Raw genomic sequence first — 72,089 nt, 5'->3', positions numbered from 1 at the left:
TTTAATATAGCAACCTCTGATTTCAGACAAAATATGTTCTATAGATCTCTCTCCAAAATGAATCAACATTCAAATTCAAACCACCTTCACTGCTCACCTCCTATGCCCAGGCAATTTATAGACCATTTTAAAAATGAACTGATGCTTAGGGAACTTAAGCAACTTGCCCAGAATAACAAAGTTGGTATGTGGCAGAACAAGAATGTGAACATCTGTCTCAATCTCTGCAGACAAACGTTTCTGGTAGTATTCATTCTAAAGTGACATATTCTGTATTTTCTCAATGCTAAGATACATTTTCTCCTTCCAATTTAATAGCTTTGAAACTGAGATGCAACTGAAAACCAATGTTTGTTTCCGAATAACTATTTTTTTTATTCTCTCCAAAGCTACAATTTAATTAAAAGTGTGTCTCACAACTAACAGCCTCTTAGAATTGAGAATTGAGGGCAGGAGCTGTGAATGTGGGAGATGCTGATGGAGTCAGATGGGAAGGAAAGAGACAGCAGTAGTGCTCCCTGCAATGGGATGTTGCCTGGTTCTCTGCCCCAGCTGTCCATCAAACCCCTGCATCCTTCCCTGCTGACCCCCATCCAGCCTTTGTGACCTAGCTCATACCACACTCCTCCAGGAAGTCTTTCCAGGTCCTCTGGCATGAAGTTCATCCTTTCTAATTTCATCTAGAGGCGTTTTTTCTTCCACAGCATTTCAGGGACATGATAGAACATAGAGCTGACTTTCTCCTCAATCATGGGTGATATTTGCAAACTTGCCTTAACAGATGAGAAGACTGAGACCCAGAGAAGGGCAGCAACTTGCTTAGCCTCTCTCTCAAGAGCACGGAAGAGAAGGGAGTGTCCAGGTTCTTCTCATCAGTGCTCAGGCTTGCTCTGGGATCGATAACCATAACCAGCTGGTTAGCCGTCACGTTAGCAGTCACTTGGCCTTGGAGAAAGTGGCATTCCATGCTGTGGTGAGGTCTGACCATGACTGTACAATAAACACCATGACATCTGAGCTCAGAGTGGTGAAATGGTTTGCTCAAGGCCCCATAACTCCCAAGTAGCAGCCCTTGGACTGGGTCTCCTCACACCAGACCTCTGCCCTTTCCCCTGTTCCTTATGGCGGGGTGGTCCAACCTTCTTTCACTCTGATGTTTCCAGGTCTTGACCAGGCCTGCCTCCACTCTCACCAGCAGGAAAAGGACAGCAGCTCTTCCAGGCTTCCCTCAGAGAATTAGAACCCACCCCTCTGCTGTCACTGGGGCTGTGGTCTGCACACTCACCCCCGCCACGCACTGCCCTCAATGATCTAACTCTTCTAGAGCTGGTTCGAATCCCGCATCCAGCACAGTGACAAGCACGGGTCCCTGCCCAAGCCCCAGACTCCAAAGCAGAGGGCAATAGGGCTGGAGGAAGTCCCCAGGCTGGTGCATTGTGACAAGTCAGCTGGGGATGACTCTGCCAGTCCTACAGGTTGTCATGAAGACTGAACTGACAATGTCTGTGAAGACCTTGGTGCACTCTCAAGTGCTACGGCAGGGTTGGGGCTGGCTGTGCAGTGTGTACAAGGACACAGCCTCTGGCTCTGGACAGACACTGACCATGTGACTGCAGGCAAATAATGTCTTTGAAATTCAGTTCTCTCATGGGGACAAAATACCAACCTCATCAAAATATGAGTCTAAATGAGATTATATACATAAAGCATCTTACACGGTGCCTGGCATATAGGAGGCACTAAATAAATATTCAATTCTTCCCTAAGTATAAGCATCACTACATGAAGCACAGCAGAAATCAATACCTTAATTCTATTAATTACACTGACAAATCTTATGCTATGGGTAGGGACTCTAACATCAGTGAGAACTGAGACCACTAATGACTAAAGCACCAGCAGCCATCTTTGTGTTTAGTGATATTTCAGGAGGACTGCGAAGCTGGAAAATGAATTGCAGCCCAGAAGAAAATGTCACAATGTAATGGAGGTGAATTAACAATGCACATCTCCCTCCACACTGTTTCAGGTCTGCTCCCCTTTCCTATAAAAAGGTTCTAAAGAGGGCAATGAAAATTATATGGGCTGTGGTTTGAGAAGGGAAGGAAGAGAAGAAAAAAACAAGGCAAAAATTACTTGACTTGGAAAGGAAAGGGTAAGACGGGTGATAAATAGAAGGGTATTACATGGAAGGGAAGGGTGGTGAGTCACATGCCAAGGCTGTTATTGTGGCAGGGTCTGGGGGGACCAAAGGGATCATGTCTCAAGACTTGGGACACTTTGGAAGAAAGATTATACAAATCACAGACGCTATTAATTATGATTAACAGTGACCAATGTGGGATTTGCTTTTTAGTTCAACCATATTCTCTTTTTCTAAACATGCCCAGAAACTGCAGGTCAGACTTTACCACACACCTCACCTTTGAAAGGCTCCATTCCTATGGCCAGTTCACACAGACAAGGGACTGAGGCTCAGCATCTCTTGAAGGATTCCTCTGACCAGAGGGTAATGGCCAGCTCCTAAGCATAAATTACAAGTGTTTTCATGGATTGGTCCCTAATTGCCTTTACATCTTTATCTCCAGTTTCTTTCCCCTCCCCTGAATCTTCCAGCCACTCTGAATTTTCCAGTGACCCTAGAATACATCATTTGTGCATTCATTCAACAAATATGGAGCACCAGCTACACGTCAGGCACTACTAAAGGCAGTGGGATACAACCACAGCAAACACTACAATCTCCCAGCCCTTGTAGAACTTATATTACTAATGTAGGAAGTCAATTCATTTCTAGAAAAAGGTAGGCTAGTTTCAAAATGGTCATCAGAGAAAGTTGCACTGTGGAGATAATATTTAAGCAAAAATCAGAATAGTGCAAAAAAAGAGCTAGGAGTTAATTGGGCTAACAGCTTTCAAGACTCAGCACGTGTAAAGGTCGTGAACAGGCTTCTCCGAATGAGCCTGATGAATGATCACCATAGCTGGGCAGAATGAACAAGAATCAGACTAGAAAATGTGACCAGAGGTAGGCATGGACCAGGTTACATAGGGCCTTAGGGTCATGCTCAGAGTCTGGATTCTGGCCTAAGACCATTGGAAGGATCTGAGAAGAGGAGGTTCATGATAACTCTGCCTGTTACATGGAAAACAGACTTGGAGAAAAAGGTAAGTGAGAGGTGATAGGAGTTTGAACTGAGGTGGTAATAGCAGAGCTCATGAAAAGTAACTGGGAACAACTGATTCGCTTGCACTTGAGCTGGGACTTGAAGAATCAGCGGCCTAACAAATGGCCACCAGGGTCAATGACTTATCTTTGTAGACAAAACACCTGGCATAATGCTTGCCATGAAGTGTATTAAATGGAACTGGAAACAGCAACAAATCTTTTGGAAGAAAAATTTTCATGTAACTCATCTTGAGTTTTCCATTTCAGAATGCTACACAATCCTTCCAAAGATGAGAAAAATAAATATGTTGTGGAAAATAAGGAAAAGATTTAATTCCCCATACTCTTACCACCTAGAAACAAACATTAGTAATTTGATGTACTGCCTTCCACTCCAGTCTTTTCACACCCACTTTTTTTTTTAAAGGTGAGGATTTCCATTCTGAGAAGCAGCCTGCTCTATCAGCATTGGTTGGTCTGGATTTGACTCTCACTCCACAGCTGAATGGCCTTTTACAAGTCACTTTCAAATCTACAAAACAAGGACAGTAACACCTACTGCCTCAGGTTCCTGTGAGCCTAAATAAAATGATTCATACAAAGTGCCTAATACGACACTTGGAACATAGTAAGTGCTCAATATATAGTAGTTGCTATTAATAAAAGGAAGTCCAAATCCCACAAGACACAATTATAAGGAAAGTTTTCAACATCTCATTTTTTAGGAAAAAGGCTTTGCAAACCCACAATCTAACCGCATGTACCATTCCAAAGAAAAATAATCATACCAAGAATAAGAATTTGCCAAATAAAGATGTAAGCAATACCAAATATTTTTAAAACCAAAATTTTACGGTAACAGAAAATAGCAATGTGCCAAGAACCAACCCCAGGCTCTGGCCTGTATAATAAATCTCTCTCCTATAAAGCTGACATACTTATGGGATTACCGTTTACATTAATAAGTTTTAAAGGTGGACACTGCTCACTTGCCAAGAAATGGTTCTTTCAGGCTTTCCATCTTCAGCTTTGGCTGTGTGGCAGGACAGACCACAGCACTGTCAGGCACTTCTGCTCTCCCTGGCCTCTGCCACCACCGAGTGGAGTGATCCTACACACGCTGTCCTGTTTAGTCATCTGTAAAATGAAGTGCTGTCTATACAATTCTGCTGCTCTAAAGCTTCTACAACCATGCAGATTTTAATATGTATAATACTGGTTTAAGTAAGAACTATCATTTCTTAATTAGCAATCTTAAAAACCTTATATAGCATACTGAATATCAGAATGATCATCTGGGGCTTTTTTTTTTTTTTTGGTGGGGGGGTGGTGAGAGATGATTCACATTATATGGATTTATTTCTATACTAAAATAAAATTGTCACATTTTCTTTGAGAAGGAAGTAAGAGGTTAACTTAAAAAATATTCGGGGTTATGTGGTCCCATGGTACATACCATGTTCAAAGGTGGATCTTCTCTTGGCAAATGTTACTTTCTCAGTGGCTTCAAACTTATTCCAAATGGACCTCTTATTATGTTAGTGGTCAGTTTGGCTTACTTTTACATACCATTAACACTCATTAATTAGATGAGGTAATATATGAGAAAATAAATGTTGCTGTTTTTGTAGATTCCTGCAAAAGCTGTTGCCTATCCTTTGAATTTCTACACTCAACGTTGGCCATCTACTCTAAGCTATATTCAGGGAGACGTGCTGGACCCACACAGGTTCTTGCTGGACTTACATCTAGTAGAAGATCCATCACTTGACTCAGATTTCAGGGGAGGTGAAGGCCCTAGGGAAAGTGATTCTCAGCTGAAGTCTGAAGGTGAGCAGCAAGGGTGTAAGGGTGATGACTGGAGACAAGAGCACATCTCACTCTCTTCTAGGTCTAGCTAGGGCACCACCTCCTCTAGCTGCTCAGGACCCTCCCTTCACACCGTAGGTTTTCCTGAAGCTGGGTAACTAAGTCCTGGTTTGTTCCAGGCAGTCCTGCTCTGTCGTTCTGGCACTAACTAGTAATAGTGACCCCTTACGCTATCAAAATGGCACCCCACTCCAGTACTATTGCCTGGAAAAGCCCATGGACAGAGGAGCCTGGTAGGCTACAGTCCACGGGGTCGCAAAGAGTTGGACATGACTGAGCGACTTCACTTCACTTTACACTATCAAAAGTGCCCTGGTTGGGATGATCAATGATAGGATGACCCTATCCTAGTCCTGCTCCTGGCTTGCATGTCTGGCTCCCTGACATGACTGAGCTCCCTGAGGATATGGGCTCCATCTTACCTCTAAATCCATGGCGTGGGCTTCATCTCATTCATCTTTGTATCCATGACCCGAGTCTCACGTCCGAGGCTCAATTCAGGTTGAATATCACAGACATTCAATACAATATTTGAAGTAAGAATGAAAAGCAAATATGAGACAAAGAATTAGACTTGCAATCTTTACATCATGTTAAAATCATGGTTACATCTTTCACTAGCTGTGTGGCCTTCTAATCCTTAGATTTTCACCTGAAAAATTAGGGATAATATTACCTTTTTCATAGGTGGAAAAGTTTAAAGGAGATAATTCAGGTAAAGTGCTTGAGCACAGCACTGAAATTCAGTGAGAACCTTGTTAGCAGCAGCTGCTACTGGACAATGATGAGGACAGCTCCTGCTGCTGCAACCCTGCTCTAAGAAAATAAAACTAAAACCTAACAAGTATCCAGTAGGCACTCAAGAATTGTGCACTAAACCCATCTTGGCCTTATGCTAGACCAAGCTGGCAGCAGACCAGATTCTTGGATTACAAAATGCATTAAATTACAGTTTAGTGAGACTTCCCCAGTAGTGATCCAGTCGTTAAGATTCCATGCTTCCACTGCAGGGGACACACGCTTCCACTCCAGGGTTTGATCCCTGGTCAGGGAACTAAAATCCCATGTGCCACACAGCGCGGCCAAAAAGATTTAAAAAATTACAATTTGGAAGTCAAAAGATTGGACTCTTTTAAGTTCAGTTTAAACAATAACAGAAAAAAACCCCACCTCATATCCACAAGCAGCACAGAACACAGAACACAGAAGCACTACCTGGCCACATTTTAGACATGTTAATTAACAGCATTTAAACGTCATCTTTGTTAGAACCATGCCCTCTTTTAAAAGTTATTTTTCTGTAAGCATGCCAACTTGGATATTTGGGCCCATCTCCTCTCTTTTTGAACTGTCAGCCTCTCAAGTTTTATGTGATTAATGTATATAGAGAAAATTAGAAAAGGCTTCAGATTGAGTCAACAGTAGTTTTCTTGATCCCTCAATTATAATATCCTTTTTGCAGTATATCCTTGTTGAACATTTGGAATGAATTAGAACTTTAAACTTCCAGATGTTTAAACTACTACTGTAAATTCAAACTCATTAAAAAGGGCAGATTTACTACCTCTACTTAGTTTTGAAGTCTGTTGTTCACCCTGTCCAAATAATTTATGAAACCAAATACAGTGGTAAGTAGTGTATTCTATTTATATAGTATTCATGGTAAGAAATAAGGGGCATGTAAAGAGGTCTGGAAATTAACTGCCATTTTAGCCAACCTATAGATCACACTTGTTGTTGTTTCTAAGCTAGTAATTGTTTCCTGAAACTGATCTAGAAGACTTTTATGCTAATCTGTACTAAAAATTACTTTGCTTTTTCTGGCCACAAAAAGCTGGCTACAGAAGAACATTTGATTACAGCAGAAGACAGCTGCACCCAGTCTCATGAAGTAAATGGACCTGGATCTACAGTCCTTTGTGGTAGTGCCTTGGCAGCCAAACAAAGGTGGCAGCATTTCTACACCTAGTTTGTAAAGTCTCCGAAGTTTTGAGCTTCACTTTTTTTTTTTTTTTAACAAGGAACCCATATTGACTATAATGAGCACATTTTTAGAGATGCTGAATGCTGGCAATGGATAAAGCAAGAACATGAAAGAAGCCCATTCCTAAAGCAAATATTTCTTTTACAAATCTTAAGAATGAAGTGGCTTTCACAATCAATTTTAAGACTGAAGGACTGGATTGAAGTACCTAGTTCTGGCATTTATTAGCTATATAATCTGGGGCAATTCATTTACCTCTGTGAACTTAATTTCTCAACTGAAAAATGGGGATAATTCTTGCCTGAATTTTTTTTTAGAACTTGAATGATATATAATCAAGGTGCCTTGTGAGTTCTAAAATATATAAATATTAAAAACATTCCAAGTATAATTTTTGTATGTTTAATGAATTACTTTAAATAGCACTTAAAAAGTAGCTATCTCTAATATGAAATGAAAACCAGATCCAACTAAGTTACTGCAGAGGAACTGGTCTCAAGAGGGGTGGGAAGTGGGGTCTCTTTCAACTTAATCAATTATCACTTACTTCATGGGGTAATTGTTAAGAGTTAAGTAAAAATTACAAAAAATTATCAATAAAGTATTTGTTCTCATTAATTTACAGGTAACAAATCCTATGTTAGGCTTTAACTTTTTATCCCCCAAAATAGAGTGGATATGTCAAAAGCAAAAATTCCTCCAATTATATATGCTAAATCTTGAATATATTTCCTAGTATCTTTTAAAAATTGTTTTGATATGATATACAATCTTTTAAAAATTACACAAAGTTTTTATGGATACCCTCTGTCATTTTCTTTTAACTTCAGTAATACGATGCACTTAACTCTGTGAGGTATGTTTGTGCGTGTGTGTGCAGTTGTGAGTACAACTGTAGCCCCATGGGCCAGCTCTAGGCTGTAAGTTCTGTAAGAAGCACATCTGTCATTGCCAGCAGTTAAGCACACAGAAGCCTGGCACACAATAAGTATTCAACTAATATTTGTGGAATAAATACTGACTACATCAACTACACCAACCAAAATCAGATTGATTTTATTCTTTGCAGCCAAAGATGGAGAAGCTCTACACAGTTAGCAAAAACAAGACTGGGAGCTGACTGTGGCTCAGATCATGAGCTCCTTATTGCCAAATTCAGACTTAAACTGAACAAAGTAGGGAAAACTACTAGACCATTCAGGTATGATCGAAATCAAATCCCTTATGATTATACAGTGGAAGTGACAAATAGATTCAAGGGATTAGGTATGATAGACAGAGTACCTGAAGAACTATGGATGGAGGTTCGTGACATTGTAGCGGAGGCAGGGATCAAGACCATCCCCTAGAAAAAGAAATGCAAAAAGGCAAAATGGTTGTCTAAGGAGGCCTTACAAATAGCTGAGAAAAGGAGAGAAGCCCTAAAGGCAAAGGAGAAAAGGAAAGATATACCCATTTGAATGCAGAGTTCCAAAGAATAGCAAGAAGAGATAAGAAAGCCTTCCTTAGTGATCAATGCAAAGAAATAAAGGAAAATAATAGAAGGGGAAAGACTAGAGATTTCTTCAAGAACATTAGATACGAAGGGAACATTTCATGCAAAGATGGACACAATAAAGGACAGAAATGGTATGGACCTAAGAGAAGCAGAAGATATGAAGAACAGGAGGCAAGAATACACAGAAGAACTATACAAAAAAGATCTTCACGACCCAGATGATCACGATGGTGTAATCACTCACCTAGAGCCAGACATCCTGGAATGTGAAGTCAAGTGGGCCTTAGGAAGCATTACTACAAACAAAGCTAGTGGAGGTGATGGAATTCCAGTTGAGCTATTTCAAATCCTAAAAGATGATGCTGTAAAAGTGCTGCATTCAATATACCAGCAAATTTGGAAAATGCAGCAGTGGCCACAGGACTGGCAAAGGTCAGTTTTCATTCCAATCCTGAAGAAAGGTAATGCCAAAGAATGCTCAAACTCCTGCACAATTGCACTCATCTCACACACTAGCAAAGCAATGCTCAAAATTCTCCAAGCCAGGCTTCCACAGTACATGAATCTTCGGTGAACTTCCAGATGTTCAAGCTGGATTTAGAAAAGCCAGAGGAACCAGAGATCAAATTGCCAACATCTGTTGGATCATTGAAAAAGCAAGAGAGTTCCAGAAAAACATCTACTTCTGCTTTATTGACTATGCCAAAGCCTTTGACTGTGTGGATCACAACAAACTGTGGATTTCTTAAAGAGATAGGAATACTAGACCACTTGACCTGCCATCTGAGAAATTTGTATGCAGGTCAAGAAGCAACAGTAAGAACTGGACATGGAACAACAGACTGGTTCCAAATAGGAAAAGGAGTATATCAAGGCTGTATATTGTCACCCTGCTTATTTAACTTATATACAGAGTACCTCATGAGAAATGCTGGGCTGGATGAAGCACAAGCTGGAATCAAGAATGCTGGGACAAATATCAATAACCTCAGATATGCAGATGACACCACCCTTATGGCAGAAAGCAAAGAACTAAAGAGCCTCTTGATAAAAGTGAAAGAGGAGAGTGAAAAAGTTGGCTTAAAGCTCAACATTCAGAAAACTAAGATCATGGTCCTATCTGGTCCCATCAGGTCCCATCACTTCATGGCAAATAGATAGGGGAACAGTGGAAACAGTGACAGACTTTATTTTTTGAGCTCCAAAATCACTGCAGATGGTGACTGTAGCCAAGTTAAAAGACGCTTGCTCCTTGGAAGAAAAGTTATGACCAACCTAGACAGCATATTAAAAAGCAGAGACATTACTTTGCCAACAAAGGTCTGTCTAGTCAAGGCTATGGTTTTTCCAGTAGTCATGTATGGATGTGACAGTTGGACTATAAAGAAAGCTGAGCGCCGAAGAACTGATGCTTTTGAACTGTGGTGTTGGAGCAGACTCTTGGGAGTCCCTTGGACTGGAAGGAGATCCAACCAGTCCATCTGAAAGGAAATCTGTCCTGAATATTCCTCAGAAGGACTGATGCTGAAGCTGAAACTCCAATACTTTGGCCACTTGATGAGAAGAACTGACTCACTGGAAATGACCCTGATGCTGGGAAAGATAGAAGGCGGGAGGAGAAGGGGATGACAGAGGATGAGATGGTTGGATGGCATCATTGACTCAATGGACGTGAGTTTGAGTAAGCTCTGGGAGTTGGTGGTGGACAGGGAGGCCTGGCGTGCTGCAGTCCATGGGGTTGCAAAGAGTTGGACACAACTGAGCGACTGAACTGAACTGATTCATTGGAAGGACTGATGCTGAAGCTGAAACTCCAATACTTTGGTCACCTGATGTGAAGAGCTGACTGATTAGAAAAACCCTGATGCTGACAAAGATTGAAGGCAGGAAGAGAAGGGGACAATAGAGGATGAGATGGTTAGATGGTATCACTGACTCAATAGACATGAGTTTGAGCAAGCTCCAGGAGATGGTAAAAGACAGGGAAGCCTGGTGTGCTGTAGTCTATGGGGTTGCAAAGAGTCAGACACGACTGAGTGACTGAACTGAACACCAACCTCTATCTAATCTTGCAAAAATGATAATCTCTGTTTCATCTATGAAGAGACTACCATAGACTCAATCTACCTTCCAAGACCAGAGTTTATGAAGATGCTTAACAAATCAGGGTTTTCAAGCTTTTAATAAATTCCTCAATTAACTTGGAGAACATACATAAATTATGAAAACAAGTGGTGGGCATCTTAAAAGCTTAACCAATGCTTGCTACATGTTTTGGATGAATTATTATAGCACACTGAAAACCGGGCCCTATTTTACAGTTCTGGTCATAACGATGAGGAGTCTATTATCCTTATCCTTTCTGAGCCAGCCTTGTGACTTGTTTTGACCAAAATATGTGGTGAAAGTGACATTCTGTGAGTTCTGGAGCCCATACTTTGAAGCTATTGCCTTTGCCTTCTTGTACTCTGAGACCAGAAGTGTTAGTAGCTCAGTCGTGTCCCATTCTTTGTGATCCCATGGACTGTAGCCCACCAGGCTCCTCTGTCCATGGAATTCTCCAGGCAAGAATACTGGAGTGGGTTGCCACACCGTTTTCCAGGGAATCTTCCCAACCCAAGGATTGAACCTGGGTCTCTCGCATTGCAGACACTGTTTACTGTCTGAGCCACCAGGTAAGTCCCTATAACCATGCCACAAGCCCAAAATAAAAGACCACATGGACAGGCCCAGTTGTCCCATCTAGGCCCCCAACCAGTCTGCCAACTGAATGAAGAGCCCAGATGAGATTAGCAAAAGAACTATTGAAAACTGGTGGTTTAGCTTTTTTTCTTTTCTTTTTAAGCCACTAAGTTTTGGGATACCGTTAAGTAGTAATAGATGATTGATGATAAATTATCTAATTCTCATAGCGCAGCCTGTGGTTTTACAGTTGAGGAAATATACCCAGATTACACAATCTGCCAAGGTCAAACTGCTACTTAAGTGTCCTAAGAACTAGATGCAACTATTAAAAGGCCTGCTCTGTGTCTCCTCCTCTGTTATCCTGCCATCGTAACCTGAACAGTTCTGTCAAGGACAGAGGTACCTCTTAGAGCTTTGGGTATTAGAAAAACCCTGTTATCATTTTTATAGCTTGCATGGGTAATGTGTCCTGATTTGACACATCTGCCCTGTTTGTCTACAAGAAGGAAATGCACTACTATCAGTTCAGTTCAGTTCAGTCGCTCAGTCGTATCCAACTCTTTGCAACACCATGATTCGCAGCACGTCAGGCCTCTCTGTCCATCACCAACTCCCGGAGTTTATTCAAACTCATGTCCATTGAGTTGGTGATGCCATCCAGCCATCTCATCCTCTGTCATCCCCTTCTCCTCCTGCCCCCAATCCCTCCCAGCATCAGGGTCTTTTCCAATAAGTCAACTCTTCCCATCAGGTGGCCAAAGTATTGGAGTTTCAGCTTTAGCATCAGTCCCTCCAATGAACACCAAGGACTGATTTCCTTTAGAATGGACTGGTTGGATCTCCTTGCAGTCCAAGGGACTCTGAAGAGTCTTCTCCAATACCACAGTTCAAAAGCATCAATTCTTCAGCACTCAGCCTTCTTCACAGTCCAACTCTCACATCCATACATGACCACTGGAAAAACCATAGCCTTGACTAGACGGACCTTTGTTGGCAAGGTAATGTATCTACTTTTTAATATGCTATCTAGGTTGGTCATAACTTTCCTTCCAAGGAATAAGCGTCTTTTAATTTCATGGCTGCAATCACCATCTGCAGTGATTTTGGAGCCCCCCAAAATAAAGTCTGACACTGCTTCTGCTGTTTCCCCATCTATTTCTCATGAAGTGAAGGGACCAGATCCCATGATCTTTGTTTTCTGAATGTTGACTTTTAGGCCAACTTTTTCACTCTCCTCTTTCACTTTCATCAAGAGGCTCTTTAGTTCCTCTTCACTTTCTGCCATAAGGGTGGTGTCATCTACATATCTGAGGTTATTGGTATTTCTTCCGGCAATCTTGATTCCAGCTTGTGCTTCTTCCAGCCCAGTGTTTCTCATGATGTATTCTGCATAGAAGTTTAACCAGGGTGACAATATACAGCCTTGACATACTCCTTTTCCTATTTGGAACCAGTCTGTTGTTCCATGTCCAGTTCTAACTGCTGCTTCCTGACCTGCATATAGGTTTCTCAAGAGGCAGGTCGGGTGGTCTAGTATTCCCATTTCTTTCAGAATTTTCCACAGTTTGTTGTGATCCACACAGTCAAAGGCTTTGGCATAGTCAAAGCAGAAATAGATGTTTTTCTGGAATTCTCTTGCTTTTTCCATGATCCAGCGGATGTTGGCAATTTGATCTCTGGTTCTTCTGCCTTTTCTAAAACCAGCTTGAACATCTGGAAGTTCACATATTGCTGAAGCCTGGCTCGGAGAATTTTGAGCATTACTTTACTAGCGTGTGAGATGAGTGCAATTGTGCGGTAGTTTGAGCCTTCTTTGGCATTGCCTTTCTTTGGGATTGGAATGAAAACTGACCTTTTCCAGTCCTGTGGCCACTACTACTATCAGTAACACCCGGCAATTGGCAAAGACACTCTCATCCTGTTTTCTGAAGCTCAAACAGCACTAACTTATCCCAACATAAACAATTCAATGTCTCTGCAATATTTATTCATTTACATTTTAGCCAGCAACAATTATGCAAAAATTAACTATATCAGGGGTCATATAACATATTTTAAAAGTTAGATAAATCTTACATTTAATAACTTCACAATTCAAATGGTTTTTTTAAAGAACTTATCTTCAATTGTGATGGTGATATTTTTGAAAAGAGAATTTTACCACAAGAATCTGTTTTGTCCCCACCAAAAAAAAAATCTGAACTTTACACAAAATTCACATTTTATTTAGGTTGAAATAAACTATACAAAATTGATTTTCTTCACCAAAAATAACAGCAATATTTTCTGTATTATTCCTAAACTACAAAACACTTATTTTTGTAGGCTTTCTAGGCTTTGCTTGTAAATCAAGATGAGGCAGTAGATACAGTCATGGAAAAAGCCAGAAGAAAACAGACAAATCAGCTGTCAGTATCCATGGTCTCTGATCCTTTCTTGACCATGAAACTGAAATGTTCAACATATACCTGCCAAAAAGCTTACAAAGACGTAGGCTCAATAAAGGAATGTAAACAGCAATACCAGATGTGGAACAACAATGGCAGGCTCTTCCATTCAAATTTTAACTTCATTTGATAAAGAGAAAATCTACACCGAAATCCTTGTTGGACAAGCTTACACATTTCTCTTAGAGTCTGATAATTTTCTTAACTGTCCTTTATAGATTTTTAATAGCATACTTATAACTCCTACTATTCAAAAGTCAGTCATGAGCTTCACTGTAACATTTTACAAAATGCATTCCTTCCTCCCATACCTTCTCTAATTTTATTTTTTCAAAGATCTGATAACTTAATACCTGACAATTTGATCCACAGTGATAAACGTAATGTCTAAAATCACTTAACTAAAACAATTCCAAAGTGCCATTAGCAGAGATCACATAAAACTGTAATATGGTACTTTCAATGCTATCTTCTGGAAGAACAGTTAGGTCTCCAAAGCATGGGCATTTGAACAGGCCATTTAAACAGGCAGATTATCAATGACTAATATACTCAATGGGAGGCCTACAGGTCAAGATATTCAGTGATTAAGTGGCCTACCCTTAAAACTTTTCTGTAAGATATTTTAAAATTTCTTACATTTTTTTTTCAAATATCAAATATAAGAGAAAGTCTAGGTTAAAAGTCTCTTAGGTATTTTCAATGGTTTCTGAATTATCTGTAGGAAGCTCTGACTTACTTGTATACAGTTTGATATATGTATCCACCATTAAATCCAAATCGTGTTTTATATCAAAATTTATGTTAAGCAAAGCCAAGTTACTTGATCTTTGATCTGTCAAAGTGTTCCTCAAGTATGCTTTGAGACGCTTTCGCCCATTTTCATAGCGTTCATTCTCAACTTTCATCACAGGAAGAATACATAGGACCTTCAGCAATGCATAAACATTAGGAAAAAACTTGATGTCTGGTAGATGAAGGGCTTCATAAATAGTGGATGGAAGTTCTATATCTTTCCCTCTGTGTTTCCATTTGATTCTCCAACAATGCAGCTCAGCAGAGAGTGTGTCAGGATTAGGTAAGTCACTTCGGTACATGTCAGCATGGTGCTCCTCTGATGTATTGAATTTGAGCTGTCCCATGACAGAGGGTACCAGGGATAAGCATTTAAGCGCTTTGAGGTGCTGTTCTGAGAATATATCTTTCAGTTCCTGAATAATGTGTTCCACAGTTGGAACACTTAGAGTTTCTTTATAGTAACTCTCAGAGGTTAGCTGAGATTCCAGGTTACTGTGCTGAGCTCTGCGAAATTTCCCTGGGAGTTTCATCTGAATATCAAGTTTGGTTGCCAAATTTGTGGCTTCCTCAAACCAAAATTCATGATAAACTTCAATATTTTCCATCACTTCATTTAGTGAATGTAACACTGCAGTCAAGCTACTGGCTGCAAAAAAGACATCAGAGGTTTGCCCCTGAAGATTTTTCCCAAAAGCTCTTGTAAAAGATAAAACATTTTTAAGAACAACAATGGTAACGATGAAATCAAAATCTGTTACCGCACTACAGAGCACAAATGCTCGGCCAGCTATACAGTTAGTCCATCTAACATTTGTGTCACTATTTATACCATCTAAACATAAAACAAGTGCTTGTAAGAGGTCCACTAAGATTTCAAAAGCATCATGCCTGCCTGTCCACTGAGAATGGCAAATTTCCTTCAGTTCTTTGCCCCTTTCTTCATTGTTCTGAAAGAGGAGAGAAATTACATTTTCAAGCTCTAAAAGCAGTTGTGGTGATCGATGAAAAAAAGAACAAACTTCCTCAATTGTTCCTAATGCAACAGATACTCCCATAACAGGCACTGATTTTGCCAACCACATATTTAAGGCACAGGAAGAGCAGAGTGTGTAGATAGCTTGGGGATATTTCTCTAAAAGTCTAGAAGCAACAACTTTCATTTTGGATGAAAATCCACTAGATACAATGTAAGCCTGGCCACGACAGTACTCCATGTTTAATCCCCATTTCTCAGTTATTGTAGTGTGAAATTTCACAGCCAAAATTTCTGCATCAGCTTCATAAGGCAGGAAGCCTACAAATTCCTCTCTCAGGTTGTGAGCTTCGTCGACAAACCTCACCAACACAGGCAGGTGCTCTTCCCCTGCTATGTCCACCACATCATCAGTGATGATGGAAAAGAAGTGAGAATCTCTCACTTCCCTCAGGGTTTCTTCCCGAATGCAGCTCTCACAGATCTCCAGCATCTGTTTCTGCTGTGTTTTGGAACAGAACAATGTGTTAACTGCTGTTGTCTCAAAGCGCTTTCTCAGAACCTCCTCACCAGAATTGATCCGGCACTCTAGCAGTGCTTGAAAGTTATCAGGAGTAAAAAGACCTTCTGGGATTTCATCAGTTTCATGTCCATCCAGAGGTATGTTTTGTTTTCCCATAAGAATCAAAATTTCAAATAAAGATTTTAAATATTCTTTGTTTTCCTTCTCTTCAAGAGTTAAAGGTAAAATGTCTTCATCCTGCTCTTCACCCGCTTCTTCTGCACTGGGATTCTGAGCATTGCTGTTGTTTATTTCCTTATGTTTTGGTTCCTGTTCAGAAGTTTCATCAACTGGAAAACAAAGAATTAATTTTATAAACAGGTTCATAAGGAATCATACAAACAAAAAATTACATATTTGACTGGTTAAATATTTAAAATTCACAAATTCATTCATTCAACACTCACGAGACACCTACTAGACCACAGACGAGGATTCAGAGATTAAGTTAAGACACTCTAGTGGAGGAGACAAATACTCTGAATGAATATATATTCATCCTACATGTCAATGCTATTATGAGAGGAACAATTTCTTATAAATTTAAGAAGGCACATTACATATACAGAGTAATAACAGACAGTTCACGCCGTCACAAAAAGGACCTGAAGGACTAATATTTACTGAGGCACTGTGTTGTCCTCTTATATGTAGCAGACTGCTCCCTCTACAGGCATGTTATCAACCCCATTTACAAATGAGGACAGTAAATAATTGCCAAGGTCACAGATAGAGGTGAAAATTCAAATCCAAGCTTGTCTGGCTCCAAGGTCCATGCTGACACTTTTAAGCAATACTTTTATATGGGAGATGAGACAATATACTACAAACTATATTCATGCAATTTCTAGGGCTCTATTAGTATATTATTAATAGAAATCTCAGCATAATCTCTTCATATGTGGATGGGAGAACTGAGGCCCTGAGGTTAAGGGTTCTGACTGTACTCATACTCACAACCCTGTAAGTCCTGGCCCCTGTGGCCCCTTTTTTAACCATCATTTTTTAACCATCATGGGTTCGTAGAAGTTCCAACCACAAAATGAATGTGTAGTTCCCCAAATCTGGCACCCTGTTTCAAGGCACAGAATATCCTTCACTCCTTTCTTTGCCTGACTCCATGTCTCTTCATCTATAAAGGAGGAAAGTAATAGTACTTACCTCAAGGCTACTGTGAGAATTACATGAATTAATATATGCAAAGCTCTTAATGACTTGGCACACAGTAAGCACTCAGTAAAAAGTTATGTTAATAATAGTAGTAGTAGGAAGAGATACGAAAGGAAGATTAAAAGTAAAAATTGATAAGAACAAAAACCCCTCTAGTTCTCATTCTTTGGTTACACAGCTCAGGCATCAGCACCTGGAGAACAGCTACTGTGACTCCTACTGTCCGTAAAGCCAAGTATCTCAACAGCACTTATTCTTTAAATATTTACCAATACTTAGTATGTACCACCAGAGAAGGTGATGGCAACCCACTCCAGTGTTCTTGCCTTGAGAATCCCAGGGACGGCGGAGCCTGGTGGGCTGCCGTCTATGGGGTCACACAGAGTCAGACACGACTGAAGCGACTTAGCAGCAGCAGCAGCAGCAGTATGCACCACAGGTTGCATGGACAGAGATTCGGCTCCTTTCCTTCCCTACAATGAGATACTCTGCCTTGTGTCCTACCACACTGGGAGCACCTAGTAGAAAGAGAGAAGTCCAAGTGCGTGGCATAGTGATACTCAATAAAGACTAACTGAGCTAAGATTTTATCTCACAGACAATTCCAGACCACAGGACAATGCCTACCACACTCTTACATCATTCTCACAATAGGTTTTTGGACATAAAACATATTTATTTGTCCTTACCAGGTCAAGGCCTTTTAAAAAGGCATTCAGAAGTTGAGTCATTAACACTATCACTTACTTTTTTTCTGTTTCAGTGTCCTGATTTCATCTTCACTCTAAATGATAAGAAAAAAAGAAAAAAATATCTTTAATAAAACTGAACTCCAGTATATCATCACAGATTCAAGTAAAAAGCATATTATGAGTCAAATTTAATTCTTTTTTTTTTTTGGCCATGCCATGCAGCATGTGGAATCTTAGTTTCCTGACCAGGAATTGAACCTGTGCCCCCTGCAGTAGAAGTGTGAGATCTTAACTACTGGACCACCAGGGAAGTCCCAAATTTAATTCTTTCAAGGGCATAAATTCTTCATAAAGAATATATTCTTCAAATAGACAGATGACAAGAAAAATAGAATAATCTGCTAATGACTCCAAGTTTATAATAAAATACTAGAGGGTAAAGAATACATCATTTAACTTACTTTATACCTAATCATCATAATTTGGGGTTACAAGTATGTGCTGGCTAATAAAAGGCATGAACGTATATGATGGCATTTGAGGTCAAACTCAAGGTCCATAAATCATGTCCCTCTCCCCTAGTTTAACTCCAGGGGATGTCATGTAAAACGGAGTTGCTGGAGTCCAGAACCTAACACAAAAGCTGTGAGAAATCTCTGAGAAGCAGAAAGTGACAATGCCAAAATGGAAAAGAAATGGATATAAACAGCAGAGAGAGCCAAGTGGCATCTTCAGGCTTAGACTGAGGGAGAACTTTCCAAATGTGTCCTTTTCTCGCTCTAACCCACTACACATGACTGAGCGACTGAACTGAACTGAACCCACTATAATTATTAGCTCACAACCTACCCCATTACTATTGTAGGGCATGAAAGCAGCAGTACCAGTGACAGCTAGAGACAGCAGGGTACCTGCTGGGCAGCACAGGACATAGTACTGGTAAAATGTCAGCAGGTTAGCCAGTCTGGAACATTCTCTCCTTATCCTATGGGCTGTGGAGTTACAAGGATGGCAGATCCGGAAGTGAGCCTGCTGTATGATATCTGAGGTTCTTTGAGGGGCAGAGAACAGGAATTGATAGTTACAGGATGGGAAGTGATTGAGCTCCTCACCCTTGCTTCATATTACTAAGAAGAAAGCTGATGTGCAGTGTTAGCACTCATTTATGAGAGGTCCCAGAAAAAAAACAGAGCAGAAGAAAAGCATGAAGAAATAAAAACTGAGAATTCCTCAGAACTGTACAATACAAGTCTGGATAAGAAAAAAACCTCACATTCAGATATAGTTTAGTCAAATTTGAAATATCAAACATAAAGAAAATATTTAAAGGAGAAAAATGCATTCACTAAAAAGGAACATGAGACTGGCACTGACGTCAACAGCAATAATGGATGAAAAAAATCGAATCTAGCAGAAACCAATAAAACAGCTCATAAGTACAGAAATCAGTGATAAAACTCACTACTGTTTCTTTGAAAAGACTATTAAAGTAATTTTAGGAGCAGAGAAAGGCAAGCGGCCTAAAACTCTAGGTGAAGCTCATAAAGTTTTGTAAACATATAAAGCACAAGAAGAAAGAGAAACAAATAAATAAACAGAAATGATAATCAAAATATTCCCTCATCCACCCAAAGCCCTCTGATGGTTTTACCAAGTTCAACCTAACTTTCAAGAGCAGACAATATCTACCTTATATAAGTTTTTCTAGGGAAATTAAAAGAAAAAAAAAGAAAAGTTATCTAACTCATTTTATGAGGCCAACGGATCCCTGATATCATAACTGTGTAAGAAGAATACATGAAAAGAAATTACAGGCCAAGACTTACAAATGCAAAACTGACCAACTAAATCTAACAGTATATGAAAATGAAAAGAAATATACTGCAATCAATTAGGCAAAGATGGTTCAACATCAGCAAATCCATCAATGTTATCACTAAGCATTAAAGAAGGGGGGAAGAAAGAACAGATACAATGAAAATATTGATAAGTTCCATAAGTTAAGACAAAAAAAAACCTCTGAATATGAGAACTAAAAGAAAATAAAGGGTATTTCTTTAACTTGATAAAAAAAATTACCTAACAATACCAATGATAACATCACACTTAATGAAACAAGACAAGTGTACCAGCCATGACATTCCTGGGACTACTCAATATAGTACTAGAGATGATCCTGACCAAATAATAATACAGGCAACAGAAAACATTAAAATTGGAAGACTGAAAGAAGAGGCAAATCTGTCCTTATTTACAGATGATACAATCAACTACATAGAAAACCCAGTAGACTATTAGAATTAATCTAAAAAAAAAGGATCTTCAAAATTGCTGGAGGAACTTTGCTGGTGGCCCAGTGGTAAGAATCCGCCTTGCCATGCAGGTAGCACACGTTTGACCTCTACTTGGGGAACGAGGACCCCACATGCCACAGAGCAACTAAGCCCTTGTGCCACAACAACTGAGGCTGCACACCACAATTACAGAGAGTCCGTGGACCACACTAAAAGACCCTGCACAATGCAATGAAGATCCCATGAGCCTCAACTAAGACCCAACACAGTCAAACAAATAAATAAGTTTTTAACTGGTGGAAACACTCTCTTAACCAGAAATACATAATCTTACCGTAACTTAGCAAGTAATTAAGGAAGGATGTACACGTTCTCTTCTAAAGAACAACAAAAATCCTGACAATTTTTCAAAATTTTTACTTTCTGCACTTCTAAATTATTATAATTTTTTTTTTTAGTATTTATTTACTTGGCTGCATGGAATCGTAGTTGCAGCACACGAGATCTTTAATCTTCACTGCAGCATGTTGTTTAGCTGCTCAACTCTTTTTGACCCCATGGGCTGTAGCCCACCAGGGTCCTCTGACCTGAATACTGGCGTGGGCTGCCATTTCCTTCTCCAGGGGATCTTCCTGACCTAGGGATCAACCTGAGTCTCCTGAAAGTCTCCTGTATTACAGGCAGATTCTTTTACCACTGAGCCACACTGCAGCATGCAAAATCCTTTAGCTGCGTGTGGCATGTTGGGATCTACTGGGCCCCCTGCTTTGGAAGTGAGGAGTCTTACCCCCTGGACCACCAGAGAAGTCCTGTTTTGAAACTATTTTAATAGTCTTTTCAAAGAACTAGTAGCTTTGTCAATGACTGCTCTGGTACTTGATAGCTATTTTATTGTTTTTTTTTTCCATTCATGGATATGACTAATTAACACTGTAAAAATATTAATTCAAAGTATTTACAATGAAAATCTCAACAGAATTTCTAGAATATGACAAAAGGATTCTCAAATTCACATGGCAGAATAAAAGTCTACAAATAGCTAAGAAAATTTTGAAAAGGAAGGCTTAAGAAATCACTCTATTTGAAAATGATATAATATAAAGCAATGTAAGGGGCAGCATCTTATCCAGACTGATTAACAGACTATGTTAGGAAAACTTGATCCCTATAAATAGAAAGGTAAATTAGATCTCTACTGGACACTATACAAATTCAAATGGATCAAAGATCTGATTACGAAAGGTAAATATAGAAGAAAATGAGGAAAACTAGACAAATGTTATCTTTAAAAAGCACATAGCCAATGGACTGAAATGACTCATTAAGTACAGGAGCACGGATACAAAATGGAGGAAGGTGAGGAATGGGAATGGTTATAAGGAAAAAAAATAAGGGGCTTCCTGGTGGCAATGGTGACAGAAAGCCATGGCCCGAGGAGTCTGAGTAATTTCATTTTGTTCATTTGAGGCCAACAAAAAACAGGTAGGTTTTAAGGATATCAAAGGTTTATAAAAAACATGCACAAAGATGTCACATAGAGAGACTTAAAAGCTTTTATAAACCTTGTCAGTACTTAATAGTGATGGAATCCTTATCTCTAGTAAAAATACCCATGTCTTAACTTTCACTCTTTCCCTTCTTAATCCCTTTGTGCCAAAATATTCTAGAAATATACTTCAGTCCCACTTTACCACAAAGGAAGAGGTGAGTTTTTTTTCCAGCTTCCCTGGAAGAAAATGATTTAGTAGCCCATAATTAACAGCATGAAATTAACATGAAATTAAAAGATGCTTACTCCTCAGTTATGACCAACCTAGACAGCATATTAAAAAGCAGAGACATTACTTTGCTGACAAAGGTCCATCTAGTCAAGGCTATGGTTTTTCCAGTAGTCATATATGGATGTGAGAGTTGGACTATAAAGAAAGCTGAGTGCCGAAGAATTGATGCTTTTGAACTGTGGCGTTGAAGACTCCTGAGAGTCCGTTGGACTGGAAGGAGATCCAACCAGTCCATCCGAAAGGAAATCAGTCCTGAATATTCATTGGAAGGACTGATGCTGAAGCTACAACTCCAATACTTTGGCCACCTGATGCAAAGAGCTGACTCATATGAAAAGACCCTAATGTTGGGAAAGATAGAAGGTAGGAGGAGAAGGAGCCAACAGAGGATGAGATGGTTGGATGGCATTACTGACTCAATGGACATGAGTTTGAGTAAACTCTGGTAGTTGTTGATAGACAGGGAGGCCTGGCATGCTACAGTCCATGCGGTGGCAAAGAGTCAGACATGACTGAGCAACTGAACAGAACTAAACTGAATTAACAGCATACTTTGGCCCAAGTCAACAAGTATCAACTGGCTAAATTTGAGGAAGATTTTCCAAAGCAAATACTAAAACAAACTAAATATCTTAGGTCCATGCTACTTCAATAACCATGGCATTAATCCCCCATAATGCTACACCTGATATAGAGAGTAACTTGGTTCAATGTTAACATGAATGCATCTATACTACATTTCATAATATTATAGAAGATAGAAAAGCTGGAGGAAGCACACTGACATACCAATTCTTTTATTCGTTTTCTGTGTCTACTATGTGGATTATTCAAATGGCTGGTAAGATCGAATATTGTTGGTATGGCATTATCTCGGAGAACTGTCCTGTAAGGACTCTGAAAAAGAAAAATGCATCAATGCAGAAACAGTCCTTAAAAATACATTACACACAAACAAAATTGTTAATGATTTCCCCAGTACTACTTCAACTCCAATTCTAAAGTGTAGAGACTTGCAGAATTGATGATGTCAGTCCAGATCAGCTAACTATTTCTAACTCCTTTTACATTTGTCCTTCTGGCCATCTTATAAATGAAGGAACTGAACTGATGATAGGCATAAAAAGTAGAATGTATTTGTATTATATATATATTTTTCTAATTCAATCTTCCCGCTACTTTTCTGTTCTTCCATGAGCCTACAAAGCAAAGCAGGCACAGAAGTTTCTCAAATAAGCTATCCTCTTATACAATTCATAGTAACTCTTCCCTCCTTTACCTGCTATTCACGCCTCTTTTGCTACTATTACTGAGAAGCATTAAGGCACTGTGAAAAAATACTGATGAGGACCCAAGAGACCAAGAGCTTCCCTGGTGGCTCAGACAGTAAAGAATCTGTCTGCAATGCAGGAGAACCAGGTTTGACCCCTGTGTTGGGAAGATCCCCTGGAGAAGAGAATGGCTACCGACTCCAATATTCTTGTCTGGAGAATTCCATAGACAGAGAAGCTGGTGGGCTACAGTTCATGGGGTCAAAATGAGCTGCACACTACTGATCGACTAATACTTTCAGAGGAGGCTTAGGGGCTAGCCCTTAATCTACCAGTGACTCACTCTGAGACCCTGGACAAATACTTTTCCTTTCTAGACTCAGTTTCTTCTTTTAAATAAAACTCAGGTATTGAATTAGATGAAGTTATTCACACACTAATGATCATAAAGCTGACCATTTCAGTTACCCAACCACTTATACTTTTTCATAATTGACTCATTTTTTTAACTAACAAAATCTTAAGGAATAAAAACTATAAAATAATGATTTGATGAGCTAGTTATATTTTTAACACATATTACAAAATTTAAGATAAAAACTGATTCATGTACCACTTGATACCACTCATATGCCACAAGTTATACACATAATCACATTTTTGCAAACACTGAACCAGGTATTTCTAAATTTCCTTCTAATTATAATATTCTTGTCACTGAAGGGTGACCATTCTCTATCCTTATAAACTAATTCAATCTGACTAGAAACTGAATGCAAATTTAGATGGCGACAGTCTCCCACAGCCAGCAAGACCAGAGGTCAGGTAGGGACAAGAAGTTTATTAAGAGGTAGAGTAACAGATGAATAACTGCTACTACATTCCCTTAGCTAGTCCAAAGAAACTGTGCCTTCCCAAATTTGCACTGATAAAAACAAAACACCCTTCAGTTTAAAAAGCTTTTGTGGGAGCACTGATTGTTTCAAAGCTAATAAAGCACATTCAAAGTATATGTCAAACAAAAGTAACAATCCCCATATTTTTTTAACTCAAGGAAAGGTTAGGAAAATATGATGGAAAAATATATAATTAAAGAGAACACACTTAAGTTTTATCTAAAGAACTGTTAAACACATTTGGGAAGAATTTCTATTTCTATTCAATATTTTCTAGTTCAATCACAAGCCTCAGGGAAAACACAAAGAAGAAAATCTATTTCTTAATAACATTCAACTTCTAGTGCTGGGCCAATTATTCTCAGTCTACTACGGAGTTTCAATCAGGGATTGATATGGTACACAATCACTGAAGGGCACAAACACAATACTATACCCTAAGTGCTTTAGCTTTCCTGCTTGGCAAACATCTCAAAAAGCAAAACCATATCCATATACAGAGTCAAGTCTTGATATCTTCCAATTAAATAAACAGAGGAGGGATAAAACACCATGAAGAACTTAAAAAATTGGTATAAAATTAATCTTCTATAAAGCAAAGGTATTACAGACGAAAAAAAAATACATGAATGAAAAACATGCAATATTTTTACACCCACTCTAAGTACCCATGCCAAAAAAGGCTACATTCTATTCCTGTGCATGACAATTTTTATTCAGTATCAAAATTTAATCTTTAACTGCTGAATGAAGGCTTGAGTATAAAGTAATGATCTTACTTTAGCATCAGAGATAATATTTAGCTTTGGTTGAACTAACCACAAACGTTTACTGATGAAATCTTAAATGCCAAACTAATGAATTCAAAACTCTTACAACATTTGGGTATAAACATTAGATAATCCAGCTTTTAACAGCAATATTTTCTATATGTGGAGAATGAAAATCTCTCACATTTGCAATAACTGATTCAAGATTAAAAAATTATGTGGAAATTTAAAAAGTAAAAATAGTTCTGTTCTATGCTCTGACTAAACAAAAACAGAGGTGAACTATATATCTTATATTTCTCACAATCTTGTTGGAATTAACTGATTAAGAAATGGTATTTATTAATAAAATAAAAATTTAAAAATTCATATGCGTACATATTCAAAATAATTTGGGATATTTTAATTTAATGTCAAGAACATAAAGTTTGCCTTTTAAACATATGAAATCTTTTATTTTGATCATTACCCTGTTAACAAAGCAAGGCAAAAATATCCCTCAAATATTTGTGATTAAACTGTTGAACCGGAATAGGCTCACCTCCCAATGACTTCACAAGTATCTGCTTCAATTAATTTTGAGAAATAAAATAACCCAATCATTCTTTAGTTTTCTGATGCCTCTGCAAAATGTATCTGAAAAAAATATCAAAATAAATTGCTGCATAACAATATATAGTGTATCTTCAAATTAAGTTTATGTCTATCCCAATAACTGTTGACAGTTATGCCTAAACAAGAATATTTGTTTTCATACCTAAGCAAGAATACTTAACAAAATTGTCTTCCTAACTAGTTTTTAAAGTGTTTCAAGTCTGCTTCATTTCAATCAAATCTGTCTTATCTGTGCCTTTTACGAATCAAAGCAGTAACAGAATCACAGACGGTTAAAAATCTTAGACCTCAGGAATTATCTGGTCTAAATTCTTCATTAGAAATTGGGGGGCTAAGAGAGGAGAAGTGACCTGGACAAATTTACAGTTAACTGTAGTAAGACTGAGAAATTCAGGTCTTGATATGAAATTGCAAATTACTGATGAAAATGTTTTTGTCACATGAACTGTATGATTTGCTTCCTGTTGTATCCAGCACACAAAAATTAAGGGTAGGTTCTAATAGTACACACAAAAATTTGCAAAGAGCTCTATGCCTCGATGAAGATTTCACTCATATAAAAGCTCTAGAGAAGCTGTTCCAAATAAAAATGCCAAATTCACCTTAAACATACACATTTATAATCATCTAAAATTTTCTGAAGGCTACAAAAAAAGTTTAAAAAGTGGTGACCTTTGATAAAGTGGGAATGGGGCATCAGAAATAGAAGGGTTAAAACACACACACACACACACACAAAGGTTTTTAAAGAACAAAATAGGTACTATTAAGTTCCAAATCTGTCTTCATCTTAAAGGAAAAAAAAAGTGGCAGGGTGTAAGGATACTCTCCAACATTAATATATAAAGATTTACATTTCCAACCAAATAGTGAGTGAAAACAAAACAAACAAAAAAAACAAACCTTCTGCTTACTTACAGTTCTGCAGATCATAGAAGTTTCAAAGTGTTTGGCACACAATCGATAATGTTTATTTAGTTGATCAGGTGTTTTATCTTCTAAGTCTGCTCTCCGACAGTTCTCCACCCACTTCTGGCATCTACAAAAATAAAGCCAAAATAAAACTACAGAATATGAGCTTAACATTTAAATTTCAGCATTCAGTTTTAAGGTAAATACCTGTTATGGATAACAGACTTCTGCTCCCCTAGACCCAAAAAATATAATTTGGAGAAGTTGATTAACAACAAAATGAGAGCTGGTAGAAACCTCAGAAATCATTTAGTACATTCACTTACAGACAAGGTTAAGAAGTAACTTGTCAGAGTCATGTACAAACTTAGCAGTAAAACTAGAACTTAAACTTGAATCTTTCAACTCCCAGGACATCCTAGCATCAGAGAGGACTTACTAATCAGCAGTACAAGCAAAAAACTGCACAACCATGAGGCCAATGGCTTAACATTCCCCTTAAGATTTCAACTTAAACAAGCATATGAAAACACATTGTCACTGTAGAAAATTACAAAGTAGATGTTCTATAAATAACTAGAGTTTATTATGGAAGCATAATGGCTATATTCATCTGCTTTATTATAAACACGGTTATCTACAATGATATGTGCAAACTAGACTGTAAGCTCCATGAATGCAGGGATTGTGTCTACACAATCTTGTACACAGATGGTGTTAAGACATAGTGACTGAGACAAAGTCCATGTCCTCTTGGTGCTTAAATATTTGTAGGAAAAAACTAACATCATCTTCATCATCATAATGCTTATTAAGCACTTATTAAGAGCCAGCTGCTGCTGCTGCTGTTTAGTCACTAAATCGTGTCTGACTATTTGTGACCCCATGGACTGTACCAGACACTGCTCTAAACTGTTTTGAAAGAGGATAGAAATGTTCTATGCACCTAAAAGAGCAAAACTAAGCTCTTGGTAGAAATTTCAGGAAAACAAAATTACCATGGTGAAATGTTGATTATCTAAAATTGTAAAGCATTTCATTTGACCAAGAGGTATTAATTACTATACAGTGACGATGCCTAAGATGTTTGTATTTTAATCACATTCTTACATAGTTGTACAATGTGATTATAAATATTTTGATTTCAACACGTAAATTATTTGGTATGAAAACTCACTATAAAACAATTGCCATATTGTTAAGAGTTAAGTTTGTTTTTTAATTCTTAAATCTCTGGAGATCTTCCAAACAAAACATCACTGTCTGTATTATTTCTGAACCAAACTGAAATAGCTTTCTGATAAAAAGAAGACTCAGATTCAATCAAGAATAAGTTGAGCAGTTCAGTTCAGTCACTCAGTCGTGTCCGACTCTTTGCAACACCATGAATCGCAGCACGCCAGGCCTCCCTGTCCATCACCAATTTCCGGAGTTTACTCAAACTCATGTCCATTGAGTCGGTGATGCCATCCAGCCATCTCATCCTCTGTCGTCCCCTTCTCCTCCTGCCCCCAATCCCTCCCAGCATCAGGGTCTTTTCCAATGAGTCAACTCTTTGCATGAGGTGGCCAAAGTATTGGAGTTTCAGCTTTAGCATCAGTCCCTCCAAAGAACACCCAGGACTGATTTCCTTCAGAATGGACTGGTTGGATCTCCTTGCAGTCCAAGGGACTCTCACGAGTCTTCTCCAGCACCACAGTTCAAAAGCATCCATTCTTCGGCGCTCAGCTTCCTTCACAGTCCAACTCTCACATCCATACATGACGACTGGAAATACCATAGCCTTGACTAGACAGACCTCTGATGGCAAAGTAATGTCTCTACTTTTTAATATGCTATCTAGGTTGGTCATAACTTTCCTTTCAAGGAGTAAGCGTCTCTTAATTTCATGGCTGCAATCACCATCTGCAGTGATTTTGGAGCCCCCAAAAATAAAGTCTGACACTGTTTCCACTGCTTCCCCATCTATTTGCCATGAAGTGATGGGACCAGATGCCATGATCTTCGTTTTCTGAATGTTGAGCTTTAGGCCAACTTTTTCACTTTCATCAAGAGACTCTTTAGATCCTCTTCACTTTCTGCCATAAGGGTGGCGTCATCTGCATATCTGAGGTTATTGATATTTCTCCCGGCAATCTTGATTCCAGCTTGTGCTTCCTCCAGCCCAGAGTTTCTCATGATGTACTCTGCATATAAGCTAAATAAGCAGGGTGACAATATACAGCCTTGACATACTCCCTTTCCTATTGGTGATAGAAGCAAGGTCCGATGCTGTAAAGAGCAATACTGCATAGGAACCTGGAATGTTAGGTCCATGAATCAAGGCAAATTGGAAGTGGTCAAACAGGAGACGGCAAGAGTGAATATCAACATTCTAGGAATCAGTGAACTAAAATGAACTAGAATGGGTGAATTTAACTCAGATGACCATTATATCTACTACTGTGGGCAGGAATCCTTTAGAAGAAATGGAGTAGCCATCATGGTCAACAAAAGCGTCTGAAATGCAGTACTTGGATGCGATCTCAAAAACGACAGAATGATCTCTGTTCATTTCCAAGGCAACCCATTCAATATCCCGGTAATCCAAGCCTATGCCCCAACCAGTAATGCTGAAGAAGCTGAAGTTGAACGGTTCTATGAAGACCTACAAGACCTTCTACAAGTAACACCCAAAAAAGATGTCCTTTTCATTACAGGGGACTGGAATGCAAAAGTAGGAAGTCAAGAAACACCTGGAGTAACAGGTAAATTTGGCCTTGGAGTACGGAATGAAGCAGGGCAAAGGCTAAGAGAGTTTTACCAAGAGAACACACTGGTCATAGCAAACACCCTCTTCCAACAACACAAGAGAAGACTCTACACATGGACATCACCAGATGGTCAACACCGAAATCAGATTGATTATATTCTTTGCAGCCAAAGATGGAGAAGCTCTATACAGTCAGCAAAAACAAGACCGGGAGCTGACCGTGGCTCAGATCATGAACTCCTTATTGCCAAATTAAGACTTAAATCGAAGAAAGTAGGGAAAACCACTAGACCATTCAGGTATGACCTAAATCAAATTCCTTATGATTATACAGTGGAAGTGAGAAATTGATTTAAGGGACTAGACCTGATAGACACAGTGCCTGATGAACTATGGACGAAGGTTCGTGACATTGTACAAAACACAGGGATCAAGACCATCCCAAGAAAAAGAAATGCAAAAAAGCAAAATGGCTGTCTGAGGAGGCCTTACAAATAGCTGTGAAAAGTTGAGCAGAGGGCCCAATGAACTACACCTACCTGTTCCACATCAAATACCTAGAAATAAATCTAATGAAAGATGTATAAGACTTCTAATAGAAAATACTTTTAATTTTTATTGTTTCTTTTAGAAAAAAATTTTAAATAAATAAACAGAGCAATACACAAGTTCATGGACTGGTACACTGAATCCTAAAGGTATCAATTCTTCTCAAAATGATTTATTGATTTAATACAATCACAATCCCAACAAGTTCTTTTATGCATGTCTCTGTGTGAGAGAGAAATGACAAAGATCATTCTAAAACTTTTTATACAGAAATTCAAAGGATCAGCATAGTCAAGACAATCTTGGGGGGAAAAGCTGAAAGACTTATATTACCAGATAGACTTATTATAACGCTTATTAAAACTGTGGTATTGGACTTCTCTGGTGGTCCAAAGGTTAAGACTCCGAGCTTCCACTGCAGGGGGTGTGGGTTTCATCCTAGGTCGGGGAATTTCCTTCCACATGACTCAAGGTGAAGTCAAAAAAATAAAATAATAAAATAAAAATGCATATATCTTTTTTAAAAAAGTGTGATATTGGCACAAAAGCAAACAAAAAACAGAACAAAATGAAGAAGAGCTGTGGATGCTTAAGACAAGGGAATCATTGCACAGCGGTGAAGCTAAAAGTTTTTCAGTAGTCCTGAATTGGCCATCCATATGGGAAAAAATGAATCTTGACCTGCACTTCCATCTATGGAAAATAAATTCCAAGTGAATTATAGACCTAAATATGAAAGGTAATACAATACAGTTTCTAAAAGATAACATAAAAGACTATCTTAATCACCTTGACACAAAGAACTCTTAAAAAGGCAACAGAAAAAAAGTCTAGAGGCAAAGATGAGTAAATCAGGCTACTTTATAGTTAATAACTTATTCATTAAAAGAATCATTTAAGAGTGAAATGGCAACCCGCAAAATGGAAGAAGGGATCTGTAATATACCAATCTAACAATGAACTCATATCCAAAATATATATGAAGAACTCCCTACAAATAATTCAGACAGAATATAAAAATGAGAAACTTGAATAGGCCAATACACATGAAAAAAAAATGCTCAGTAAAAAGAAAAATAAAATTTTTTAAAAAGCTCAATCTCACTAGTCATTAGGGAAATACTAATTAAAACTGTAACTAAATTATTACCATATACTCATAAGGATGACTACAATGTAAAAGAAATAATACCAAATGTTGATGAGAAGGTGGAACAACTTTGCCCATCAAGGATAGAAAGGATAAACTGTGGTATACTATTACATACAGACTACTATTTTGGCAATGGAATGAATGAACTAGCTAGATCTCACAAATGTGTTGAGCAAAATAAGTCAGGAGTACATACTGTAGGATTCTTTTCATATTAAGTTCAAGGGTAGGCAAAACTCATACATGGTGATTGTACAGAAAAGGAATTATTTAACACAGCAGGCCTCAAGTTGCTATCTTCAGAAATACTTTTTTGTAAGGCTAGTCTTTTGGCTGATGTTGGAACTTGGCTTCTCTACACTGATATAAAAATTTCCTGTAACTGATAAGGTGACTTTTAGTGCCTTGACTATTCATGCAAACAGTATGACTTTTAATGAAAGTCTGTCCTTTTTCTGGGAGTCTGGAATTTTAGCATATGCTAAGCAGAGAGTGTCTAAGTGACCAGAACTCAATAACAACTTTGGGCACTGGGTCTCTAAGGGCTTCTCTGGCACAAATGTTGCATTTTCACTGCTGGGGAAAAGTGGACTCTGAGTGACCAGACATGGGAGGGAGAGAACATAAGGAAGACTACACATAGATCCTTCCAACTCTACCTCTGTCTTTTCCCTCTCTTAGGATGCAGATGTGTGCTCTTACTACATTGCTGTAAGAAACCTTAGCTGTGAGTACAACTATATACTGAGTATATACAGTACAGCTATATACTGAGCTGTGAGTACAACTATATACTGAGTTCCATGAGTCCGAGTGAATCTCTGAATATGGGGGTGGCTCCGGAGACCCCCTCAACATAGTAATGATAGTGAGAACAATGGATACATTTAGGGAGAGGTTAACAACCAGGAGTGGGCACTTTCTGAGGTGCTGGTAATGTTTTCTATCTTGAACATGATCTGTGTATATTTACCTTACAAAAATTCATAAAATTCTAGACTATCATTTTTGCACTTTTCCCTATGGATGTCATATACCAATAAAACAGCTTCCCATCACTCTTCCCTCCCTGTCAATAGCCAACTAATCTAATGTGCATGTAGTCAAACAGTGCCTACCATGGGGGAGAGTAGGATAATAACTGTAAGGACCACAAGGGAGAGGAAGTTCAGGATGTTAGTAATATTCTTCTTTTTTTTAAATCTGGGCAAAATTTTCATGGACATGTTACTCTGAAAATCTAACAAGCTATATACTTATGATTTGCAATCTTCTGTGTATATATGCTTTACATCAGTAAGTTATAAAAATTATGTATGACCACAAGTCTTTTTTTTTACACATACATATATTTGTGTACATGTTAAAATGCACATACATACTTCTACAGTTCTCTCTCGACCTTTTTTTTCAAACTAATGCCTTCCCTGTCCTAGCTCTCCCTGTCACTGTTCTGTGTCCTTTTTTCCCCTTGGCACAGTGGAATGATTCCCCAAATCCATCAACTTCCAAACTGGTCTTACCTTTCTGTGACCTCTTCTCCAAGTGGAAAATGCTTTAAAAAACCAATCTGAGAATACTATCTTTCTCTGATTAAGATCCTTTAGTGACTTTTCATTACTCGTAGGATAAAGAACCAACTCCTCATGTGTCTTACATGTACAATCTAACCCTTGTTTTCTTTTCCCTCTTCATATCACACCACCCTTCCACTTTGCCACCTCACATGCCTTATTTCAGTTTCATGAATGCACTCTGATTCCTTTCATCATAGGGCTGTTCCCCATGCTGTTTATTCAACCTAGAATACTCTTCTTGTTGCTTTTTTGCACTTCCTTTGCACAGGAAAATCTATGCAAAGATCTGTCTTTAGATCTTCACTCAAATGTCACTGAGGAAAATTTTTCAGATTTGAAAAGAGTATGTACAACACACACACACACACACCCAGGTAGGTAAGACTATTCTACCTCCATGTACAGTAGTTTCCCCCTTACCCATGGGGGATATATCCCAAGACCCTCAGTGGGTGCCTGAAACCACGTATAGTACTGACTCCTATATATACTATGTTTTTGCAATACTAATGGGTAGGTAGTGTATATAGTGTGGATAAGCTAGACAAAGGGATGATTCACATCCAGGACAGGACAGAGCGGGCCAGTGTAAGATTTCACCATGGCTACCCAGAACAGCTAAAGGTTATGAATTTCACCCTGCCAAATCCAAAGGTCACTTCCTGTCTTCAACTTAATCACCCTTTCAGTACTAGTCAACCATCACTGACCACTCCTTTTTAAAGTTTGAAATTTTTTCTTTCACTGGCCTCCTACTAATGCAAGATTTCCAAAACATATTCCAAAGACGACTAGTCAAAGAATTGCTCCAATTAAAAACAAAGGAGGTTTCATGGTCAAATAAATTTGGATAATATTACATACTTTATCCTACATTTGGGGTTTTAGATATTTCTCTGGGATCTTGAATAATTTAGCTAACCTCTCTGTGCCTGCTTTTCTCATCTGAAAGCAGAGACTATCTCAAAATTTATTGCAAGGGTTAACTGAAATAGTCTACATAAAACACACAGAATAGTGCCTGACACACAGAATATGAAGTATTCTATAAGTATTATTATTATTATTACAATTCGCAGCATTGTTTGGAGGATTAAATAAGATCATATGAAAGTACTTTAAGATTGTATCTTATAGAAGTGATTCTCAAACATCATCGTCTCAGGAGCCCTTTACCCCTTAAATTATTGAGTAACTAAAGAAATTTTGTTTACATGCATTTTATCTATCAATATTTATGACTACAGAAACAACTTAGAAATTTAAAAATATTAGTTCATTAAAAATAGCAATTCCATTACATGTTATATAGATAACATTTTAATGAAATAACTATATTTTCTAAAACAAAAACCATTTAGTGAAAAGAATGGCACAGTTCACCATCTTTGCAAATCTCTTTTATGTCTAACTTTATAGAAGAAAGCTACAGTCTCACATCTGCTTTTGCATATAATCTGTTGCCATACATTGTTTTGGCTGAAGTACAAGAAAGAAATGACTTCTCAATGATATGCAGTTTAAAAGACTATTTCAACATTCCTGTTTCCTACGTAATTGTGGATGTTCTTTGATAGGACACTGAAACTCCACAAGCAGTGGTTTCTTAAAGATTAGCTGCAATGTGGAATCTGAAACCAGACCAATGAGCCTTTTCATACTGTTTGATTAAAATCCACTAGTCTAACTTGCACTTTGAATAGAACTTTCATCCATGTATGTCTTTGTAAAATCATGAATTTATCAGTTTGGAAAATCTTAGTTCAGTAAGTTTGGCAGACTGGCTAAATGGTAACATATTTCATTATATGATATATACATATATATATTTTTTTTAGGTCACATGTATCAATATCACCACTGATCTCATCAGAAAAGTCTAATTAGAGAGTTGTCTAGCTCAAGGTAATGAATATAAATTTTCCAAAATTCTAACTTTTGCTTGAATGCTTGGCTGTCAGTTGTTTTTCTTTAAGTGGCAGGCTTATTTTGTTCATTTCCAAGAAAATGTCTACTAAACACCTATATCTGAAGTCATACTTAGAAAATTTTATAAAACATGATATATAACTTATCTGAGTAGTGACTTCATAATGTTATAATGCCCCTGAAAAACTCCACGGTACACTCCTGAGATAATGAGCACAAAAAAGGCAAATAATGTCAGTGTTATTATGAAGTAGTTTTCACCTTTTTGACTCCCTGAAAGGGTCATGGGGACCCTCCTGAATTCCTGGAAACCACCATTTTACATTTTACACATTAGAGTATATCAATTCTCAGTTAACTTTGATTAAACTACCAAAGAATTTTGCAAGACTTCACTACCTCAGGGGAAAGTACTGTCTGAGAAGAAAGAAGAATGTTTCAACTGCCCAGTTCAGTTCAGTTCAGTCGCTCAGTCGTGTCCGACTCTTTGCGACCCCATGAATTGCAGCACGCAAGCCTCTTGATGAAAGTGAAAGAGAAGAGTGAAAAAGTTGGCTTAAAGCTCAACATTCAGAAAACTAAGATCATGCCATCTGGTCCCATCACTTCATGGCAAACAGATGGGGAAACAGTGGAAACAGTGTCAGACTTTATTTTGGGGGGCTCCAAGATCACTGCAGATGGTGACTGCAGCCATGAAATTAAAAGACGCTTACTCCTTGGAAGGAAAGTTATGACCAACCTAGATAGCATATTCAAGAGCAGAGACATTACTTTGCCAACAAAGGTCCATCTAGTCAAGGCTATGGTTTTTCCAGTGGTCATGTATGGATGTGAGAGTTGGACTGTGAAGAAAGCTGAGCGCTGAAGAATTGATGCTTTTGAACTGTGGTGTTGGAGAAGACTCTTGAGAGTCCCTTGGACTGCAAGGAGATCCAACCAGTTCATTCAAAAAGGAGATCGGTCCTGGGTGTTCTTTGGAAGGAATGATGCTAAAGCTGAAACTCCAGTACTTTGGCCACCTCATGCGAAGAGTTGACTCATTGAAAAAGACCCTGATGCTGGAAGGGATTGGGGGCAGGAGGAGAAGAGGACAACAGAGGATGAGATGGCTGGATGGCATCACTGACTCAATGGACCTGAGTTTGAGTGAACTCCAGGAGTTGGTGATGGACAGGGAGGCCTGGCGTGCTGCAATTCACGGGGCTGCAAAGAGTCAGATACGACTGAGCAACTGAAGTGAACTGAACTTATCTTCCTGCCACTGCCCTAAGGTGAGTTGATTATATATATATATATTTAAAGTGCATTAATGCTACTTTTTCTAAACTAATATGAGGTATTAGGGTATGAAATTCCACAGAGTGCCATGTATTAATTATACTCTTCAATTTTAAGTTACTTCTAAACAGTTGTTTTAAAAAGTGTGCACAGGGACTTCCCTGGTGGTACAGTGGGTAGGAATCCATCTGCCAATGCAGGGGACATGGGTTTGATCCCTGATCCAGGAAGATTTCACACGCCACAGGCAACTAAAGCCAGTGTACCACAAATGCTGGAGCCCGCATGCTCTAGGGCCTGCGAACCAAAACTAATGACCCCCTGTGTCACAGCTACTGAACCCTGTGTACCCATGCTCTACAACAAAAAACCCACAATGAGAAGCCTGTGCACCGCAACAAAGAGTACCCCTCACTCACTGCAACTACAGAAAGCCTGCGTGCAGCAACAAAGACCTAGAGCAACCAAAATTCTTTTTTCATGTGCATGGAATTTATAAATATAATGAATGGGAAATATACTATTTAACAGCTTTAAATATATTTATATTTATGGTTAGTTAACAATGTGAGTTAACTTTTGAATAATACATGGGCTGGCAATGTCACCTTTTATCAGCCTTCCCTATAACCCATTTACAGAAGGAAAAAAAAACAACTATAACCACTAACCCTAAGAATACAATTATTAATTCAGTAAGCAACTCTGGAAACTATTTCTTTATTATAATAAACTGGGCAGGGTGAAAAACTGTTAAATACAGTAGAATTTGAAATCCTCTAGTATTGATTTTTGGTTCTGATACAAAGTTAAGACCTTTAATACATTAAGTAAAATTTGACAGACATAAAAGGACTATTACTGTATGACTGACTTAGATAGTATGAGTATAAAGTACCTAGAACAGAAAAATTCATGAAGACTAAAAATGGACTGGGGTAAAACGTTACTGTTTAATAGTTAAGTTTTTGCTCAAGATAATGAAAAAGCTGTGGAAGTAGACAGTGGTGATGAATGCAGAACACAATGAATGGTAACTAATGCCACTGGATTATACACTCAAATATGCTTTTTAAAAAAAAATGATTAAAATGGCAAATTTTACACTACTGCCATTTACATAAGGGACTTGAGCATACACGTATTTTGGTATCTGCAGGGGATTCCTGGAAACAATCCTCTACAGACACCAAGACACGCCTGCATATTTTTATCAAAAAAATTTTAAATTAATAACATGATACACCAAAAGCCACTTAACTGCACATTTTAAAGAGGTGAATTGTATGGTATGCGAATATCTCAATAAAGATGTTTTTAAAAGAATTTTTAAAAAGCTCGTAATTTGGTCATGAAACACTCAAAGGGCTCTTACATATAGGTTGGTACAAAAGTAATAGCGGTTTTGCATTGTTGAACTTTGCTGTTTGACAGTGGAATACATCCTTATATAAATGTGGCTATACATCATTTTAATGCTACCCGTCTGATCCACTACAGCTTTCTGAATCCTGGTGAAACTATTACATCTGAGAAGTATGCTCAGTAAATCAGTGAGATGCACCAAAAACTGCAATGCCTGCAACCAGCATTGGTCAACAGAATGGGCCCAATTCTCTTCCACGGCACATCACACAACCAACACTTCAAGAGTTGAACGAACTGGACTACGAAGTTTTGCTTCATCTGCCAGATTCACCTGACCTCTCATGAACCAACTACTACTTCTTCAAGTATCTGGACAACTCTTTTGCAGACAAAACGCTTCCACAACCAGCAAGAGGCAGAAAATACTCTCCAAGAGTTCGTAGAATCCAGAAGCACCATTTTTTATACTACAGGAATAACAAACTTATTTCTCGTTGGCAAAAATGTTTTGGTTGTAACTCTTTTGATTAATAAAGATGTATTTGAGCCTAGTTATAATGATTTAAAATTCACGGTAGAAAACTGCAGTTACTTTTTCACCAACCTAATAAAACTGGGCAGAGTCCAGTGCCAGTCCCTGACAGTCCAGTGGTTAAGACTCTGTATTGCCACTATAGGGGGCACAGGTTCAATCCCTAGTCAGGGAACTAAGATCCTGCATATCACAAGGCCAGGCCAAAAAACAAATTAAAAAATAGATAAAATAGGACACAGTTTTGTTCATTGTCACCTAAGAACAAAAGACCTCCAAAGCATAAATTATAAGGGGGAGGCACATTTCCACTCAATACAAGGAAGAAACAATAGTCAATCCTGTCCAGAATCCTCAAGTATCCCCTCACAAAGCAAAGGAACTGACACTAGAGGTGTTTTAGCAAAGGCCCACCTGTCAGAAATGTGCAGAAGCCTCTTAAGGGTCCATAAATAACTTGATACGAAATCATCTCTCTGTCTTTTCTTAACAGTCATTACATTAGATTCTCAAAAGGAACACAGATCCAAAAAAGTTTAAAAGCCACCACTCCCGAGGGAATTCCAATACTTCAATGGATACTGTACTAGATCTACAAACTCCTTCCAAATCTGAGACTATAAGCCCCTACAGGCCATACTCCCCAACTATGGAGTATAATGAAAAGAGTATTCACTACCTATAAAGATTAACAACCTGTGGTCCAGAATTGACTAGTGGTGCCTTCATTATGCAAGTGAAATATACTTCCAATTGGGCTCAAAGGAAGATAATGCTTAACAGAGTGAGGCCCAGTCAGATTAGGATGCTCCTCTTCTGTGCTCTCACAGAACCCAATGGCTATTCCTCACTCTCCTGAGCTAGTAGTTCCTTCTTATCTCCCTGAACTTTAAACACTAAGAATACTCCAGGGTTCAATCCTCAGACCTAGTCTACTTCACTTATCCAGTTCCATGGTTTTAAATACCCTCTAGACGCCAGAGCATGAGATGGCTGGATGGCATCACTGACTTGATGGACATGAGTCTGAGTGAACTCCGGGAGTTGGTAATGGACAGGGAGGCCTGGCGTGCTGTGATTCATGGGGTCTCAAAGAGTCAGACACGACTGAGTGACTGAACTGAACTGATAAACTGAGAATGACTATATTCACAATCTCCAGTCTAGAAGTCTCTAAATTCCAGACCTGTATATCTTTTAATAGTTTTGGCTCTTAAATATTTAGGTCATTGATCTAAATATGGACAATTTTGAGTTCATTTATGGATATGTATAAAGAAAGACATCTATTCTTGAATGTCTATGAGGCCTCTCAAACTTCACATGTCCTAAACCAAATTTTTTATAGTCCTCCACTGAACCTGCTCCTCCCAGTCTTCCATAGCTCAATAAAGGCTCAGGTTAAAAATCTTAAGAGTCATTCTTCATACAGATGGCCAACAGGCACATGAAATCACTAATCATTAGAGAAACGCAAACCAAAATCACAAAGTACCACCTAACATGAGTCAGAATGGCCATCACTAAAAAACAAATAACAAATGCTGAAGCGGGTGTAGAGAAAAGGGAACCCTGCTACACTGTTGGTGGGAATGTAAGTTGGTGCAACCACTATAGAAAACAGTATGGATGTTCCTCAGAAAACTAAAAACAGAGTTACTGTATGCTCCAGCAATCCCACTCCTGGTCATTTATCTGGACAAAACTGTAATTCAAAAGATACATGCACCCCCATGTTTAAAGCAGCACTATTCACCATAGCCAAGACATAGAAACAATCTAAATGTCCATTGAAAGATGCTTAAAGAAAATGAGGTACATATCTATAATGGAATACTACTCAAGACATAAAAAAGAATTTAATAATGTCATTTGCAGCAACGTGGATGGACTTGGAGATTACCATACTAAGTCAGAAAGAAAAAGACAATACCATATGATATCACTTATATGTGGAATCTAAAACATGACACAAATGAACCCATCTACTAAAAAGAAACAGACTCACAGACATAAAGGACACACTTGTGGCTGCCAGTGGGGAGGGTGGTGGAGGAGGGCTGGACTGGGAGTTTGGGGTTAGCAGATACAAACTATTATACATAGAATGGATAAACAGCAAGGTCCTATTGTGTAGCATAGGGAACCACATTCAATATCCTGTGATAAAACATACTATAAAAGAATTTTTAAAAGAATGTATGTACTGGAAAAAAATTTTTAAAAGAGTATGTGTGTGTGTGTGTATATATATATATATAACTGCATCACTTTGCTGTATAGCAGAAATAATACAACACTGGAAATAAACTATACTTCAAATTTTTTTTTTAAAGCAAAAAATCCTAGAGTCATTCTTGACTTCTGTTTTTCTCTTACAACCTATATCTACACCATTAAAAATCCTGCTGGCTTCACCTGACAAACCTCAAACGCAACTACTTACCACCTCCACCTCTATAAACTTAGATTACTGCAATTAAACCTGGATTACTGCAACTGCCTTTAACTGGTCTTTCTGCTCTCACCTTTGCTTCCCTACAATGCACTCATCAAGTTAGCCAGTGATTCTGCTAAACATATAAGTCTCTCTCTTCTAAACCCTTTGATGACTTCCTATTTCACTCAGGATGCCATTGTGCTTTCCAAGCCTACAATAACCTACACAATTTGCACCTACCACAAACACACGTACATTTTTCTGGTCTCATCTCTTCCTCTCCCACGTCCCTTTGGGCTTCCCTGGTGGCTCAGAAGGTAAAGAATCTGCCTGCAATGGGGGAGACCATGGTTCAATCCCTGTTTAGGGAAGATCCTCTGGAGAAGGGAATGGCAAGCCACGCCAGTACTCTTGCCTGGAGAATTCCATGGACAGAGGAGCCTGGTGGGCTACAATACATAAGGTGGAAAAAAGAGTCAGACGCGACCGAGTGACTGACCTTACATAAATCAGCTTGAGGACTCCTGCTTGTACCTCTAACAAGCATGCCCTGCCTTTACATTTACTCTTTCTACAGACTGAAATGTACTTCCCCTGGATATTTCCATGGCCGACTCCCTTACCTACTTAGGGTCTTTGCTCAAATAGACTCTCTTAGTGAGGCCTTCTCTGATAATCCTATTTAAAACAGCAACTGTGCCTCCCCTGCTGCTGCTGCTGCTGCTGCTAAGTCGCTTCAGTCATGTCCAACTCTGTGCAACCTCATAGACGGCAGCCCACCAGGCTCCCCTGTCCCTGGGATTCTCCAGGCAAGAACACTGGAGCAGGTTGCCATTTCCTTCTCCAATGCATGAAAGTGAAAAGTGAAAGTGAAGTTGCTCAGTCGTGCCAGACTCAGCGACCCCATGGTCTGCAGCCCACCAGGCTCCACCGTCCATGGGATTCTCCAGCCAAGAGTACTGGAGTGGGGTGCCATTGCCTTCTCCGGTGCCTTCCCTACTACTCCTATTCCCCTGCCCTCCCAGCCCCCTCCCGTCAAACCTTTGCTTTCTCTCCATAATATTATGACCAACCTAGACAGTATATTAAAAAGCAGAGACATTACTTTGTAACAAAGGTCAGTCTAGTCAAGGCTATGGTTTTTCCAGTGGTCATGTATGGATGTGAGAGTTGGACTATAAAGAAAGCTGAGTGCCAAAGAATTGATGCTTTTGAACTGTGGTGTTGGAGAAGACTCTTGAGAGTCCCTTGGACTGCAAGGAGATCCAACCAGTCCATCCTAAATGAAATCAGTCCTGGGTGTTCATTGGAAGGACTGATGTTGAAGCTGAAACTCCAATACTTTGGCCACCTGATGCGAAGAGCTGACTCATTTGAAAAGACCCTGATGCTGGGAAAGATTGAGGGAATGAGGAGAAGGGGACGACGGAGGATGAGATGGTTGGATGGCATCACCGACTCAATGGACATGGGTTTGGGTGGACTCTGGGAGTTGGTTATGGACAGGGAGGCCGGGCGTGCTGCGGTTCATGGGGTTGCAAAGAGTCGGACACGACTGAGCGACTGAACTGAACTGATCCATCCCATCTGATACACGTGTATCTACTTATTTTCCCCCACTAGGACGGGGGAGCCTGGTGGGCTGCCCTCTATGGGGTCGCGCAGAGTCGGACACGGCTGAGCGACTTCACTTTCACTTTTCACTTTCACGCACTGGAGAAGGAAATGGCAACCCACTCCAGTGTTCTTGCCTGGAGAATCCCAGGGACGGGGGATCCTGGCGGGCTGCCGTCTATGGGGTTGCACAGAGTTGGACACGACTGAGGCGACTTAGCAGCAGCAGCAGCAGCAGAACGTAAACACCATGAGAACAGAGTCTTCGTTTTATTCATCTATTCTTTCCCAGTGCTCAGAACAATGTCCAGTACACAGTAGGCCTTCTATAAATATTTGTAGAACAGCACACTATATTATAATCGCCTACTTATATATATTGTATATCTGCCTCCTTAAATGGATTGTAAGCTTTCTGTAGGCAGGAACGCTGTCTCATAAACTCTGCATTTCCGGGACCTCCAACGTTAGTGCCCTGACACACACAGTAAATACTGACCTGAAATGAATGAATCAACAAGACATGCCAAGGAAAAATCCTCAGACTTTCAAATACAGTCCCTACTCTATCACTCTCTAAATATAAGTGAGAGCAGGTGTGTTACGTCAAGGATGACGTTTCAATAACTACTACCAAGCCCTCTCGCGTACCCCGTCCTCTCCCACGCCCGTTATCCCCACATTAACCAAGTGAGATAACGAGTAACGGTCAGAAACAGAATTTGAACCATGAACAAGTCCGAAGGAGGGAGTAATTGTGACTGGAGATCAAAGGTGGTCAGACTCCAAAAAGAAACATTGTCCCGGGGGTAGAAGGGCCCCGGAGACACAACCATAGATTCTAGGTCCCTCTTTTGACAGCTAGGCTAACTAAAGCCCAGAGAGGCGAGAACCCACCTTACCCACTCGCGCCGCCCAGTTGCCTCTTATTTCGGGTGGTGCCCAACACACAGAGCCCCCGCGGACGCACGTGCTCCGAGGCCCCCGAGCGCCCGCCCGCCCACCGCTCGAGGCCCGCTCCCCACCTCGGAGCCGGGTTGGGGTCAACAATTATGCCCCCCACACGCCCCTCTTGCCCCGGAGTCTGCCCAGGGCCAACGGTTGGCAGCACGAACCGCGGAGGAGGGCCCGGGCTGCCAGCTCCGCGCCCGCCTCTCACCTGGCCGGATCCCGCGGGAACCTGAAGAAGGCCAGGTCCGACTGCGTGCTCTTCCGCGTGCAGTTGGGGGCCGCGCAGAAGTTCGGCATCGTTGTCTGCCAGCCGGCCGACCCAGCCCTCCCCTCCCCGCCTCCTCAGGGCAGCCCGCCCGCCCGTCGGGGCCGGGGAGGGGAGCCAGGCCGGCCGGCCGGCCCGTGAGAGCCGGTTCGCTGGGGGGGAGGGGCGGGCGAGAAGCCGCGAGGGGCAGGAGGGGCGCCGCGGTCCGAGGCCGGGCTGGGGACGCGGCTCCACAGTGCTGTGAGCGGCCGGGAGGATTTACCGCCGCCGCCGCCGCTGGTGCACCTCCCGCCCGCCCGGGACGCTGCCGCCTCCTTCCCACAATGCACCCTGGCGCCCGGGGGTGCCCTCTCTTCCCTCAGCCTTCCTTCCCCGCCCCCTCCTTTCCGCCGACTTCTCCGCGGGCGGGTACGCGCAAGGAAGCGCGCCCGCTCGGGTGTGGCGAGGCAGAGGCGGGGCCTGGCGCAGGCTGTCGCAGTGCGCCTGCGCGCGGCCTACCCGCGAAGGGAGGGAATGGCGCATGCGGGCGTGTCTCCAGGGACTCCAGAGGCTCCAAGCCCTCTGCAGCTCCGGTAGGTTTGGCGTGCACGGATTTCCGCAGATCTGGAGCGAGCCTGCACGTTACAACACCGATGCGTCGTTTCTTGCTTCTTTAAATTGCCACCACGTAGGCTTCTACTGCAGAAATTGCCTTAGACTCTTCAGAGCCGCGGGCAACGGGACGATCTTGGTGACTTGATTTGCACACCCCCATCAGATCTTCGTGCCCGAGTTGGACGCAGACGTGGGTTGTAGGAGATTTCATTTTCCCCAGCTTTGCAGCTACACTGTGGCCCCGTTAACTTCTAGATTGGAAGCCCCAGGGGCTAAAATTCAGAAAGGCAATTACTCTTACCTCATGAGGCTTCCAGAAGAGCAATAGCGACATGATTCCACCTGCACCCCTATAGAGATTGGTCCCTCTGTCTTTCCTTCACAGTTGTGGCGTTTTAACCTTCTTGTGTTGCTTAAACCCCAAAATGAGTGACCGATACCTAGAACAAAGAATTAGTATCAAATTTTGCGTGAAACTGAACAAATCTGCAAGTGAGACTCACCATCTTTTAAAAGAAGCTTACGGGGATGAAGTCATGTCAAGGGCCAGAGTTTTCGACTGGCACAAAAGGTTTAAAGAAGGACGCGAAGACATTCGAGATGATGCCAGAAGTGGTCGTCCTGTCACCCACCGGACGGATGAAAATATTAAGAAAGTCAAGGACTTGGTCTGTTCGAATAGGCAGTTAACCGTGAGGATGATGGCCGAAGAGTTAAATTTAGATAAAGAAACTGTTAGGCTCATTCTGAAAGAAAACTTGAATATGAGGAAAGTATCTGCAAAAGTTATATCGGGTATTTTGAAGGATGAACCTAAACCTCGAAAACTTGACTTTTGCTCTCATCTTTCAAAGGAAACTAGGAAAAACAGCTCATGTGTGAGGGAAAAGGTAAGGAGCTCTGAAGCATGCAGTCATCTCCAGTGAGAAGCTGATGAGGAAATGCCTCTGCCTGTATCCCATCCCAAAATCCGTTCCCCTGCCAGCCAGCTGCTGCAGACTTCCTCTTCAACCAGCCTTCCCAGCAGGACAGCTCAGGGTTGGTTCACACCGTGGTGAAAGGAATGTGGGGTGGCTGAACCCATACTGGAAAGCTGCCTAGCAGTTGGTCACCTTCATTTGCTGCTCATTTATTTTCAGCTTCTTTACTGCTCCTCTCTGTATGTCATATCTCTGCTAGTTACTCTTTACTGAACTCTTGGGCCAGCTTCCTTGCTGTTTTCCACAACTTTGAAGAACTTTTGGCTATTGACTTCTGGTACTTGCTTGTGCTTGATTTTTTCCCCTTAACAAGTTTTTTCTTCACTGAGCAGACCTTAGCTTGATGTGGCTGTCCTCTTCCTTTGTTCTCGGTATTCTGCCTCGGGATCATACGAATGCAAGGTGGGAGCATGACCTCTTGGAGTCTCTCTCTCTGTGTGCCCAGGGAGGCGTACTCTGCTGGGAGGACCCTGAAAGAAGGCCTACAGTTCTGACTTGCTTCACAGTCAGGGCCTGAGGTATGGTACAGAAGGCAGTGGCATGCTGACATACCGAGCAATGCTAAGGGCCCGTCCAGACCAAATGACTCAGAGGGAGCCCCTCAGAACTCAGGGGTTAGCCTCGCATTCTGACCTTCTCACAGACCTACCCCTCACAGAAGAGCTGGGTTTGTTTCATTCTAATCTTGTGCTTTGGACTCCCCTCCACCCACTTCATTTGGGTGTATCCTGTCTCATGGAGAAGGAGGATCTGGTCCTTAAAAATATAATATAAACCAGAGGATTCAGGCCCAGGCTGTGATGTGTATAGAGTAAGAAAAGCTAACACTCTAGACCTTGAATTCAGGCAGTCTTTTGCCTCTGTGCTGATTCGCACATATCAGCTGTTTTTAGTAACTAATACCAACATTGTCAGGTATTTTTTTGAACACCTTCAGTGTTTAGAACACTGCTGAGCATTGACAGTGTAAGGTTATGAAATAAGATCACCAAGGGTTGGATGGACTTCATGCATGAGATGGTTCCTGGACTGGATCCTTAGGAAATTAGGCACATTTCCAGGCAGGTAGAACAGGATGAGGCTTCAAACCTCTTGTCTGTAGGAAAATGAGGGCACTGTTGGCTGAAATAGCAAAGTCTAAAGAGGAAGATAATAGTGCTGTGCAGAAGATGAACAATTTGAGATAATTTGCTTCCTCTCCCTCTGCCCCAAACTCTGTTCTAATAGTTTATAAATTGCTTCCCCCTGAGTCTGTAGGCAAGTTTGTAATAGCCCACTTATTTGATTATCTAATTTTCTTATCAAACCTTCAAAAAGAAGCAGTCTTTACTAGTTTAGACTCCTTTATCTCTTCCTGGCTGTCTGCCAGGATTTATGGAGTAGAACTTTTCCCAAATGGGTTCCAAGAAATACCACATAGACTGGAAACATCTCAGAATGCCTGGAGGAGGAGTGGGGGGGGGGGGGGGGGGGGGGGAGGGGGGGGGTAGTGGTGGGGATGGTTAGTAACAGCATTTCACAGAATTGGCCAATGTCTGTGTTTTAACCCAAGGATTTTTACATATAGTAGCTCCTACTTTTTAACTGGTAAGTTAGTAAACAATACTGGTTGATGGTAGAGGCACAACATTTATTCAACACAGTTGTTTTTAGTTCTTGCACTCTTACCTTCAAAAAATTACAAGTTTCCAACTAATACCTGTCAGTTTTGAGGCACCCTGAAAACTAGACCTTATCTCGCAAATAACAGATATTTTTCAGGAAAACTCTAAGCAACAGCTCACAGACTCCTGCCTGCAGAGCAGCTTCTAGGCATTTCATCTCAGGATCATTATATCTTCCTACATCAGATAAAGCCCTGGGCTCCCCATAAGGCCTTTCCAACAAGGACACTGCACTTCTAGGAAGAAAACCCCACAGCTGGCAACCAGAAGCAGGTAATCAGGAGGGTGAGTTCAAATTGTTCTAAGTAGCTGTAATGAGAAAGACTTATTTATTACCTACCTTACCTTAGATCATGTCCTAGGCAGTAGTCAGGTTGTACTATATCACCTGAACCCATTACCCTTTTGCAAGGTCTCTTAGAAAATAGTCAGTAAGATCATAATACACTCTAGAAAGCCTCAAGTTTGGAGGGAGATAAAGATACTCATGCAGACCAAATCATTCACGTACAGCTTCTCAGGATCTCTACACCCCATTTTAGAGCATAACCTCTAAGGATTATCCCCAGACAAGAGAGTTCTCATGTACCCCTTTTGTGTCCACCCGTCAAACCTGTTTTGTTTCTGACAAGAATTTTGCCTGGCCTGCACCTTGCTGCCTAGGCCCCTTGAGCTTTTGATTTTATAATCTCAGGGATCCACCCATCATCAAGCCCCAGGCCCTTGGCCTTGACTTTTCTCAAATATTGCTCAGTTCATTATCTAGTCTACTCATGCTTCTCTGCTTCCCTGGGCTTTGTTTTCAAGTTCTGGACCACACCTCCAGTAGCTGCTTTTGGCTTCTTTGATATGTTGACCTTGAATTCCCCTTTTGGTCTTGATTTTCCACTCAGCTGCAGCTCTTCTCTCTTCTAATTTTTAGATCCCTCTTTGGCTCCCTAGTTCAGCCCTATCGTCTTTCTTTTTTTGTTGTTAGTTTGTTTTTGGCCATGCCATGTGGCTTGTGGGATCTTAGTTCCCCAGCTAGGATTTGAACCTGGGCCCTTGGCAATGACAGTACAGAGTCCTAACCACTGGACCACCAGGGAATTCCTGGCCCTATAGTCTTAAGTAAAGAAATTAGTCCATCCCTGGCCCCAGATTGCCTTCCTATCCTCAAGAAGAGGGGTGGGGGAACATGGGAAAATGCAATCTTTTTTGTTTGTTTCTAGCCACCTGTCACCCTTAGCCACCAGGGGTTCCATTCCCCAGAGGCAATCAATATTACTAGTTTCTCAAGGCAATTTAGTTACCTCTGGTACTCAGGAATTGTAAAAGGATTTCAGAGGTATAATATGCAAATCCATTCTCCCAGCAACTGTATTTTCCTGGTCAGGAGAAGCTCCATTTAACCATAAGAGATGAAGCCTGGCTCTCTATAGGTTGTCAGGAAGAGAGCTGGCCATCTGCAAACCTTGAGTATAATTCTCAAGCTCAATACACAATCAGGGAATCTCTTTGGCTTTCAGGCTGATCTTCCCCATCCCTATTATGGTTCAAAATCCACATGGAATGTTATATATGTTATATGTATATATGTTATATACCATGGCTGCAAGTCTGGAAGGAACAAACACTTTCCAGGGCAGATCATCCCATCATTGAGTTTATCCAGTTCTTTCTTCTCCCATTATCCCACCTTCCTTCCACCTGTCCCACTGGTACTAGGACAGAAAGAATAAAATATTCACCAATCTTTGATTTAGAAAAACATGAGTAAGTTCTGCAGTCTTCTGAATTCTGCTCCTGGCTCTGAATTCTCATTGAAATGTCATTGTTTGGGAAGAATGTGTACCTGGGACCTGCTTTCCAGAATCTTCCTTTCAGATCCGTTTCTTAGCATTCAGACTTGCCTTTGGAGATGCCTAAGTAAATCTGGATGCTGAATGACTTGAAGATGTCTAATATAGGAATGGGGTACTATTGGGAACTGTCTGTCACTATATCACATGTACTGATCAGCCAGCCTGCTATCTGCAGATATCATTGCCAGCAAGTCCCACTGGGCTCATTGGAATCGGTTACTAGTGTCCTACGTGGCTCACTTTAAGAGTCTTTTTTGCTGCTGGGATTGTATATGTAACCCTGCATTCTCCAACTGCTCCTTAGTTGGATTAGACCTCTCAGATTTTATCAGGCTTTTGCATCCTATATGAGGCAACACTCATGTATTTATCTTCTGTCATCCTGCTTTGTCAGGTTCTTAAAAATCTGTCCCAGTTGCATCACCCCTCTCCCAGTATTAATATCCAGGAACAAAAATTCTGTAGGGAGAAACTTTAATATCTCTAAGGACACACTTGGATTTAATGAAGATATCAACAAACTTCTGTAAAGGAAATGTCCTAAGTTGTATGAGTAACTTTCTTAACATTTTAATGCAAAACCAGACATAGCTAATATGGAAACAGATGAGCATGGCTGTGTCCTAATAAGGATTGATCCTTTTCCATCAATAACATTGTTAATGTTAAGTTGATCTGGCAGTATCTGGCAATTTACTACTATAGATATGGTGGAATATTGAAGGGAATCTTTATGGTGCCAGGAGAGTGAACCTGAGCTGAATGATTGACTGTTTTACCTTGACCATATTCTGATTCACAAAATAAATTTTATGCCATCCTTTACTAAAAATTACAATATACAAACTACTACCTATATTTTGCCCTTGTAATATCTCAACAAAAAAAGAAATGGCAATACTGAAAATGGTGCCAAGTTACAACCAGTGATAACAGAATGAACTGAAGATAATTCCAAAACTGCCTTGACCATGGATGGCATTTGAATAAGTTTGTTATCAGGAGGTGACAAAACTCATTGAATTACATTTTTTGCATGCTTGTAAAAAAACTATATATATATATATATATATACTTGCAACTGATACTAAGCTGTGTTCTTTCAGATGTGTTTACTTGTTTTTCTCCCAAAGAGAGCCATATTGTGTCACCATTTAAACTGATTTTCCAAAGTTGAAATAGAATCTCAGGATTGAACAGACATTTGCAAGGGTGTTTAATCCAACCAGTCATGTTTCCTTTGAATCCAGGAGTGGCTAAATACTACAGCTACTGAAAAACTGCATCTGAAAGAAGATTCTGTGTTAATTTAGCAAATTTTTATTGAGTGGCTCTATGTGCCAGGCACTGTCCTGTGTCCTGGGGTACAGGAATGGACAAAGCAGACACAAGCTTTAGATTTGATGGTCTGAAATCTAATTATATTACTCTTCACTCTTGCAAAACTTCTGTTCCACGTGCTCATACTAACTCTTTTTCAATTGCATACCTGGAGAAAGATATGACCTTTGCCACAGACCACTCTGCTGTGGTCATGATGCCTCTCCAGCTGCATTAATAATTTAAGGAATGTATTATATTTTATTATCCTTTAGACCAATTTCTATTGATAGAAAAACACGCTGGCAATGTTGGAAGTGTAAATTGGCAACAGCTTTCTGAAAAGCAATTTGGCAGTATCTATTAGGAACTTTAAAAATGTTTATATCTTCTGATCCTCTAGTTCCACTTCTGGGAATCTGTCCTAAAGAAATAGTCTAAAATGTGGGCAAAATTTATGCTTTAACAATCCAGAAGTCCAACAGTAGAAGGCTGGTTAAGTAAATTACAGTATGACTATACAGTAGACTATTATGCAGTCATTGTAATTAATATTTGAGTGAAAACAGCATGGCAAAATGCTTAGAATGTTAAGTGAAAAGTGATACACAAAATTACATGCATAAATCCAAAAGTATTTTTCTAAAATATTATTACTTTTATTATCAGAATAAAACAATAGCACCAAAAGTTGGCAACGGAGAGTCGGGCCAAACCATGAGTTTGGCCCAGGAACTGTTAACTGGCTGGGTCCACATAGAGACTGTTTGATACTATTGTGTTGGTAGCAGGCATGGAACAGGAGTGAAAAGGGCCTTTCCGAAAGGAGAAGGTGACCAGAATCCCTACCGAAATCCCAGCTGGCATGAGAAGACACCATGCATGGCATGTTCCTGTTACGTGGTCCTAGGGAGGTAAGGAACACATACGGACCCAGTATGTTCTGACAAATGGAAAGGATTTGAAGTACTCTCCTGGGTAAAATTAACCTCATTCTTGCATTCTCTCATACAAAATGAATATTCTTGAGAGATTTTATTACAGCTGATTCTCTGAAGAATCCTTGAGCCATCCATATAATTTCTTTAGGACAGGAATGATTTTCCATGTGCCAAGTCTACCTCCTCCCATACTGGGACACTCAACATGGATGTGCACAAGAATATTGGATATGCCGCACGGAGAATACCACACACATATTAATAGTCATCTTAATGGTGTAACTTACAAACTCTAAGGCTTGCAAATGTTTTTTGATGGTGTCCAGAATTACTGTGCGTTTATTTATATCTGAAGAGTAATCATGTCATGGTATTTTCAAGTGAGAAATGATGTCAATAATGTATAGAAGAAATGTTGGGGAAGTGTGTCTTTCGTTGTTACTTTAGCAAAATGTTTGTCATTAAAATGCCAAATACATCTCCTTGGTGAATTTCTAATTTTTAAGTGAGTACACAAGGTAAATACATGTTTTGTAAGCATAAAAGGTCTTCAAGGTCTAAGTCTCTTGGTCGATAGAGCAAGAGTGAAACTGGGGTTTTAGTCCTGCTCCTTAACAAGCCATGTGACTTTAGGCAGTTCATTTGCACCACTGGAGCACTTCAGGTTATTCATCCACAGAAGGAGAATAATAAAACCTACCTCATGGAGGTGTTCATTTGGTTCATTCAGCAAATATTTATTGATTGCATATATGTATCTGACTCTCTTCTAAACACTGAGACAGCAGTAAACAAGACAAAAAAAAAAAGTCCCTCTTTATGAGCTTACCTTTAAGTAGGGGAGACAGACAAGAAATAAGATAAATGAGTGAAAATATGGTATGTTAGTGATTATTAGATGTGAAGCTTACATTAGAGTAATGTATGTGAGGTGCCCAACACAAGATCTGGCATGTAGTAAGTTATTCAATAGAGAGTAATTTCCTTTGCTTCTTCAGTCTTCCTAACAGCTCCTCAATTAGTCTGTAGCATGGTAGTAATCAGCAAAAGGCCTGACCCAGTGCCTTCTACCTCTTGCCAGTTAATAAAACCTACTTTGTTTAAGAAGACAAAAGAATTCTTACATTTACTTGTGAATACACACCTCTGGGAGAAGTAAGTGTTGTGCACTTCCGTGTGGCAGGTTAATCAAGGTCATGCCACACTGTTGATAAATATCCTTTTCTGAAACCAGTTGGCGAGGGCCCTTGCCTGGAGCTAGATGGCATTTGTCCACAAAGACAAATGCATAGTGTCTTTTAAGCAGAATGGACTAGGAAACTATACTGGCTGTTTCTCTTAAAGAAAAGATGTGTGACCTATATCCTGTTCCAAACATTGGAGAACTAGGCAAAGTTTACATTATTTATGGGAAACCAGGGTATTGACTAAAAGCCAGGAAAAGGAAGGTTTAATACTTGTGGTTTCTATATATTTTTTGCCCCTTGTAGAAAATTTGGGGAGTTCAGAAATGTTTAAAAAAGCAGCCAAAAGTTCACCTCTAGGGTTCAGGAATTTCACCATTTGCAGTGGCTTCTCTTGTTGTGGAACACAGGCTCTAAAGCATGGGCTCAGTAATTGTGGCACATGGGTTTAGTTGCTCCGCAGCATGTGGAATCTTCCCAGACCAAGGATTGAACCTGTGTCCCCTGTATTGGCAGGAGGATTCTTATCCACTGCACACCAGGGAAGACCCTGAGTTCCTTCTTTAGGCCTGCATCTGAACTAGGCACAGAGGGTATAGCCCTTGCCCTCAAGCAGTACCAGCCTTGTGTGGTAGGGAAAGGCCAGATGTGGAGAGACCCCTGAGAATGGGCTCCTACCTTACACTGTCAGGCTTTTTCCCACAAGTCAGCTCTAGAACAAGCTTTTGTAAAGAATTGGGAACAAAAGTTGGAATCGTCACACTTAGGGTGATTGTGGGGATGAGAAAGGGGAGTATAAAGAGGCAAAACAGAGAGCAGTGGTAACTGCCTGCCTGGCATTGACATCCCCAGCTCCTCTTGTGTAGAAGGGCCTTCAGTTCTGTCCTGTGATGTCACCTCTCAGGAGAAACTGGACGTCAGGCTGTGGGCCATCACTCCTGTGACTTGCTTTGAGAACCTAATAAAGTGAAAATTCAGTATTACAACCCAGATTAGATGAGGAAATCGGCCCAGGGAGATTGAGTGAATTTTCTTGAATCACACATCTAGTTGGTGACAGAGCCAGGATAATAATGAAGGATGCTGAATTTCACTCAGTCCAGTGACTTTTTTTCCATTACTCCTTTGGTAATAATTTCCTTCACTAAAGTGTACATTCTTCAGATAACTTTAAAATAATGGTCACTCTTGCATTTGATGAATATGGTTTATCAATAACTGATTTACATGCAATTTGGGGAGAACATATTTATGGCATAGAAGGTGGTAAAAAGGTTTTTCCAAGTTTTCCTGGGATGTCTGGGCCTTCTTCTCTCAGAGGTGTGTATTCACAAGTAAATGTTGGCCTTCTGTCGTTCATTTTTTTTTCCAGATGTTCTTCCCAAGTAGTGTGTTTTGTGATTTTAATATTTATCACATTTTTTTAAATCTGGGCACATAAATCTTAATAAAATTCTCAACTATCTCCTCTCTGCTGTCTGAAATTTCCGGGTGTATTTATATTCATGACGGTATCTGAAAGCATGAACGCTGTCACATCATTAGGGCTTATATTCCTAAACCCTAGATTTGTGTTTCTAGATGTTCTGAAAATTCTTTACACTTCACTTGTAAATGCCACTATACTGCACCATGACATTTCTATAGTAACATATGTTTCAAACAAGAAAACTGAAGAAGCCCAAGAAAAAGGGAAGGAGGTCTCAAATACAAAAAAAAAATTAAAAGTAGACTACATAAGATGGGGAGGAGTATAAATTCTAGTTTGATGTCCCATAAGAATTGAATGTCCTGCAGGCCCACTTTAAGGACTGGCAATTTCCACCACCAACAAAGTAGCCCAATTTTGGAGTCACACTTCCTTTGACCCTTACATCCTGTCAAGTCCAGGTCATTCCCCTAACATGTCTTAGTGTCACATACTGCATCCAGACAGGGGTGGTCACCTACCCGTCACATCACTGTTCTGAAGTCCATTCTCTGCAATGCTGCACACATCCTGTTTAGTTTGGAGTTCGCTTTTAAAAGAAAGCTATAGGCTTTTTGATGCCAGCTTTTCCAGCTTGATTAAGTCACACCCTCTGCTTGGAATCCATCCTTGCTGCCATCCACCTGGCAAACTCCTACTCAGCATTCAAGCTTCAGCCTTACCATTGCTGTCCTCCACCCCCTACTTCTTGGTAAAGCAGACCCCACAATGTACAGTGCCCATTCTTATGTCAAGGAAACCATAACACTTACCTGAACTTAATTGTCTGCAGAATGTTTTTCCTCCCCTACCAACCCATGAACTTATAAGCCAAAACCACATTTGATTACTCTCTGTATTTCTTGCATCCAGAATAAAGCTTGCCTGGAACTGTTCAATAAATGTTTGATAGATGAATGAAAGAATAGATTTATGGAAATTGTTTTTGTGTGTGTGGTTAAATTCACCATTTTAACCAAAGTGTGCATTTCAGTAGCATTTGGCCCGTTCATGGTGTTGTGCAATCATCACCACTGTCTAGTTCCAGAACATTCCAAAAGCAAATTTTGTATCCCTCAACTATTCACTCCTCATTTAACCACTTCTGCAGCACCTGGCAACCACTAATCAACTTTATGTCTCTATGGATTTGCCTATTCTTGGCATTTCAAATAAACGGAATCATGCAATATGTGGTCTTCGTGTCAGCTCTTTTGACCTAGCATAATGTTTGCTAATTCATCCATGCTGTAGCATGCATCAGAACTCCATTACTTTTTAGGGCTGAGTAATAGTCTATCGTCTTGATATACCACATCTTTATCTGCTGCTGCTACTGCTAAGTCACTTCAGTCGTGTCCAGCTCTGTGCGGCCCCATTGACAGCAGCCCGCCAGGCTCCCCCATCCCTGGGATTCTCCAGGCAAGAACACTGGAGTGGGTTGCCATTTCCTTCTCCAATGCATGAAAGTGAAAAGTGAAAGTGAAGTCGCTCAGTCATGTCCGACCCTCAGCGACCCCATGGACTGTAGCCTACCAAGCTCCTCCATCCATGGGATTTTCCAGGCAAGAGTACTGGAGTGGGGTGCCATTTGCCTTCTTTATCTATTGATGTTTAAATGTCTGATAGACATTTAGGTTGTTTCCACCTTTTGACTATTATGAATAGTGCTGCTATGAATATGTATGTACAAGTTTTTGTTTAAATATTTGTTTTTAATTTTCCTGAGTATATACCTAGGAATGGAATTGCTGGGTAATATGGTATTATATGTTTAACTTATTGAGGAACCACCTGAGTTTACCACAACAATTACACCATTTTATGTTACCACCAACAATGTACAAGGTAAGGGTTTCAATTTGTCCACATTCTCTCTAACACTTCATTTCTTACTCTATCTGTGCTAATGAGTGTGAAGTGGTGTCTTTTGATTTTGATTCCCATGTCCCTAATAACTAATGATACTGAGCATGTTTTCATGTATTTTTTGGCTTTTGTGTATATTTTCTTTGGGGAAATGTTAATTCAGGTCTTTTGCCCATTTTATTTGGGTCATTTATCTTTTTGTTGTTGAGTTGTAAGAGTTCTTTATATATTCTGGATACTAAACCCTGATCAGGTATATGCTTTGCAAATACTTTCTGCCATTTTGTGGATTGTCTTTTTATTTATAAAATTTCTTAATTTAATTTTATCTTTTTGGCCATGCTGAATGGTTGTGGGATCTTAGTTCCCCAATCAGGGCTCAAACCAGTGCCCCCCTGCAGTGGTAGAGCAGAGTCCTAACCAGTGGACCACCAAGGAATTTCCATGGATTGTCTGTTTACTTTCTTGATAGTGTCCTTTGATGCACATATTTTTTAAATTTTGATGAAGTCTGCTGCTGCTGATCTATTTTTTTCTTGGTTGCTTATGCTAAGAAAACATTGCCAAATCCAAAGCTATGAGGATTTACCCCTATGTTTTCTCCCAAGTGTTGCTTCTATTTAGGCATTTGATCCATTTTGAGTTTAGTTTTGTACTGTGAGATGAATGCCCACCTTTATACTTGCACATGTGGCTGTCCAGTTGTCCTTACACCATTTGTTGAAAAGCCTGTTCTTTCCCTATTTTCACATTTGTTTTTGAAAAATATTTTCAAATTGTAAGTAAACAATTCTTTGTTCCTTTCTTTCCATATTTGAAAGATTTTGCTTCACTATCTTCTGGGTTAATTCTTACCTTTTTTCCTCTGTATGTACTGTTTTCACTCATGCTGCTCTTCAGACTTTATCATGGACCTTAGCAATTTTATTAAGATATACCCTGGTGTAGTTTTCTTCATGTTTCTTGTGCTTGAGGTTTATTGGGATTCTTGAATGTGTGGCCCTAAAGTTTTCATCAAATTTGGAAAATTTATGTCTATCATTTCTTTCAAAAATTTTTTTTGCCCCTCCTTCCTTTAGGGTCTCCAATTACATGTATATTAGTCTACTTGAAGTTGTTCCTTAACTCAATGATGCTCTGTTCAATATTTTCTGTCCTTTTTTTCCCCTCTTGTGTCTTTTTGTGTAATTTTTATTGCTATGTCTCCAAGCCTATGAATCCTTTCTTCTGAAATACCTAATTTATTTTTATTTCATTTAATGTACTTCTCATCTGTAGTTTCTATCCCTAGAAATCTGGCTTGGGTTTTGTTTGATTTTTTTAGTAGCTTTTTAGTTTTGGAATAATTTTAGAGTCATAGAAAATTTGCAAAGCATTCCACATGCCTCTCATCCAGTTTCAGTTTCTTCTAATGTTATTTTCTTACATTACCATAATACACTTATCAAAACTAAGATATCAACATTGGTGCATTAATAGTAAATAATTAACACATTTTATTCAGATTTCAATACTTTTTCCATTAATGTCTTTTTTATGTTCCAAGAATCAGCTGAAGATGTCACATTTCATTTAGTTGTTATGTCTTCTCTTCTCACCCACTACAGTTTCTCAGTGGTTTTTTTTTGTTTGTTTTTAATGACTTTGAAAATTTTGAGGCATACTGGTCATGTATATTATAGACTATCCTTACTTTGGATTTGTCTGATGTTTTCCTCATAATTAGACTAGGATTGTGGATTTGGGGAAAGAATAACATAGAAGTGAAGGATCCTTATTGTTACATCAAATTAGAGGGCACATTATATCCACATTTCATCATTGGTGATGTTATTTTAATCACTTGGTTAAGGCAGTTTTGCTAGATTTTCCTACTGTAATGTTACTATTCTTCTCTTTCCATACTTTGTTCTTTAGAAGCAAATCACTAAGTTCAGGCCACATTCAAGGAGAGGGGAGTGATTAAGTTCCACCTCTTATGGTGGGGGGTAGTATCTATATATATTATTCAGACTTCTTCTAAATGGAATAGTTATTAATATATTTTCTCCCCAATATATTTATTTATTCAATGACTGGTTTATATCAGTTTGGATTCATGTGTATTTATTTAACATTTTGTATTATAATTCAATACTATTTTTTTTATTTTATTGATCAAATGGTTCCAGCTTTGGCTACTGGATGCCCTTTAAGATTGATTTCTGTGTCTCTTTTACATGGTCCATCCTTTCATTTTCTTAGCACTTCCTTACTTTCTACTATTACATTATGCTCTGAGATCATCTTATATTTTCCTTATTCCAGATCTGTAATCAACCATTTCTCTAAAGTGCTTTGGTTCCTTTTATTGGAGAACGGTGTTTTGAAACCAGGATATGGACTCTGGTTGTAGGGAAGTCCCTGGGTCTTTTTTTTTTGTACTGTCCATGTCTCTATTATCAAGTGCACTCTTTTCTCTAGTTTCTTATCATGTGGAATATAATTATAACTATTTTAATGTCCTTATCTACTCATTCCACCTATCTTAATCAGTTTTAAGTGACCGATTTTTCTCCCCTCATTAGGGGTCCTTTTATATGGGTCCTTTGGCTTTTGGAAAAGAGATTTTGGCTGTTATTTTTAAGCTTTGTTAGATGGTACTAGAGCAACTAAGTTATCCTAGGGCTAAATTTGCCCCACTATTGTGACGAAGCCCATCTGATGCCTTGTGATTTATGTCTTGCCACTCTTAATGTTGGGAACAGGCACTGGACCTCTGTGATATTCAAGAATTATTCCTTCTAATTCTTTTGGATGATTCTTTTTCTGGATTCAGGTAGTTTCCTCACATGCATGCTGAAGACTCAGGGTGGACCCGCAGCAGATAGCCAGGGCTTCCTTTCTGTTCAGCTCTCTTCTTTTTGGCATTCTTCTCTGTGAACTCACCACCTTAACCACCCTAAGATTCCCCACTTCATCTCCTCAACTCAGGGAAACTATTGAGTTCTGCCTGGGTTTGCTCTCTTGGTACCAAGGCTAGGAAATCCTCTCCAGGAGGAAAGCAGAGATAATCATAGGGCTTACTTCACTTATTTCCTGTCTTTTGGGAATCACTATGTTTAGTTACCTGATATCCAATGTCTTAAAAGTCATTGTTTCATATATTTTGTCCAGAAATAGGTCTAATCCCTATTCCTACATCTTGGCCAGAAGCAACAGTATAAACACAGAAAATTAATAGAGCTAGGGCTTATAATTAGCTCATGGGCATTCATACCATAAAACTTAAAGATGGAATATATATAGTGGTTAAGAGTATGGACTCTGGAAAAAGACTGCCTGGATCCAGATTCTGGTTTTCCATCTTACTAGCTATTGTCAGCTACAAATTGGCACTTGCTGTCTACACGGATTAAATCATGTGCTGCTGCAGCTGCTGATTTTCAGCACCCCCTGAAAGAAGCTCAGAGTGGAGAGCAGAAATGAGGCACTCTGTACTCCGGGAAAAACTGGCAGAACAGTTCTTCAGATATTTGGATATTTTTAGGAGCTGATTTTATGAGCCCAATTCTTATATCTCCTTATTTCTAGAAAAACACTAAAATCCTTCATGGTGATGACTTCTCGTGACTAGCAAAAACCTTCTGCAAAAAAATATGCTTGATTGCATGTAGTTTCCCTTCACCAAAATCACATACATATTGATCTTCCCCTCTACCTCTCTGGAGCAGTTTCTCAAGAGTTATCTGATATGCTGTCTCCCAGGTGATAGTCCTTATTTTGCCCTAAATAAAACTTGACTCACAACTCTAATGTTGTACTTTTTTTTTTTTTAAGTCAACACTACAAACCCTGGGCCAGTCATGTAATCTTTCTGGGTCTCAATTTCCTCATCTTTAAGAGAGGATCTTAATGATCTATTCTCACTGGAATGAGATGAGGGTTAAATAGATTAGTACATGGAAAGCATTTGGAACAGTGCTAGGTTCAGAGCAAGCATTCAATAAATATTAGATATTATTATTCTGAATACAGTATTCTCCACCTCTTATTTGCAGGGAATGTATTCCAAGATCCCCAATGGATGCTTGAAACCACAAGTAATGTGAACCCTATATGTACTGTTTTCCTATACATACATATTTATGATAAAGCTTAATAAATTAGGCACCATAAGAGATTAACAACAACAACAATGAATAACAAAATGGAACAATTATAATGAGGTACTACAATAAAATTTATGTGAATATGGTCTCTGTCAAAATATATTGTTGTCCTGTACTCACTTTACTTTTTCCTATGATGCTGTGAGATGATACAATTTCTATGTGATGAGATTAAGTGAGGTGAGTGAAGTTGATATTGTGATGTAACGTTAGGCTACCACTGACCTTCTGATGCGTTGATGAGAATCATCTGCTCCAGGTGATACTGGATAATTGAGAACTATGACAATGTTGATGGTTGGATGTCAGGAACGAATGACACTATGCTTGGGGATCCTGAATAGAATAGACCAGGCAGCATGAGATTTCATCAAGCTACTCAGAATAGAATGCAATTTAAAACTTGTGAATTATTTCTAGAATTTTCCACTTAACATTTTCTGACTATAGTTGACCACGGGTAACTAAAACTGTGGAAAGCAAACAACAGATAAAGGAAAACTACTGTACTTATTAAAAGTAGCCAGCAAGCTTGGCTGTGAGTTCTCTACTGACCCTAGTAAAGTGGAAGTATTGGTTACTTGATTTAGTGTTCATAAAATACGTACAAACTCTTGCATAAGAGACATATAGATTCCAGAATATTTCCTCCCAATATTCCTCACAAAGAGGTTACAGTGTGTGCCTGGAATAATATACCAGCCAGAAGGAGTTTCCCAGGATTCTGTCTTTACCATCCCACCGAATAGCCGATAACCTCACACCAGAGCTCAGTTCAGTAAAAGTAATTCCACTGGGACTGAAATATTGTAGTACTTTTGGTCTGGTTTAATCCAACAATAAAATGTATAGTGTCAACATGAAACTCCTAAAACACATGTCATCTGGGCAGTTCTCCATAAATATTGGGGGATCACTTAGGAACCAATGACAATGGTTCAGGCAAGACAACTAAAGCCTGAGCCAAAGAATTAACTCCAGGATGAAAGGGTGTTGGCAGGAAACCAGCCCACTTTACAGTGAAAATCCACAAGGCTTGGCAATTAACTCAGTGTAGAGCTACAGGAAGGAGGAACTTTCAAGGCCCAGGAATGGAAGTATGGAAAGATAGAAAGAAAAAGTGATATTTGTGTTGCTCAAATCTTCTATCAGTTCAGTTCAGTTCAGTTCAGTTGCTCAGTCGTGTCCGACTCTTTGCAACCCCATGAATCGCAGCACGCCAGGCCTCCCTGTCCATCACCAACTCCCGGAGTTCACCCAGACTCATGTCCATCGAGTCAGTGATGCCATCCAGCCAGCTCATCCTCTGTCATCCCCTTCTCCTCCTGCCCCCAATCCCTCCCAGCATCAGAGTCTTTTCCAATGAGTCAACTCTTCGCATGAGGTGGCCAAAGTACTGGAGTTTCAGCTTTAGCATCATTCCTTCCAAAGAAATCCCAGGGCTGATCTCCTTCAGAATGGACTGGTTGGATCTCTTTGCAGTCCAAGGGACTCTCAAGAGTCTTCTCCAACACCACAGTTCAAAAGCATCAATTCTTCGGCGCTCTGCCTTCTTCACAGTCCAACTCTCACATCCATATATGACCACAGGAAAAACCATAGCCTTGACTAGACGGACCTTTGTTGGCAAAGTAATGTCTCTACTTTTTAATATGCTATCTAGGTTGGACATAACTTTCCTTCCAAGGAGTAAGTGTCTTTTAATTTTCATGGCTGCAGTCACCATCTGCAGTGATTTTGGAGCCCCCCAAAATAAAGTCTGACACTGTTTCCACTGTTTCCTCATCTATTTCCCATGAAGTGATGGGACCGGATGCCATGATCTTCATTTTCTGAATGTTGAGCTTTAAGCCAAATTTTTCACTCTCCACTTTCATGTGCTGATAGATAGTAACAATCAGCTCTCATGTGGTAGGGAGTAAGGGAGTCTTTTTTTTTTAATTCATTTTGGCTGTACTGGGTCTTCCTTGCTGTATGCAGGCTTTCACTAGTTGCGGAGAGCAGGAGCTACTCTCTAGTTACAGTGCACTGGGCTTCTCACTGTGGTGGCTTCTCTTTTTGCAGAGTACGGGCTCTAGGGCTCACAGGTTTCAGTCGTCATGGTGCACGGGCTTTGTTGCCCTGTAGCACGTGGAATCTTCCCAGACCAGGAATCAAATCCATGTCCCCTGCATCGACAGGTGGATTCGCATCCATTGTCCAAAGGGAGAAGTCCAAAGGTAGTCTTGATTTGTAGCATTTGCTGATCTTTGAGGTGCTCAAGCTATAATCAAGCTAGCAATGTGACGTCACCGAAGTCTAGAGAAAGGGAAAAGATGCCCAGCAGCACACCATTACACAGTACTTCAACCATACAGATGCGTGAGATATAAATAACCTCAAGAGCATAGATAATAGCAAAGTTGTAGTAAAATAATTAAGAAGTGATACATTGTGAGGATTTTAAACCTGTATTTTAAAGTCATTCATTTAAATGTAAGTTTGTGTGATTTAACTTTTAGCAATGACTGTTTAACATCCAGTTCTCAAAATTCCTGAAATTTTAAGAGTCGGCTCTTTGGGCTGATGTGAGCTGACTCTAGAACCTTCGTCGCATCCCCCTCCTTACATCTAACTTATTTTGCTGGATTGAATTATTTTCTTCTTACTGAAGTATATCCACTTGTATTCTTTCAGCAAAGTTTGTGTAAGGTAAACTCATCATCTTCGCTTGTCTGCAAATGGCTGAAAGTTTGGTGTCACTTATGAATTTAACTTGTGCAGAATTGTAGTTTGAGGTTTATTCTCTTTCCACATTTTGAAGATATTATCCTCTTGTATTTTGGTTTCCATTGTTGCTGATGAAAGGGTGCTGTCATAGTTAACATCCCTTTTGGTAATCTGGCCCTTTTCACTGAGGGCTTTTATAGTTTTCTCTTTGCCTTGTGGTTTTGCAGTTTCATCAGGGTCATTCCCTCTATTAAATCTTTCTGGAATTCCTATTAGACATCTGCTTGACTTTCTCTTTTTATCATTCATATCTCTTAAATTCTTGTTCAGGTTTTTTTATTTCTTTCTCTCTTTTTATTCTGTTTTGGGTAATTTCCTCAAATTTCTCTTCTAAGTCCCTCTTCAGCTAGATCTATAGGTAGTTTAGTATCCTTTGAGTTTTTAATTTCAGTGGCAGTGTCTTTCATTTCAGGAAGTTCTACATGGTTGTTTTTCAAATCTCCCCACTCTTTTCCTCTTATACTATTTTGTTATTTTATTATGGCTTCTACTGCTTCTCTTATATCTATATTAATCATCCTAATTCATAGTCTCTTTCAGATGGTTCTATTTTTATCCTTCTTATTTCTAGTTTGTTATGTCGATTGACTCTCCATTCTGCTCATTTCTTTCCTCATGGGGTTGATACTTTTTGTGAGCATCTTCATCAGGGATTGCTTTTTCTAGTGGATCTGCAAGCCCTGAATTGTTAAGCATTCTGCAGAGCTATTTTGAATTCGCTTCAGCCTAAACCTAAGAATTTTAATAAGTCTTACTTCAGCCCTAATCCAAGAATTTTATGTTAACTTCTCAATAGCTGTTTTCACATACAGGTAGAGTAAATTTAAACCCCCCATAAGCATTTGGCCATGATTAGAATTTCTGTTTCTCATGAGTGCCATTTTTTCCCCCTACCCAAGGCCTCATCAGACATATAGCTTCCTTGAACTTCTCTGACCTTGGGATAGTTTTGCTAGTCTCCTTTTCATGGAAGAGGACAGAGCTTCCAATGTCAGGGCTTTTTGCAGCGGGCTCTGTTCCAACTTTCTTACTTGTCCAGGACTGAAGCTCCATCTCTACTCCTTAGTGTACAGTGTAACCCTGGCCTGCAGCTCTCAGGATCTGTAAGTGTGAAATCTCTGTGGCAGCTCAGGCACATCACCTGTGCCCTGTTCTGGCTTTCAGTTTTCTATTTCTTTTTCATTTATTTTATCTACAGATTTCTCTTTCTATTTTTTTCAAAATTGGCAATAAAAATATAACTTTTCTGTTATAGTTCATACAGCATCTCCACGTGTCTATAGTTGGGGGGGGGTGCCCATCTATGTTAGGATAATTGGTCATGTTTCTGAAGTTTCTCAGATCAGAAACAATCATCCTATGAGGAAGACATGTATTGTCTCCATTTTGTTCTCCAAAACTGAAGCTCAGAATGGTTGTCTACATTGCCAAAGCCATAAAACTTTAAATGGGATTTTTGTCCAGTCTGTTTGCAAAATCCCATGCAAGATATCTAAGCATCTTCAAGTTGACTTGGTACCACTGGCTTCTCTCCATCATTAACTTTTATGGATAATTCATCTCTGGCATTTTGCTGAAGTGAATACTCTCTAAAAGATTCTTCCTACTTCTTTAGGTAAGGCTGTTTAGAAGGGAAGGGAGTACAATGCAGGTCATGGAAGTTGGGCTGTCCTGAGCCCGAGAGCCCTTGGTAGGAGCATTTGCCTGGGAGGAGGTGAAAGCCAACAGGCATTTCTGCCACCATCCAGAAGCACTCCCAAACTCACTTGTGCAGTGGGTATTGAAGGGGACGTACCGAGGGTCCTGCCCGTTGTCTCTGGCTTGCCTCTGGAAAAAGGAAGAAGCCCAGGCAATGGCAAGACTTACCTGTAAGTTTTGCTGAGTTTAGGGATCCCTCAGCAGAGACCTTTACATGCTGAGGCTTTTTGCTTTGCTCCTTAGACTAGCACACCTCTTGCCCTGTGCGTCCTGCACAGAACCTGACCCCGAGTGGGTGCCCTAAAAAGCTGATATGGATCAATGAGTGTAACTGAGGAAAAAGAGGACATGTCAAATATTTACAGATGAGAGACCTAATGAAGTGGACTGGTTACACAGGTCGTAGGATAGGGGATGGAGAGGCAGCCCAGAGCTTAGGGAAACCACTGCTATCCATAAATCAAAGGGGCAGAGGGAGGAGGCCGTCTCACAGGGGATGGGGAGCCAGGAGATGGAAGCCAGGAGCCACGTGGTCAGAAGCTTGAACCCTAACATTGGGAGCAGGAGCCATTGAAAATATGCAGCCAGAAATGCCTCTGAGGCAGATGGTGGTGGGGGGCAGAGGGCAAAAAGCATCCCAGCATCTTGCTTCCAACCCCCACCTTCCAGCCCCCACCTACCCCCAATCTCCTGCTAGTATGATACTTTCCCTAGGCCAAAGTCAGATGTGTTGGAGCCTGGATTCCCAGCCTGAATGGATCAATGTCCCTGCATTACAGAGCACAACAGAGCAGAAGAAGCCTGAGGGGTGAGTCTGAGAAAAACAGGCCCAGGGTTGGCATGGAAGGAAAGAAGGAAGGAAAAGGGGAAAAAAAGAAAAGAAGACAAGCCTATGTGTAACATATGAGCATTCTAAAATACTTATTAAATATCCTTTTGCAATTGAAAAGGATTTTTCAGATAAAAAGTTGCCTTCCTTACAGAGTTGTAAGGAACAAATGACAAAATAGATGTGAAAATCTTTTGAAACTTGCCAAGTGCTACATAAATATGAGATGATCATCATTCATATCATTAGTTCTCTGGATGGAGGAACTGTGTTTGAATATGAGTATCAATGGAAACACTTCATAGGGCATCTTATTATGTGTGGATATCTTTTATGTATGTGTATTAGAATATTATTAGCTGTAAGCAATAACTAGCAGTGACTTAACCAAATAGGTAGTTATATACTTTCTTATATAACAAGCTCCTTTGGTCTTTCCATCTAGATTACAAGATGGTTGCGATGCCCAACCTTACCTCCAAGATTAAGGCAGGAAAGGGTGGGGGTGGGAAAACAGCTCAGACTTAGCAGTCCTGTTTCCTTAGGAAAGCAAAAGCTCTCCCAATAACTCCCATAAGAGTTTTACCTAAATCTCACTTGCCAGAACTGGGCTACACAATCTCCCCTAAAGAAGTAGCAAGAGAGAAACAGCTTCTAGGTGGTCAAACAGCGGTGTCGGCCACATGCATATAAAGCACAGTACTGGGCACAGAGTAAGTGCTCAGTACACCTTAGCTATTTTGTGTGACTGTGCATCTGTCTGCGTCTATGTTGGTGTGGTTCTTTGTAGTTCCCGTTTCTAACAATCCTGTGAAGTAAAATCATCTAGGTGCCTGCTCAGTCTCTCAGTCATGTCTGACTCTTTGTGACCCCATGGACTGTAGCCTGCCAGGCTCCTCTGTCCGTGGAATTCTCCAGGCAAGAATACTGGAGTGGGTTGCCACGCCCTCCTGGAGGTGATCTTTCCAACCCAGGGTTAGAACTAGAGTCTCTCACATCTCCTGCACTGGTAGGGGGGTTCTTTACCACTATTGCCACCTGGGTGAGGTAGCTAAGTGGTTAAAGCGACAGACTGCTAATCCATTGTGCTCTGCAGGCTGTGGGTTTGAATCTCATTCTTGAATGATTGCCGCTTCCGCGGCCTTTGTTGTTTTCCAGGGGGTTCCCAGGGGTCGATAGCGGTAATTACCCACCTGCCAAAGCAGCAATGCAGAAGACACCCTCCCCCTAAACTGGCCCTTTAAGATCTTGGCCTTGGAGTCACATCAGGGCCAAGTGGGCTTGATGAAGAGAGAAAGTGGAACAGGACCAGCTCTGAAATGAATTGACGCCTGTACCTGGGGCTATAATGATGAAGTCCTGGGAGATGGGCCATATACGAGCTAGACTCATGCCTCCTCCTACCTGTACTCACTTTGGAATGGTCCTGTAGGGAGGCCTGGCACTTGTGATGATGCCACTTCTGCCCAAGTACTCCTGTGGGAATCCTCTTTACAAGTCACAGAAAGACCTCAATCTCATTACTGTAAAATTACACCTCATTTCTGACTCAAACCCAGCTGCAGCTCCTCATCTCATTTGCCATGAATTCCAAATGGCTTTTGATGGTTGCTGAAAATAAAAAATCATTCCCCAAAGACAGAATTATATTGCAATTGAGGTGCAAAAGAGTGAAGTTTCTGCTCTTTGGGCAATTTTCAAATCAAAATTATAGAAATACTTACAGCAGTAAAAGATATGTTTAAACAAATATGCCCTCCTTAGGTTATTATCTCAGAAGAAGACAACTCTGTATGGTTGAATAATTTTTGCTGTGTTTAAGAAAATTACCCACCCTAAGGGAAATTGTGAGACGATCACTGTGGTTGGTGAAGATTCCAATGGGATGATACTAAATGTAGGTGAGGACACTGTAAGATGGGCACACTCATGTACTACTGGAAGTGTAAATTGGTTCTTAGAGCAGTTTGGCAATGAGCATCAAGAACCAGCTTAAGGAGTTTAAACCAGTTGACCTAGACATTCCATTTCTAGGAATCTTCCTGAGGGAAATAGTCAAAGATGTAGAAAAAGACTTATGTGTACAGCAACTCATTTTATTTGGAAAAACAGTAAAAAGAAGTAATTAGCCTAAATATCTCTCAGTGAGGAAACTGTCAGGTAAATTGTGGTCAACTCATTAAATGAAAATAGTGCAGCCATTTAAAATGATGTTTTTGAAGAATTGTCAATGATGTGTTTATGTTCACAATGGAAAGATGCTAAAGCCAGACTGTGAAACCACATGCATTACTTTTTTACTTTCTATTTTTACTTTCTATATGCTATGAAAAGGCTCAAGATATATTAAACATGTTGCTGCTGCTGCTAAGTTGCTTCAGTTGTGTCCGACTCTGTGCGACCCCATAGATGGCAGCCTACCAGGCTCCCCCGTCCCTGGGATTCTCCAGGCAAGAACACTGGAGTGGGTTGCCATTTCCTTCTCCAATGCATGAAAGTGAAAAAATAAAGTGAAGTCACTCAGTCGTGTCCGACTCCTAGTGACCCCATGGACTATAGCCCACCAGGCCCCTCCATCCATGGATTTTCCAGGCAAGAGTACTGGAGTGGGTTGCCACTGACTTCTCCGATTAAACATGTTACCAATGATTTTATCTGGGTGATGAAATTATAGGTGATTTAAAATTTTCTTCATTATACATTTATATATACAATTTTGATCATTATAACTATAAATATTACTTTTATAATTAGAAAAATATGTATGATGAAAAGTACTTTTTAAGAAAGAAATGTGTTTAACTAGGAGAGAAGAGATCTGTCAAGAAATTGATGGTTTAATGAAGGAAATGAGACACGTACACAAATTCATTACAAGGTAATAAGGGGTCTAATGGACACTCTACAAAGTGTGGAGGGAAGGATTAGCTCTGCCTGGGAGAGTTGAAGGTGAGTGAAAATAGGTGCAGGGTCTTGAGGGATGAACTGGAGTTCTCTAGGGCTTTGTAAATTGTCGAGCACTGTGTATGTATAAGTTAGTTTGGGGCCTTTATTATGACCGTCAAAGCTTACCTCATACAAAGCTCTCTTTCTTGTCTCTCCCAAGCTCCCTAAAGCCCAGCATCGCTGGGACAGGAAGCAGAGGCAGTTAAATAGTCACACATCAGTGCTCCAGCAAGTGAACTGAGGTGCATCCAACGAAGAAGCAGATTCAGGACCAGAGGACATAAAATTATCTGGGAGCAGGGCCAGGAAGGTGCTGGTGGGTAAACAGTTCCACCTTATTTGCCGCCCTGTGGAAAGGCTATTGGGGCCCCCACCCTGAGTTATGGGGCCATCTCCATGTGCTGCTACTGCTAAGTCACTTCAGTCATGTCCGACTCTGTGCGACCCCATAGACGGCAGCCCACCAGGCTCCCCCGTCCCTGGGATTCTCCAGGCAAGAACACTGGAGTGGGTTGCCATTTCCTTCTCCAATGGATGAAAGTGAAAAGTGAAAGTGAAGTCGCTCAGTCGTGTCTGACACTTAGCAACCCCGTGGACTGCAGCCTACCAGGCTCCTCTGCCCATGGGATTTTCCAGCCAAGAGTACTGGAGTGGGGTGCCATTTCTATGTGGGGGATGGTAAAAACTGAGAACAAGGTCACATATCAGTTTAGGATTTTCAATGGCAGGAAATGGTGTGTCAAATGTCCTTACAGACTCCAGACAGGGTGGGGTAGAAAGGAGGGGTGTGATGAGGAGACCCTGAAGGGTGGCAAGAGATGATTTGTTTGGGAGACAATCCTAGAAGCTCAAGGTTGCAAGAGATGTAAAAGCTATCTTACTTAATCCTCTTGATGCCCTTCTAACATCCCCATCACCTTGTCACCTTTCTTGGCCTTCAGGGAGCAGCTCGGAGACCAACTTCCCATCTCAATTCCTCCAGCCTATGCTTTAGGTGAGACTTCCCAGGTGGCTCAGCAGTAAAGATCTGCCTGCCAATTCAGGAGACACAAGAGAGCAGGTTTGATTCCTGGGTTGGGAAGATCCCTTGGAGAAGGAAATGGCAACCCACTCTGGTATCCTTTTTTTTTAAATTTTATTTGTTTTAATTGGAGGCTAATTACTTTACAACATTGTGGTGGTTTTTGCCATACATCGACATGGATCAGCCACCGCTCCAATATTCTTGCATGGGAAACTCCACGGACAGAGGACCCTGGCAGGCTACAGTCCATGGGGTCACAAAGAGTCAGACACGACTGAGCACACATGTGCTTTAGGTATTTCTCGTTCAATTTTATGAGAAAAAAAATTCAATGCCAACAGTGCAGCAGGCAGTGTGTTTATATTTCCTTGATAGCAGTAAGCCTTCCTGAGCCTCCTGAAGTTTATTTACTTATTCAGGCAACAAACCTATATCAAACACCTATACTGTGTCAGGCAGTGTTCTAGATGCTGTGATAGAGTGAAGAGAAAATACAAGATCTTGTGTTCTCTTGGATCAGTCATTCTAGTGAAGGAGAAATACAAGAAACAAAGGAATAAACGAGAAAATACCAGGTTATAAATGTGAAGCTGTCACCTTTGAGAAAATCTAAGGAAAGAACTTTCATAAAAAGAGAGAAGCTGATTCCAAAATCCCAGGGGATAATTGTTGCTTGTTCTAGAAACAGAACATTGCATTATTGTGCGTGGACTACTCTTTTGTGTTCTAGCTGCAAATGAAAATCTTCTCATTTTTCAGGACTTGGCCCAAACATTGCCTTTTTAGGCATATCTATCCTATTTCTTTACCCTCAGTAAGAGTGACCACTGTCTCCTTTCCTTCCCACTGACTCAGAGCAGGCTTCTGTCAGCACACCTATAACAATTTGCCATTCTTACCATACATAGCAGTTTTCTCCGGTGGCTCAGGTTAAAGAATCCGTCTGCAATGCAGGAGACACAGGAGACTCGGGTTCGATCCCTGGGTCAGGAAGATCCCCTGGAGGAGGGCATGGCAACCCACTCCAGTATTCTTGGCTGGCGAATCCCATGGTCAGAGGACCCTGGTGGGCTACAGTCCATAGGGTCGCACAGAGTTGGATACGACTGAGGCGACTTAGCATGTACACGCATGGGCCATACTATATAGCATTGCTACTACCTAGTGGACCTGTCTCGTTGCTGGCAGAACTTCTTTTCTTAAATCCCTAGAGCCTGGCACAGAGTATGTGATTGGTAAACATTTGTTTCCTGAATACATGAACTCACATAGCACTTTCTTAGAACCTCCCTGGTGATGCTTATTCAGAACTGGCAACCCTTTTTTGATCATTGCCAGGCCCTGGACCCTGTTCTTTCAACTCTGCAACCTCTTATAAGCTTCATGATTACCCAGTGCAGTGTTTTTATCCCATTCTGTAGTTAAAACTCAGAGAATCAGAGTGACTTCTGCGATGACTCAGAAGTAAGAATCAGAACTAAGATCTGAAGCCCAGTCTTCTTGATGGCAAATCTCAATGTTTCATTTTCTGTGATGCAACCATTATGCTTTAGTTCTTCTGTGGACCTGCCCTCTGTTTTCCCCGAGTTAACTGTTTTCCTTAGGGAAGGATCTGTACTTGACTCCATTCTGTATTCCCCATGACACCAGAACAGTGCTATGTATTTAAGACACACTCAATACAAATCTCTGGAGAAGGCGATGGCACCCTACTCCAGTACTCTTGCCTGGAAAATTCCATGGACGGAGGAGCCTGGTAGGCTGCAGTCCATGGGGTCACTAGGAGTCGGATATGACTGAGTGACTTCACTTTATTTTTTCACTTTCGTGCATTGGAGAAGGAAATGGCAACCCACTCCAGTGTTCTTGCCTGGAGAATCCCAGGGACGAGGGAGCCTGGTGGGCTGCCTTCTATGGGGTGGCACAGAGTCAGACACGACTGAAGCGACTTAGCAGCAGCAGCAGCAGCAATACAAATCTCCAAGGAGGGAAAAGAGAGAATGAATGTGTGAATGAATGCTTCACCCAAAGTGGATCAACATCTGGTATCAGTTCAAAGGATGTTGATGTGCTGGAGGAGGAGATGTTTCTGAGGGGAGGGGCCTTCCCAGATACCTCTGTGCCCATCTGGGAAAGCCGAGTCTGCCGTCTCCACACTAAAGCACTCATTTCTCAGAAATCACACCTTTCACTCGGTTGTACATCTCAGCAGGCAGGCAGAGGCACAGAGGGGAACATGCATGGCTTCCAATGAGTTGGGAAAATGAGGTTAGGTTTCGATTCAGATAGTTATTTGTGTTTTCTGGGTCTGCACGGTCGATAAATTTTCAACGAGCAGTGATTCTGTTCCTCATCTTTCATTGCTTTATGGGACTTCAGGGAATGAAAACATAACATCCTGCTTTCCCATAAGTTCTCTGGCCACTACCCTGGCACCAATTAAAGACATGTCCATGCAATTAATCAAAACCAATTTGGAAGCACTCTGGCACTGCTCCTCTGATGTGCTGTCTGCTCCACATACAGTAGTTCCTCAGCCGCAGTGATGGAGCCAGGCACATAGGAGCTTTTGATGAACTGGTTGTGCTGGCCCCAAGTGTTAACTATGTCATCTGACATGACTAATGAGGCTCCCAACTTGATCCGTGTGAGCAGAGCAGCCCTGCTGTCTGGAGGAGGCTCAGTTTCCATGGCCAGCTTGGGAAGAGGCTGTGACGTGCGGGGTACACACTCCATCATGTCAGCTGGAGTCCGGGAGGCCTCTAGCGTTGGAGCTGAGAGTCGTCCACGAGGAGGGTGATGGAAACTGTGGATCAGGCTCTGTGCTGGGTGCTAGTGGGAATGTGACCTGATTTAAACTTCTAGCTCAGCCTCTTCATTTTACAGACATGGAAACCAAGACCCAGCAAAAGTGAGGGGCCTGCCAAAGGCCTGAGCTGTGGGAAGAGAAATAAAGGAACAGGCATAAATTCTATCTTTGAGGAACTGAACCCCTAGGTGAGAAAATAAACATGCATGAGGATAACAACTGGAATCTGATGTAGGTAAACCTTCTCAAGGGTTAAACTGTGGGTATTCTTCTTTCATTCCACAAACATTTATCAAAAGTAAGAGAGTCTGTGTTCTTGTCACCTCTGCAACCGCATGAGTGTGTGATTTGAAATCAACAGGTCTGGCTTGGAGTCTCAGCTCTCCTTTGAGTTGATGTAATCTTGAGCAAATCATTTTTCTGAGCCTTTGGCTCCTCAGCTGTACATTGGGACAAGCCAAATATTGCCTACCCAGCCTACATCCTACAGTCCTTGTGAGACCCAGCAGAGTTAATGGGTGTGAAAGTGTCAGAGTCCATGCACATGTTAGTTATTATTCATATTACTACCCTCTCCAAGGACCCCTGGCTGAAATCTCTGCAATATGGATCCACAGATAGCTTTAACTCTCTTCCTCTTCCTGCCCCTTTCAAAATACACAGGAAAGAAACAGATATAAAACCAACTGGTCATCTGCCTACAATTTCAACAGCTTTCCCAGAGAGTCCATGACACAAAAAGAGGAAGAACTCAGCTGTTTTAATTTAATGTCATTCCACACTTTGATTGAGCACCTACCATATGCCAGATATTGGCCAGGATGTGTGGGGAATCAGAGTTGGATAAGACAGGCTCTTTGGCCACCTTGAGAAACTCACCATTTAGTGGGAGAAACAGACATGGACATAAATAACTATGACATACTGCAGAAAAATACAATTGCCATAGGAAAGATACAAATCAAGTGCTGTGGGAGTCAGAGAAGGGAATGATTTATTTCTGAAAAGGAGATGGGGAAAAGCTTTATCAAGGAAGTGCTATTAAAGAATGGGTGGGTTTTGGCTCTGTCAGGAAACACCATAAAGGGTACTCTAAACTGAAGGAATAGCATGGCCAGTGCATGGAATCCTGAAAGGAATGGCAATCTAGAGGACAGAGTAAAACTGAGTAAGATAGGGAGTGTAAGGGCTTCCCAGGTGGC

At 40.4% G+C, this 72,089-nt stretch overlaps 2 protein-coding genes and 1 non-coding gene across 4 annotated transcripts; 1 reads left to right on the top strand and 2 right to left on the bottom strand.

The window, feature by feature from the left end:
- Nucleotides 1–13,408: 13,408 nt before the first annotated feature.
- THAP12 (THAP domain containing 12) lies at nt 13,409–42,978 on the bottom strand. Its single transcript, XM_006045630.3, has 5 exons — nt 42,741–42,978; nt 26,393–26,513; nt 22,712–22,819; nt 17,903–17,939; nt 13,409–16,275 (listed from the first exon to the last, which is right to left on the bottom strand). Exons 1-5 carry the CDS (start codon nt 42,827–42,829, stop codon nt 14,342–14,344), a joined length of 2,289 nt encoding a protein of 762 aa, XP_006045692.2. The 5' UTR covers nt 42,830–42,978; the 3' UTR covers nt 13,409–14,341.
- A 310-nt stretch (nt 42,979–43,288) lies between these two features.
- Nucleotides 43,289–71,417, top strand: GVQW3 (GVQW motif containing 3). 2 transcript variants are annotated; one of them, XM_044929338.1, is made up of 2 exons: nt 43,289–44,281; nt 49,991–50,618. In XM_044929338.1, exons 1-2 carry the CDS (start codon nt 43,817–43,819, stop codon nt 50,033–50,035), a joined length of 510 nt encoding a protein of 169 aa, XP_044785273.1. In that variant the 5' UTR covers nt 43,289–43,816; the 3' UTR covers nt 50,036–50,618. The 2 variants fall into 2 exon arrangements, with proteins under 2 accessions (XP_044785273.1, XP_025122167.1); XM_025266382.2 differs by lacking the exon at nt 49,991–50,618 and adding an exon at nt 70,364–71,417 and having other exon boundaries at nt 43,817–44,281.
- TRNAD-GUC lies at nt 47,051–47,123 on the bottom strand. Its single transcript has one exon. It is a non-coding gene; the product is annotated as a tRNA-Asp (tRNA).
- Nucleotides 71,418–72,089: the final 672 nt, after the last annotated feature.

This window comes from Bubalus bubalis, chromosome 16 (assembly GCF_019923935.1).
Source record: "Bubalus bubalis isolate 160015118507 breed Murrah chromosome 16, NDDB_SH_1, whole genome shotgun sequence".
Lineage (NCBI taxonomy): Eukaryota > Metazoa > Chordata > Mammalia > Artiodactyla > Bovidae > Bubalus > Bubalus bubalis.
This window is presented reverse-complemented; position numbering and strand designations above follow the sequence as displayed.

Coding starts and splice junctions, on each gene's coding strand:
- THAP12 (XM_006045630.3), bottom strand. CDS start 42,829: ATGCCGAACTTCTGCGCGGCCCCCAACTGCACGCGGAAGAGCACGCAG. Junction 17,940..22,711: donor GAAAACGAATAAAAGAATTG/GTATGTCAGTGT, acceptor CTTATCATTTAG/AGTGAAGATGAAATCAGGAC. Junction 16,276..17,902: donor GACACTGAAACAGAAAAAAA/GTAAGTGATAGT, acceptor TTTGTTTTCCAG/TTGATGAAACTTCTGAACAG.
- GVQW3 (XM_025266382.2), top strand. CDS start 43,817: ATGAGTGACCGATACCTAGAACAAAGAATTAGTATCAAATTTTGCGTG. Junction 44,282..70,363: donor GCTCATGTGTGAGGGAAAAG/GTAAGGAGCTCT, acceptor GTTTCGATTCAG/ATAGTTATTTGTGTTTTCTG.